The following is a 72089-nucleotide window of genomic DNA, read 5'->3' on the forward strand; positions in this document are numbered from 1 at the left end:
ATTCATTGCACCTTTTGCACTTTTTTGATGACTTATTCATCACTCCACCAGCACCTTAGCACCTCTGGCTTATTTGCATATTTTGTATAATTTATCACTATATCAGCGTTTTAGCGATATTGATTCGTTTCATTTTTATGATCATTTATTCATCACTCCACCAGCATTTTAGCACCTTTTTGCTTATTTGCATATTCTGGATATTTTATCACCATTATCAGCGATTTAGCGATTTTTATCATCTTCATTGTTATTTTATATTTTATTACTTATATTGTCTATTTATCTTGGATTTCTTTTACACCTTTCATCCACTTTGTGGTCCACTATTTTAGAAATTGAGCGCCGATTTCCCTTTTCTTCTTATATATTTGTTTTTACCATTCCAGTTTCACATCATTTATTCATTATGTTTGTATTTTACATCATGTTTGCTCCTCTTTGCATGTATCAATAAATGTGGTATTTTTGCCCTACCAGCCTTGTCATGTCTCTCATTCAAAGTCCCAACCTCTTTTTAATTTCTATTGATATTAGGGATGGAGGCACATGGAAAATCCCACCGTGCACCTTATTCAAAGTCCCGCCCTTCCCCCTTCTTGCAGCCGAATTAGGGATGGAGAGACATGACTCTGACTGACAGGTCTATATACTTTTGTTTCACTGTGCATTGACCGCATATGATGGCTCATACCCCTTTAGCCCAATACACTGTGTCAATACAGATTCCCTCCGGACCAGTTGGGGGTTCTTTGCACTTTAGTCACATCATTTACTCATTATGTTTGTATTTTACATCATGTTTACTCCTCTTTGCATGTATCAATAAATGTGGTATTTTTGCCCTACCAGCTGTACAAATTATTAGTAAGACCTCACCAGGAATATGCAGTTCAGTTTTGGGCACCAGTTCACAAAAAGGATACCGAGGAACTAGAGAAAGTGCAGAGAAGAGCAACGAAACTGATAAAAGGCATGGAGGAGCTCAGCTATGAGGAAATATTAGAGGAACTGAATGTATTCTCTCTTGAGAAGAGGAGATTAAGGAGGGATATGATCAACAGTTATAAATACATAAGTGGTCCATATAATGAACTTGGTGTTGAGTTATTCACTTTAAAGCGGAGTTCCGGCCTCAAAATCAACATAATCGATTTTGGGCCATCTGCTTGCTCTAGGTCACCTGAAAAACAAATGGATAGTTACGATTTTTTTTTGTTTACTTACCTTATTATTATTGAATTATTATTGAAGAAAATATACTCACCTTTCTTCCACTTCCTCCCTCTGTGGCCGCGACCCGCGCCGTCACTTCCTCCTTGCATTGATTCCTGAGAGCTGAACGTCATCGCTCCCAGGAATCAATGCGCCTGCACCGGCCCCGCCTCATTACCTGCTAAACAGCTTCTGGGCATGCCCAGAAGATGTGGAGGGATGACGCGCCTGTACCTGAAGTGACGAGCGGGGCCGGTGCAGGCGCATTCTGGGAGAAGAGGACACGGAAGAGGATGCAGAAGAGGACGCGCTGTCTTCAGCTGCCCACATCCGAGATGGCAGCGCTGGAGAAGAAATTTTCAAGGTAAGTATTTCTTCTAAAAGATAAGTGCGACCCTGGACAGTACAGAGGCTATCCATTGTGGAATGTACTAGCCCTGACTGTCCCGGGGGTATTTTTAGCTAAATTTCACCCCCGAGGTCGGAACTCCGCTTTAAGGTCATCACAGAGCACAAGGGGACAATCTTTACAGGAAAAGAGGTTTAATCTCCAAATACAGAATAATAAGAGCTGTGAAAATGAAATATGGAATAGACTCCCTCATGAGCTGGTTCTATCCAGCTCAGTAGATTGCTTTATAAAAGGCCTGGACTCTTTTCTAAATGTACATAATATAACTGGATACTAACATTTATAGGTAAAGTTGATCCAGGGAATATCCGATTGTCTCTTTGGGAGCTGTGGGTATAGGATTGTGCATATATTTTTTTCCTTTTATTAGTAGATGGACTTGTCTCTTTTTTCAACCAGACTATGTAAGTATATAAATTTCTTCACAAATTTTGTCCAAAATGTATTCTGCTACATGTCTTTGATTTTAAAAAAATAAAAGAAAAAAATAAGTGTATATTGGTTTGCGTGAAAGTTACAGCATCTACAAACTATAGTATATATGTTGGAATTTTTTGTTTAAACTACTAATGATGGGGATTAGTGACTTATAATGGGACTGTAATAGTGCGGTGGGCAATCTGACACTAACTGATGCTGGGGGGAACTGACTAACTGCCACTGACATCACCAGTGACAATAATACAGTGATCAGTCATTGTAATATACACTTTCATTGTACTGACAGTACTGGGAAGGGGTTAACATTTAGGGTGTCAAGGGGTGAAATGTGTCCCTAGGGGGTGCTTTCTAACTGTGGGGGGATGGGGGGTGTGGGGGAATGGGTCCCCAGGGTCACCCAAACCAGTATGCTCAATGGGAAATTTCCTCTCTATTCCTGTTGACAACCCATACACGCTGACAACCCAAAGTGTGGGATTTTCTTTCACTCTCAGCGATAATGGTAAACAGGAAAAATAGAGAGGGTGAATCTCCCTAACAGGGGTACAGACATCAATTGAAACCCAACAGGTGTTCTATTCCCTCTCCACTCTATCCAAAACAAAAAAAAAGTTTTGCCTTGAGTTATACTTAAAGAACAATAGAGAAAAGTCAGGTCACAATGCTTAGCCTAATTTCTACAACTCTCAGGACTGGATAGACAGAAATACAAATCCTTTGGCAAATGAAATATTTCCAATGTGTGTATTTCAATGGTATTTTTAGCTGTTTGTCCAGAGATGTCGTCCATTTAATTCCAACACAACAATGAATATAACTGGAAATACTTTTATGTATCTTTTCTTTTTATGCTCCTTTTATTTAAATTATACACTGTTTCTTAAGAGAATGAAAGAAAGTCATAGATTAGAGGAATTGCAATTCGCTATGCACTAAAGACATTCTAACAAGGTGACAAGTCTATCATTTTTTTTTTTTAACAATGAATTACTTTTTACAAAAGAGCAGATTGTAATGTTCTAGCTGCACACTTAGCCTTCACCATTTCTTCTGTCCCTCAAAAAACTCGATATACAGAAAAACTGATGATACGAAAAGTGCTTGACAGCTGGCCCTGACAGGGCAATGCAACGAAGCTCATAGTAATGTACAGACTAGTTTTTATTCACTAGAACAGCTGAGCTACAGCAATGGAATGTAGAAAGAGGGTCAGGGAAATCTCAGAGGTGTTGAGTAACCTCATATTAGATTCATAGTTATGCAGATTTTTCATTGTCATATAAAATGATTTGCACAATAAAGACAGTGGCTGATGGTGTATTCAATGCATTATAAGAATGGATTATAGCAGTTTTTTTTATAGCTGGCCTCCTATGTAAAGACAGTTCAAAGGCTATATAGGAAGGCTATCCTGAAGAATGGGTAGAAGAAAAAAGGTTTTGTTACTCCAGTTTGTTACCCCCAGCAAGGCCAAACCCCAGGTTAGATTGCACTTTTTGAAAGACTGTATTATCAGTGAGATATTCTTTATAAAAGAGAGAAAATGTAGGGGGGGGGGGATTTGAAGATGTACCAGCCAAAAAAAACAGGTTAATTTTGTATGTACTGTAATGAATCAATCAATGGGAAAAAGAGAAGTGAAAATTCAGCTTGGGTGAGCCCCACAGAATATTGTCCTGTTTGACTGAGTGGGTCACACATGGCTAAAGCCAACTATGCAATCATCTCCCATTTTTACATTGTAGAGCTGACACCTCTGATAGGAAAGCAGTCTGCTGGCATCACACATAGCCAATTCTCATAAATTAAGCATTTTTTACTGATGACAAACTTGTCTATAGTTAGCAATAATCAAGTAGTATAGCTGAGTAAAGCATGGAAGGCTTTTGGATCACAACCGTGGAGTTAGAGTAGGTCAAGCCAGAGTGTAATGAGAGCAGGAGTTAACCTATATATCAATTTAATGGCTTGGCTCTTACAATTTGTCTTTAAAGTATTAGGAAGCTTTCCCACACATTGTTCCCATATCATGTATCATGTCCAACTTGTCGCTACAAAGGAAGAGAGTTACACAAAAAAGATCCAGTTGGCTTGCTCCTATTGACTCCAATGTATTTGAGACAGTAAATTACAGAACAAGGCTGAAGCCTGTGCTGGTATGGACCCTGCCCATGTCAGTAATTATAATTCCTGTTTATCACCCTCTGGTGATACTTGTAAAAATGGTTTACTCTCATCTATATTGGGCCACCCAGGGGTTATTCCAGGACAGATTGACAAACTGTATCAACCTTGGATAGCTAACAACTTAACTAGAGCAAGAGACTTTCTGGTTGGTAATGGGTAGTGTGACCTCACTGCCCTCTCTGAGTTATGCAAGGTCCCTCTCTCTAGACCGTTGGCGGAAGCAACAATTGTGCTTCTTTTTGCACTCTCTCCCCTTGCCCCTTTCCCTAGAGACTTAACACCTTTTGAACAGGTTTGTACTTCCAATGGTTCGATACTTAGGGTTTTATCTCTTTCTTATAGAGAACTGCTGAGTGCTTATTGCTGAGGAGACCCAGGCTTTCTGTGGAAATTGGAAACTGACTTGGGATTCACATTTTTGGAGAGAAACAAAAGGAACAAATTTTGGTCTTTGCACATAAGGCATCGAATTGTAGTAAATACCAAGAATTTTCTTATACGATTGTCACCAGATGGTACAGAATGCCGGCAATCTTAGCCAAAATTTTTCCTAGGCAATCAGCAACCTGCTGGCACTGTGGTACATGTTGTGGCACCCTCTTGCATGTCTTCTGTGATTGCCCAGTTTTGCATAACTTCTGGAATTGGGTCCTGGAGATCATACAACAAACCATAGGTTTCTCCCTGAAGAATAACGCAGCAGTCCTTGTTCTCCACCTCACCTCCTATGTAGAGCAAATAGTACAAGAAATTCATGCTTTTACAGCTGTTAAATGCGGCTAAGGCCTTCATGCCCAGTACATGGAAAAGTACTTCACCTCCCACTGCAAGGCAGTGGTTTGCCAGGGTAAATTATATTCAACAAATGAAGGATCTCACAGCAGCCATTAGAGGCTGAACACCAGCATTTAATAAGAAATGGTTGTATTGGAATGACTTTAAATACTCCTCCAATTACAACCAATGGCTTTGAGTAACTCCCCTTCTCTCGGGTGGATGGGAGTCTGCCAGCTCCTCTATGTTGTTATATCAGATCGGAGGCAGAGGGTCTAGTGGAAGGATATTCCTTACCTTGATCTCACTTGTTTGTAGAAAATACTGGTTCTTCTATCCCCCCTACCCTTCGCCTCACCCTCCATCTCAACCATCTAAACCCTTTTTTTTCTCACCCTTTCTTTCCTCTGCTTTTCATTCATGTTTCTCATGGGATGAGCTCTCCCCCATAATCTGCAGACCGGGTCACCTTTTCCTTTCCCCACCCTAATCCCCTTTTGTCTGTGGAAACTCTGGGGAACTTCCTCAGATGTACAACTCCCTATATACAATTTTGAAAATTTGGATGACATCACAACATTTGAATCATGATCTTTTACATCTATTCAGCAGTAACATTTCTCTGTATGTGTAAACTACCATGTGATGTACATGACAGTGGGCAGTTTTTTTTCCCCTTGTATCCATTGATTATATTATGTTCATGTCCATTTGATAACACATTTGTTCTTTCTGATGAAAATTACTTATACAATATCTTCCTCATGATGTATGTGATTCAGCTCATTCCTCAATAAAGAATGTTAAAAACAAAAAAAAAAAAAAAATTCCTGTACACAGTATCTCCAATGAGAAAAAGTTTTGTTGCATGCTATGACTTGACATATTCACAGATGTACACTTGTGAACACTTGGACCTCTGTTCCCACACACAGGAGCTCTGAGCTCGGCGCATCCACAGGACTTTATTTTGAGAGGTAAGCCTCAGGTGTAGTTTTGTGACAGGACTACTAGAACCTTGTTTTCTGCACACAGGAGCTCTGATGAGAACACGTTTTGTTGCATACTATGAGTTGGGAGTATGTATGAGACTTGGTTCTGAAAGGTCAGCTTCAGGTGTAGGCTAGTGATAAGAAAGCTAGGACCTTAACTCCTGCACACAGGAGCTTTGAGGAGAACAAGCTTTGTTGCACACTATGAATTGATGGGACTTTATTCTGAGATTTGTTATGTTGCTAATTTTGTTTCATTGATTCATTTCAGAGTTTGTTTAGTTTAGTTTTTTTTTTGTTTCATTTATAAATGTTCTGACAAATTCCAAACTTTCAGAATGTTTCAGTTTTGGATCAGTTGAAAAATGATCGACTGATTCAAATTCTGTGTGAAGAATAGCTGGTTGTTAACCACTTGCCGACCGCCGCACGACTATCTACGTCGGCGGTCAGCCCCTCACAGGCAAACTGACGTAGGTCTACGTTGCTTGCTTGTGAGGGTCTAGGGAGCGAGCGCGTGCCCCCGGAGGCGCGCTCCCGCTCCCGCATGGTCACGGACCCCCCCGCGCGTGTGACCGGCGGACCCGATGTCCGCCGGTCACTCTGCGATCGGCGGGGGAGAGGGAGAAAGTCAGGCGGCTTGTGTAAACAAGCTGCCTGTCATTCTCCCCTCTGTATGATTGATGATCATACGGTTCTACTATGTAGAACCGTTGATCACCGTTCATACAGCTGAAGCCACAGCCAATCACAGTAGAAAGCACGCCCCTAGGGACACACATAGCCCCTCCCTTTCAAAAAAAGTTAACCCCTTCACTGCCAGTGTATTTTTACAGTAACAGTGCATATGTATAGCACTGATTACTGTAGAAATGTCACTGGTAACCCCAAAAATGTCAGTCAAGGGTCCGATCTGTCCGCCGCAATGTCGCAGTACTGCAAAAAAAATCGCAGATCGCCGCCATTATGCGTTAAAAAAAAAACAACAAAAATTACAAAAATCTTTCCCTTTGTTAGTAAACGCGATAACTTTTGCGCAAACCAATCAAAATACGCTTTTTGCGATTTTTTTTACCAAACATAGGTAGCATAAAACAAATTGGCCGAAAATTTTTAAAAATTTTGATTTTTACATTTTTTTGGGGGGGAATTTCAAATAAAAAATGTGAAAAATATTGCTATTTTTGCAAAATTTACGCTCTTTTTTTGTTTATAGCGCATGATCAAAAAATCGCACAGGTGATCAAATACCACCAAAAGAAAGCTCTGTTTGTGGGAAAAAAAGGACGCCAAATTCGTTTAGGTACAGCGTCGCACGACCACGCAATTGTCCGTTAAAGTCACGCAGTGCCGAATCGCAAAATACCCCCTGGTCGTTTAGCAGCCAAATCCTCCGGGGCTTAAGTGGTTAAGGAGTGGGCAGGGAAGCTGGCTTAACAACCGATGACTCCTTCCCCGCTAACAGCTGAAATGTAAACCAAAGAATTCTGGCAATGAAAAGTACAGAAATAAAACAGCTTGTCCCCCCCCCCCCCAATCCATACCAGGCCCTTATTTGAGCATGCAGCCCGGCAGGGCTGGATAGGGAGGGATAAACAAGCGCCCCCCCAAACCATACCAGGCCACATGCCCTCACCATGGGAGGGGTGCTTTGGGGCGGGGGCTATTGATAGGGCCTCTTCCCTACAACCATGGCAGGTGGTTGTGGGGGTCTGCTGGTGGGGGGCTTAGCAGAATCTGGAAGCCCCCTTTAACAAGGGGGTCCTCAGATCCTTGCCCCCCCATGTGAATGAGTATGGCCTATTCATTCTTTAACCGAAAAAGTGTAAAAAGAAAATAAAAACACAACCGTTTTATTAAAGTCCTTTAATAAAAAGCAAAAACAAAAAAAATAAATAAATAAATGTCCGTGAAGTGGATCCTATGTCAATCATGATGCCCACCACTAAAAGAAAACTATTTTGCACCAGATGAAGGCCCCGCCATCTGACAGTTCTTAAATATCTAAGGGGCAGAGCCGAAGGATGACAAAGGTTTTTTTTTGCACCCCAAAGCACCCCTTAATGCTGTTGAGGGCATGTGGCCTAGTATAGTTCAGGTGGGGGGACGCTTGCTCCTTCTTCACTTTCTCTGGCCTGCCGGGCTGCATGCTCGGATAAGGGTCTGCTATGGATTTTTGTGGTGTGGGGTTCCCCTTAAAATTTATACCATACTTGAAGGGTCTGGTATGGATTGGGGGACCGCACGCTGTTATTTTTTTTCTGCATTTTTCATTGATGGCATTCTTTTGTTTATAAATATTACAGTGCAAAAATATTAAAGTGCATGAAAAGTGTCCCATTGATGGGTAATGAAATACAATAAAACGATTGGAATAAATTTAAAAAAAGTTCATATTAATGTTCATTGGAAAGTGTCCCAGTGCAATGATAAATCGTAAAAGATCACACGTGCAGCTGCATCCTCCACCGTGTATAAGTGAATATCAAACTCATCAGAGCCAAATGTTGTCTATGTTATAGGACAGCAATAAGGGTATGTGTCAATAAACCTCAGGAACTTTGGAAGCCTGGGTTACTGATGATATCCAGCTACAAGAACACCCTCCAGCAGAGTTGACAGCTCAGCACATCACATGAGAAAGTTCAAATAAAAAGAAGAGGCTCCTGGTGTAGTACGAAATAAAAGTTGCAATTTTAATAAAACAAAGCTTTAACAACGCGTCATCAGGAGCTACACGTTGGACGCGAAACAGCCGTAGAGCTATTACCTCAACACTTAAGGTCCAGCCATCACTCCATGTTTGAAGTGGTGGCTCTTGAAGTGAGTCTTTCATACCATTATTGTTTTTTATTATATGTACACTGTACTGGCTTGTCAGTGTTACAGCTTTGTTTTATTAAAATTGCAACTTTTATTTTGTACTACACCATGAGCCCACCATGAGCCTATTCTTTTTATTTGAACTCTCTCATGTGATCTGCTGAGCTGTCAACTCTGCTGGAGGGTGTTCTTGTAGCTGGATGTCATCGGTAACCCAGGCTTCCAAAGATCATGAGGTTTATTGACAGATACCCTATTGCTGTCCTATAACATAGACAGCATTTAGCTCTGGTGAGTTTGATATTCACTTATACGGTGGAGGATACAGCTGCACGTGTGATCTTTGACAATTTATCATTGCACTGGGACACTTCCAATGAACATTTATATAAACTTTTTTATAATTTATTCCAATCGTTTTATTGTATTTCATTACCCATCAATGGGACACTTTATACATTTAATGCACTTTAATATGTTTGCACTGTATTATATTTGAGCGCTGCAATTTTTTGCACATTTGATGTTTTAGTGTATGTATATTTTGCACTTTTTTGCTAGCAGCTTTTTCACTCATATTATAAGCGCTGATTCACATTTTTTTGTTATTCTTTTGTTTATATCATGGCTTTCAGGTGACAGCTGATGAGTCATCGGTTGCTAAGGACCTAGCAGCAGGCTTCCCTACCCACTGATTAACAACCAGCTACTCTTTACACGGAATCCTAATTTGAATCGCTCCAAAAATTTGGACTTCATTAGAAAACTAATATACAAAATGAAACTAAACAAATATCAACAAAATTTGTTACTATTTCATTTACAGATTCAGACGCATCCGAATCTCCGTATAACCAAAAAGTAACCTGAATTTATATTCAGAGTGAAATAAATTGCACATGTCTAGCCTCAGGTGTAGCCTTGTGATAGGATCACTAGGGCCTCAATTCCTGCACACAGAAATTCTGATGAGAGCAAGTTTTGTTGCATGCTATGAGTTGACCTATCTACAGGCCTTGGTTCTGAAAGATTAGCCTCAAGTGCTCTCTAATGGGCCATACACACTATAAGATTTTCTGAAGACTTTTTCCTTTAGATTTACCAAAACCAGATAATATGAGGTCAAACCTAAACACTTTCAATTTGTATGCAATCTGGCAGGCCCTTGCACTACATAGAAAAGGTAAATCTGAAGGAAAAAGTCTTCAGAAAATCTTATAGTGTGTATGGCCCTTAAGGCTTGGTTCACATTGGTGCGATGTGATGTAAGACATTGGATGTGATTCGCACAGCACTGCTGTCCAAATTACACGTGATGTCTGTGCAATGCGAATTCAGCCATACAGATTGTATGGCTGAACTTGCATCGCATTCGGACCAAACTCGAGCAGGACCCTTTTTTGGTCCGCACCAGAATCAGATCGCATTGGGAGTGGGGTGCGATTTTGGAACCCGCAGTGGATTTGCAGGGTTTCTGGCATCGCACCAATGTGTACCGAGCCTCAAGATAGGAATACTAGGACTTTAAGGTCTATATGTTCCATAAATGTAGGACTTTTACTGCCTGTTTTATGTGTACATTCATACAAATAATGATTCTGCTGACCTGAGAGAAAAGTAAGTTTCTTAGACAGGAACTAGATTACAAAACATCTACTACAATAAGATGAGATTGGGGAAAAGGCCTAATGAAAAGGAATTAGTAGTCCTTTGGAGCACATCACAGATGGGTCAGGGAGTCAGTGGACTGGATTATGGTGGGGCAGAAGAGACAGGAGCACAGTAGGTGAGATAGAAGACAGTCAGAAGAAAATAACTGGGGGAGCTGGAGGCCACAGTGGAGTGAAACAGAACATTATGGCTCTTACAGGATGGAAAACAGTAGCTCACAAAGGCAAGTAGCGCAGAAGGAAAAATGGAACACTGAGGAAAAGTGCAATAAGATGAGTAATGGATGCACCCTGGGGATACAAAACTGAATGCATGCTTGAATCCTTCAATACCCCCTGACAGGGAACAGGAAGTCCAGATCTCTTTTATATTATGGATTATTATAATTAATAATATTATAAATGGTAAAGTTTTCTTTTTTTTTTTTTTTTTTTTAATCATAGAAGACTCAAATTATGCATTCAGCAGATTAAAAAAAATCATTTGATTACCCTCACCATCCAATAATAATAAAATGAATTTACAACAGGTTTGGACAAAACCTAAAATCTCAAGTGCGCTTTCCCAAGAGGGGAAAGTACTTGCATGTGAAGGAAAAACAAATTAACTTGGGCTAATTCATTTTCCATTGCCACTAGGCATTGCTGAAAAACTATGTGAAGAGAGATGAAAGTGATAGAGTTTGAAAGGAAAGCATAAATGTTTAGAGCCTTACTGAGCACAGTGACCCTCTCCTTACCACAACAGCTCCAGTGTCTAAACAGTGTTCAGGAACAGATTAAAAAGTGGACTTAAGCTATAACTAATTTTAGCTTATTTTTATGTGGCTTTCCAATTATATTTAAATGATTATTTGCTTAACAAAATATCAGACATACTAAAATGTACCAGAGATGTTTCTATGCGGCTTTTTAAATAATAAAACCTATAAAAAAGCAACACATATATTTTTGAATGTTTATTTGCTAATCAGCTATGTAATTAATATATAAAATGCCTATGATCCTGTAAGTAGCTGTTATCAGTAAAGATGGGCAAACTAATTTGTGCATAATGGGATTAAGTCTGACTGAACAAGATTCTGATTCATCTGATGTGGATAATCGCAAACTTGTTGCTTTGCATCTTGGTGTTAAAAAGCTATAGAAGGCAACACATTTGTCCATTATTTGTTAATACTATGCAGCAAACAGTGAAGCTGTGCTAAAATCACAATATCCTCTTAATTGACCTTAAACCGAACCTAGCATCTGGCATATTTATTTAATGTATGATATGTACATGCAGTCGAAAACTACATTCACACAGGCGCATATCTTCACATAGTTTGCTGAGTTCAGAAGCGGCTAAACTGGCTGATTTTGACCCAAAGCACACAGCAAAAATGACCACACAGTGGTTGAAGGAGAAAAAGGTGAATGTCCTTGCATAGCTTAGTCAGAGCCCAGACTTAAACCCCATTGAAAATCTGTAGAATGACTTGAAAACTGCAGTCCACAAATGGTCACCATCAAATTTAACTGAACTTGAGCAGTTCTGCAAAGAAGAGTAGGCAAATATTGCAAAGTCTAGATGTGCAAAGTTAGTAGAGACATATCCCAACAGACTAAAGGCTGTAATTAAAACAAAAGGTGGTTCAACAAAATACTGATACAAGGAGGGTGATCCTTTTTCCAACTCAGAAAGAAGGGGGGAGTGGTGGGACTTTATATGAGGCGCACGGTGGTATTTTCCGTGCGTCTCCATCCCTAATATTTGTTGCAAAGAAAAAGAGGTTGGGACTTAACATGAGAGACATAAATAGGACGGCAGGGAAAATGTCAGCAGCATTTATTGATACATGTAAATAAAACATACATGGCAGATCAAAAATGATAACATCAAATAATACAATACAGATGAACACTCCCCAAATACAATGAATGATGTCCGACAAAGCTAATTTCCAATAATATAGAGTAATAAACATATGCAGGATATAACAGAACTTGAAGTTCCAAGTAATGGAGTAATTCAATATTTTACAAACATCATTGACTCAACGTGTTTCGTGGACCCAAATCGCCACTTCATCAGGAGTAGATGTGTGTATTTTAGTAATATAGCGGCATGCAGAATGGCATGGAGACTGGAACTAGCCCCAAATGCCTCCCACGGGAGCTGAGGGCACATAGGCAGGTAAGCCAGGTGGAACATGTCGCACACATGGCACATGTGGGCTTGGACTGAGATAGGCAGTTTCAAAGATTCATGACCATCGCTCACAAAGATCAGTGGCTTAGTCAGAGCCCAGACTTAAACCCCATTGAAAATCTGTGGAATGACTTGAAGACTGTAGTCCACAAATGGTCCCCATCAAATTTAACTGAACTTGAGCAGTTCTGCAAAGAAGAGTAGGCAAATATTGCAAATTCTAGATGTGCAAAGTTAGTAGAGACATATCTGAACAGACTAAAGGCTGTAATTAAAACAAAAGGTGGTTCAACAAAATACTGATACAAGGAGGGTGATCCTTTTTCCAAATCAGTGATTCAGTTTTTTTTTTTTTTTGTTTTATGTTGTTCTGGCATGTTAATGTTATATCTTTCACCTGGATGTTATAAGTTGCACTAAGTAAATACAACTGGATAAAAAAAAAAAACAGTGTCGGTCTTCATTTCAGGCTGCAAAGCACCAAAATGTGATTATTTTAAAGGGAGGTGATTCTTTTCTATACCCACTATAGACTTGTAAAATTACTGAAAGGTTCACTAAACTCTGAGTGATCTACTTCAGCAAGAATTCACAGCTTTCTAAAAGGTATAGTGAGGGGTCCTGTTTCTTAAAATCTGCTTGCTGTACACTGATCAAATTCAAGGCAGGTTTGAATCTTATTGCGGCTTTGAGAAAAGTCTTGGCATTGGCACTTTGGTAAACTAGGCTTTCTGTCTGTTGAAGACAGCAAGTTCCCAGCAGTGGGAACATTTTGGAATACATCTCCAGTATTACAAACAGCAAAAGGGTATTCCACATCACCAACTTAGGAAACATGCGCATGGCAGTTTAGTCGTGACCGAGGCACCCACCAGAAAGAATCAGTAGATTTTTGCCAGCCATTGTAAACGATTCCTGCACATACTGTGTGCGAACAGCTGCAGCTGTCAGGTTTGTACTCTGTGCCAATCAATGCTCAGCACTGCCACTTTTCACATGTAACCACTCCTCTAAAATGAATGTTTTTTTTTTTTAAATGTTGTGCATTTTCTAATGCAATACTAAAAAGGCAGAAAAATAATAGCTCATGAGGAAAGAAGGGAAAATAGTTATTTTGGACATATTATAGTTAAGTGTTAATAAGAGGTTTATAAGGAACACATTTTATTTAAAAATAAAAAATAAAAAAAATGTTAACATATAAATTGTTTAACTGGAATGCAGACCAAAGCTCATCCCTTTGATCTGAAGATGAATGAAACAATAATGTTAGTTTGTATCTCTGAATCTCACTACCGAACACTGTTTGCAAACCCGATCAATAGGTCCATTCCTAACAACAGCAGTTAGAGCCGGCTGCTGTATTTTCACAGCAAGTCCCAGCTTTCATTTTTACTCCCTGATTGGATGTTAAAAGCCATGGCGGGAGGGGGGGGGGCAATAGAAGAATGGGGGGGGCAAGAATGTGGCAGTGTGTGCGATATGTTTGTTGTGTGTACTTTGTCCAATTTTGGGGGGTTAAGTAGTATGCCTAAGGTTAACTCCGTTTAATGCATATTGGCACTAAAGACTCAGTTCTCACCCCCAAAACCTGCACTATCACTGCCTCTGCCAAGGTAACACTACACATTTCACTGTCTGCAGTTCTGTTTTTGGTCATCATTATAATTCACATTTTTATGATTTATTACTGAATATAATTTAATTGTATAGAGCAAGAGCGTTGTGAAAGAATGATTTGCTCTAAATGTCAACTACTCCAGGTATTCCATATTTACTTAATAATTATCATCTCAACTCATTGCTAATTATGCTAATGTAACCTGAGCTGTAGATATAATAATATTTAGTAGGGGTTCTCTAATACCAGAAATATATTTCAAGGACTCCTCCATTGTAAAAAGGACGCAAAAGGCTGCCCTGTCCTTGCAAAGTACAATAAGTACATACAAATTTCCCCAACGTTTTTTAAAGCTCAGCTGTGCCCTTATGAAAATAAATTACCTAAGGACCCCCACACCATACCCCTTAGGCATTAGAATACAAAACCAGGCTTTAAATGTAGCATGATGTCCCCCTACACTACCAGACTTCACATAGGTAAATACAACTGGAAACCTTTGTGAATTTTGGGTAAAAGTTGTGTGGCTCTTTTATTTATAAAAAGACCCAAAAGTATACATTTATTGAAAGCAATTTGAATAAGGTAATTGAGTGGCTAATGCTGATATCTGCTTGACTTCACAGTATTACTCAACATAGCTGCCATCCAGATCGGCCCTTCCTAAGCCTGACTTTGGAGACTTTGGAGTGCCTATCTGGAACCAAAGTGTGGGACTAGCCTGGAAAATGACTGTTTGAGCACTGGACTCAATTGGACCGGGAGTCCTTTTTTAAAAATTGATGCTTTTTCTGGTTCCAAAACCAAAAGGTTTAACACTTAGGGGTTGAGCACCGATATCATCTGCTATGCAGGTTGTTGCCCATTCCGCGTTGAGCAAAGACCATTGCAAGTGACACATGGAATTCTCCTCAATTTGACTCTGCTGCCTGCGTTCAGTGACTTGGTCACCTTCGGCTGCCTCACTTTCTCCTGCTACGCAGCAGCCAGGTTTTTAAGTGTTCAAAGTCTAACCCTGTGTCTTGTACTATGTTGGCCCTGGCTTTTCGTGCAACATGCCTGGACACATGGGGAACAGATCTGATATCCTCCTAGCCCAGCAATTAAAACTGTATTAAACTAAAAAAAAAAAAACATTTATTATATTGAAGCTGACCAATTTGTAGACGCGATGGTTGGTTTTCCTTTTTTTTAGGCTGCAATTTGGCTAGTGTTTGGCTTAAAATTGTTACTGTATCTATATCTTCTAATACATCTAACACTCTCCTTCATCCGGACTGACAATGCTGCTGTCCAAAGGTGCCCCTGTGCGTCTTCATCCAGATTGGGGGCACTCTAATACAGGAGGTGTGTTACTGGACAGATCACAGGGGAAAACAGAAGGAATAAAGTATGAAAAAGAAAAAAAAATGCAGCCACCACATCTAAGGATTGGTAAGCTGCAATATATTATATATTTGGTTTGAGGCTTATTCTCACTTTAACTTATATTCAGTGAGTTTGTTCAAGTTTCTTATTTAAACTTAAGCCCAAATGAAGGGGGAGTGTTTTCTTCCCCCAAAACAGGTTGGATGTTTTTAATGCAAACCAACAAATTACTTTGAACTCATATCTTTAAGTCAGGGGCTCCTTCCATTGGTGCATGTTTCCCTCTTTGGATCATGCAGTATACCATCTTATGAAAGCTTTAAGCATTCCAGCCATCCCAATGGAGAATGCACCTATTTTTAAGGATCCCATCAACAAATGATTGGAAGCCCTTTTTTGAACTTTGTTCTCTTTGGCAGGCCCTGCAATGCAATCTGTCTGGATGGAACCTTAGTCTGCTAAACTATAGCTGGCTGTGGCTGGATTAAAGCTACAAGAAGGAATCTGCTCACAATGGCAGTTGCTCCCTCAATTCTAAAGCATTTGGGGCTGATGTCTGTAAATTTGAACTACAGTATAGATAGGTTGTTAGAAGCATCCAATATTGTATGCTGTAAGAGTCTTCCTTCAGTGAACATGAGGAGGGCTCTTTGGCAAAAAGTTGGGCTACAAAACCAGCATGCAATAGCAACTTGCCCAGTGAGGGACAACGCATCTTTGAAGCTACCCTGGACACCTTCATCAAAGATGTCACCAGGGGCAAAAGTACATACCTCTCCTAGCATAAGAAGCCTATGGCTTAATCTCAGACGGCTTACTCATCCTCAGAGGTCAAGACGAGTTCCTTTCGTTACTTCCTCAACCTTCAAAGCCAGGGTCAAGCCTGGCTCCCAATCCACTCACAAATACTAGGCTTTTAAGTCCTCCAAACCCTTAGATGCATCTTCTTAAGCTTTAGGGGCACCTACATTTCCAAAGTTGGGGGACATCTGTTAGCCTTTGTGGACATTTTGACAACCAGTTCCTCAGATTCTTGAGTTATGCAGGTGTTTTCGTGAGTCACGTTTATAACTTCCAGCCTATCCGTGTCACCACACAGATTAACATATCTCCTTGCAATCCTAGCAGGTCTTCTGAAGCAGGGTGTTATTCTACAACATGTTTCTGTTCCTAAACCAAAAAATAGCCCAGGGATCTGGACAGATTGTTGGTGCAAGGACTTGTACTTCGAACTAATCTCATCTCCTGACCAACATTCTGGTTCTTTGGGTGGTTTGACTATCCCTGCAATACTAGACATTGCAATTTCAGGGTCATACAGTCAGGATTCAGAAGGACAATGCCATGGCAGTGGAATACATCAACCATCAGGGAGGGACCAGAAGTCCCTACTCTAGACAGGTGAATAAATCTGGTGCATTCTTCACCACTTTTAGAATGCATGAGACACACTTTCACAAAATCTGTCTGTGCCAGTTTTTTTGAATCCCAGTAATATTGCTTTGCAATTTTTTTTTCCTTTTTTATATTAAATAGGGGTATAGGTACCTGAAAAGACAAAATATTGGCCACTCTCAAGACTTGAATTTATTATTTTTGGGAACTCTGCATGACAACCCTGCTACTACAATCTGTATATTTGTTTTGCTTGGCACAATGCCATGATACATTAATAAATGTTCTTTCTTTTGGGAGTCAGCTGACCATGCTAAAGTTGGCCTGGGCATCTAGGCATCAGTGACATTTCCTGGTCAAGAAATGGTTAATTAGTAGCAGAAATGATGGCAGTAATAGAGGGGAGAGGGTATGGATCAGTATTTCAGGCACATTTATATTAGTGATTAGTCACACTTACTGTTATTTTGTAACTATTGTGTGACAGAATGCAATACAAAGCTCAATATCAATGTACAATGTTTACAATTACTTTATCTGTTATCCCTGCTAATAAAAGTGCATGAATTCATCACATTAAAAGACACGAGGAGGAATAAATTCATAAATGCATAATGTCTCCATCCTGAGTGAACATGAAAGCAGTGTAACAGCTTAGTACTTACATGTGTAATAGAATTAATTGAATGCTATTCAACATGCCATTTACATCAAAGCATCTCCTAGAATAATGAATAACAGCTTAGATTCAACAGGCAGAATATGAACATGGATTAATGTTATTTATATGACACACAGCTAAGTAAATAAATGGATTCACAGAGACTGTCTACATTCTAAACTCCACATGCATAAAACAATCAGTCAAGCAATGAGATACTGAACTGTGTTGTCCATACACGTGCTAAACAGGCCCAGCCAGCCAAAAAAAAAACCGCAAGATAAAAATGAATCACCTTCAATGAAGATAAATTTACCAGCAGTACTTTTTTCTGCCGCTAGATGTCCTAATAGATAGTCTGTTGTGTTGGGCGAACTGTTCGGGCCAAGCAAAAGTTCGGCCTGAACATCGTCCACTCAGGTGTTCGCCAAACACTGAGTGCGCACAGTCATTATGTTGGTAATGAACGGGCCAGGAAGTCAGATGCCATGTCCTTAACAACAAATGAGTCATTGTCTGACGGGCAATACAAAAAAAAATGTGGTAGGGGTCCCCACCAGTCCATTCCAGGCCATTTTGGTCTGGTATTGATTTTAAAGGGACCCCCCCCCCCCACAAAATAAAAAAAACTGCGTGGGTCCCCCCAAAATCCATACCGGACCCTTATCCGAGCATGCAGTCTGGCAGCCCAGGAAAGGGGGCGGGACAAGTGAGTGCCCCCCCTTCTGTATGATACCAGGCCACATGCCCTCAACATGGGGAGAGTAGGTGCTTGGGGCAGGGAGGCTCTGCCCCTTGGGTGGTGGTTGTGGGGGTCTGTGGGCAGGGGGCTTATCAGAATCTGCAAGCTGCCTTTAACAAGGGGGCCTTCAGATTCCACCCCCCATGTGAATGAGTAGAGAGTACATTGTACCCCTACTAATTCAAACAAAAAAACTGTTAAAAACTAACAAAAACACTACAAGTCATTTTAAAAAAAAAAAAATTCTATAGAAATGTAATTTTTGCTGCAGCAGGTTCTTTACATGCTATAGATGCTCCACTCTACAGGCAGACTAAGGGGACCCCACAGGCACTATATTTAAAGGGATTTTTCTTTTTTCTTTTTTCACTTTAAGCTTTAATAAAATTACTGCTCTTTTAAAAATGATTGTTTTTTTTTTGTTTTTTGCTTTTTAAATTTGCATTGATACATGTTCCCCTTACCCTTTTTATGGCTAATTACTTGCATATAAGCCTTCAAAATGGGGAATTTTGGTTTCTCGTGCTCGGCTCCCATAGGCTTCAATAAAGTTTGCGGTTCAAGGGTTCTGCCGTGAACCAAACAGGGGGGTGTTCGGCCCATCTCTAATAGTCTGATAATCTGGACAATGCAAAAAGAAGAAACACAGTGATAAGCTCATCTCTGCCACTCTGACCTCTCTTTCTATCAGAATGCTTCTTTCTTATCAGAACATAAACTAGCTGGCTCCTTGTAGTTTTTCTTACTCCATCCTGCTTTACAGAGACTGTAAGAGGCTGATACCTTGTCATATTTCGGTACTTATGCTTACATTTAAACAATACAATGTATAAATAATTCTAGAGCTGCCTAGAGCTATAATTATATTTATAGCATTATAATCCCATGTGTCCCAATTTACAACAGAATTGACCACCTGCTATGATCATCAAATTTGACATAAATGGATATTGGGTGGGGGGGGGGGTACTAAAAAAAGAACATTTGGTAGGGATAAGGCAGTGGATATCGCTTTTGTACCAAATCCATGCACTCATGCCATCTATTTGACCTGATAATAGTATCTTCCAACCTGGCTGTGCAATTTGAGGATACAGTATATCTCTTCACTCCAGACATCTGAACTAGCCCTAAATTAATAGGTTATGGGTCTATGTATGGATACCCCAACTGACACACAGTAATATACGATGAACATGATCAGCATTCTTGTGAAGAGTTCCTTTAAAATGCCAGTCTTCCCTCGCCAACCTATAAATGGGCTGCTGGGAGGAGATCTACATCTTCTACAGTTGCAAACCCTTTTAAAGGCTTGCATTCACTGGTATAATCATCAAATTAGCCACTTTGTTTGGGCTTTTTAGGTAAGCCAATGACTAAGATTCAGGAGTTCCATACATACCCAATGTCTAATTAAGGATTCAAACTGCTCATTCATGGGGCAGTTGGTGAATGCACCAACAAGATATAAAGCATTGCTAGAACAACTAATGACAAACAACACAGACCTGATCGCGGATGTGGAAATAAGGGGCAACTTAGAAAACAGCCGAAAAATAGCTACAGCGCGGGCTTAAATTGGCGGGAAGGCGTACATAGACGTCCTCCCATGCTCATGCTGCTAGCGCTGCCCCCTGTGGCATGTGGGCGCCGCACTCTGTGATCCCTAAGTCCTTAGGACTCGGCTAATCACAAATCAGAGTAAAGGGCTGATCACATGATGTAAATAGAAGCCTGTAATCAGCCTTTTTTCCCTTAGGCTGGAGAGAAAAATAAGCTGATGACCGGCTTCTGTAAAAAGTATATCGGTCCTACATAGTGACCACCAGTACTGCTAACCAGTGCCTTCCAGTGCTCCTAACCAGTGCTCCTAACCAATGCCCACCAGTGCCACCTACCAGTGTTCATCAGTACTGCTAACCAATGCCCACTAGTGCCACCTACCGGTGCCCACCAGTGCCACCTATCAGTGCTCATCAGTGCCACCTATCAGTGCCTATCAGTGTGGCCAATTATTCCCTTTTTCTCAATGCCACCTATCAGTGTGGCCTATCAGTGCCACCTACCAGTACCGCATATCAGTGCCCATCAGTGCCCATCAGTGCCCAATATCAGTGCCAAATATCAGTGCCACCTCTCAGTTCCCTTCAGTGCCAAATATCAGTGCCCATCAGTGCCACCTATTAGTGCCTCCTATTGGTACCCATCAGTGCCACCTATCAGTACAGTCTCATTAGTGGCTTCTGATCAGTGCCCACTAGTGCCACCTCATCAGTGCCTATTAGTGCCACCTATCAGTGCGCATCAGTGCAGCCTATCAGTGCCCATCAGTGCATACTATCAGTGCCCGTCAGTGCAGCCTCATCAGCGTGCATCAATAAAGGAGAAAAATTACCTTTTTGCAAAATTTTATTACAAACTATGAAAATTGTTAGTTTTTTTCAACATTTAAAAATTTCCAAGCTTTTTTTGTTTGTTTAGCAAAAAATAAAAAAAACCAGGGGTGATTAAATACCACCAGAAGAAATATCTATTTGTGTGGGGAAAAATGATAAAAATGTCATATGGGTACAGTGTAGCATGACCGTACAATTGTCATTCAAAGAGTGACAGCACTGAAAGCTGAAATTTGGACTGGGCAGGAAAGGGCATATGTGCTCAGCAAGCAAGTGGTTAAGAAACTCTGTCACTTGATAGCTTTGTTCCTAATTTGTATGGACAGGTTACTGACTGGAATTGTACCAGTTGATTGGAGAAAGCCAATGTGGTACCAAAATTTAAACACAGGGTAGAGACATATACCTGGAAACTACAGGCCAGTCCGTCTAACATCAATAGTTTGTAAACTATTGGAGGGGATGATAAGGGACTATATCCAAGAATTTGCTGACGAAAAGAGTATCATTAGTAATAGTCAGCATTGATTCATGAAGGATCATTCTTGCCAGGTGTCAGGGTACTACCAACATCTTGCCCAATCAGCGAATTCGCGCATTGGTGCGAATATGCATGCGCGCCCAATCACGGGCGAACGCATTCCGGAATGTGCGTGCGCCAATGCGCACGCGCATACGCAAGTGCGTAATGCCGCTTGGCGCCAAACGGCCTATTTAAAGCCAGCAATCACAACAACTAGTTGCTGGATGATCAACAGCCTCCCGTGTTCCCTGTGCCTTGTAAACCTGCTGATCGTGATTTCCTGTTGCCGACCCGGAGTGTTTGATGTTGTTTCTCCTGGCTCCTGACCCCTTGGCTTACTCTTGGATTCCTGTTGTCTTCTCCAATACCTGACCTTGGCTTGGCTCCTGACTTCTCTCCAGCATTCTCCCAGTCTGTTCCTGTTTGCACCTTGCTACTGCCTGGCTTGCCAAAGTGTTCCGGACCTGCTTGGAACTTCACAACAAGCTTTGTTCCTGGTTTTATCTGGTCATCCCAACCGGCAACCCGTGCTACTTTGGGCACAGCACTCCCTGTCCCACTTCCAGGGGTGCTCTGCACCTAGCCGCAAGGGGGAGCCCTCTCTACACTCCGGCTTCAGATCAGGTACGTGACAGTATCATCCAGCCATGACAGAAGCCGAGAGAGGTGTCTCCCCATTGGAAGCTTTATGTCAACAAGTAACAGCATTAACCAAGGCGGTTAAGAACCTCCAAGATGGCTACTTCCGGATAGAAGGTTGCCTACAGAACCTGTCAGCACCATCTTTGCCGGCAACCCCTGGTCCATCCGCTGCAGTCTCTGCCTCCGCTCCTTCAGCTTCAGGATACTCAGCACCTGCACCTGCTATGATGGCTCCTCCCCCTGAACCGAGAGTACCCACTCCGGAACGTTTCTCTGGTGACCGCAAGAAATTCAAGTTGTTTAAGAACGCTTGCCTGCTATATCTGGCTCTACAACCTAGAACTTTTGCCTCAGAAACAGTTAAAGTGGGGTTTGTTATTTCCTTATTATCAGATGAACCCCAATCCTGGGCCCACCATCTGTTGGAACAGAAAGACCCTGCCTTGAACTCTATGGACATTTTCTTTGAAACTATGGGACAGTTGTATGATGACCCACAACGCACGGCCACTGCCGAGGCAACCCTCCACAAGTTACAGCAAGGCCGACGTCCTGTGGAGGACTATACCGTGGACTTTCGTAGGTGGGCTGCAGACACGGGTTGGAATGAGGCCGCCCTTAAATATCAGTATCGGCTAGGCCTGTCCGAGACCCTTAAGGATGAGCTAGCAAGAATAGAGACCCCCACCACATTGGAAGGTCTCATTCAGCTTGCTATTCAGCTGGACAGACGTTTACGGGAGCGTCGGTCGGAACGTGCACAATTCTTTCAGCCGTCCTGGATGCTGCCCAAAGTTCCACCAACTCCTGCACCGCTGCCCACTGCTGCCAGTCCGATTCCCCCTGACAAACCGATGCAGATCGGGGCGGTCCGCACAGCTTTAACTCCTGCTGAACGACTTCGTCGCCGGCAAGCAAACTTGTGCCTTTACTGTGGGGGAGATGGACACTTCCTTCGCAACTGCCCGGTGTGACCAAGTAAGCCTCCTTCTCCCAGCTGCATACATCTCCAGATTCCGGGTCCTTCTCCAACTCACCTAGTCCTCTCTGTGTCTTTGCAGGTTTCGGAAGGGGAAGTCAAGCTGCCAGCGATTATTGTTTCCGGAGCCTGCAGCTGCTTCTTGGATATCTCTCTAGCAATGGCCCTTCATATCCTGCTTCAGACTAAAAGCCATAAACTAGAGATCAACCTCGCAGATGGCACCACGCCCAGATCAGGGCCCATTACTCAGGAAACCCTACCCATTCTTACCACAACCGGCCCAGGCCATCAGGAATTTCTTCACTTCGATGTTCTTCCTTCGACCAAGTTTCCCGTAATTTTGGGAATTCCTTGGTTACGGGCACATAACCCACAGATAGACTGGCTCAAGGGGGAGGTTTCCTTTAAATCAACATACTGCCTCCAACACTGTATGCTACCTGGAACCCAGCAGTCTAAAAGCTGTCTCTCCATTCAGCCTATCTCTAATGCCAGCCAAGAGGTCCTTTCGGTTTATCATGACTTTCTGGATGTCTTTGACAAGAAGAAAGCGGACTCACTACCACCTCACCGTCCCTATGATTGTCCAATTGAACTGTTGCCCGGTGCAGAAATTCCCTTTGGGCGTATCTTCCCGCTTTCAGAAACAGAACTTGAAGCCCTATGTCAATATATTGATGAAAACCTCAAGAAGGGGTTTATTCGTCCTTCTTCTTCCCCGGCAGGAGCTGGGATCTTCTTCGTGGAGAAGAAGGATCACACTCTCAGGCCATGTGTGGATTACAGGGACCTAAATAGAATTACCATTAAAAATCGGTACCCTCTTCCCCTCATTCCCGAACTCTTTCAAAGGTTCCGTACCGCCCGAGTTTTCACTAAACTAGACTTGCGAGGGGCCTACAACCTGGTACAGATCCGCGAGGGCAACGAGTGGAAAACTGCCTTTCGAACCCGCTTCGGGCACTTCGAATACATTGTCATGCCCTTCGGGCTGTGCAACGCCCCAGCCACTTTTCAGCACCTAGTGAACGATATCTTCAGAGAATTTTTGGACAATTTCCTCATCGTTTACTTGGATGATATCCTTATCTTTTCTGCCACCCTGGAGCTGCACAGAATGCACGTAAGGAAGGTACTGGCTACTCTCAGGAAATACGGACTTTATGCAAAATCAGAAAAGTGCGAATTTGAAAAATCATCTATACAATTCCTGGGCTTGATCATCTCAACAGATGGAGTGGCAATGGATCCTCAAAAAGTATCTGCCATTCTGGAGTGGCCTGCCCCCACAGACAAAAAAGGCATCCAAAGGTTTGTGGGTTTCGCAAACTTCTACCGGAGGTTCATCAAAGACTTTTCTCGCATCATTGCCCCCATTACCCAAATGACCCGGCAACACACCCGTTTTCAATGGTCCTCAGCAGCTCAGATGGCATTTGAGAAGCTCAAAGCCCTGTTTACCTGTGCCCCTGTGTCACAACATCCAGACCCAGCCTTGCCTTACATCCTAGAGGTCGATGCTTCAGAAGTGGCCACAGGAGCAGTTCTTTACCAACGCCAAGTACTCAAGGCGATGCTTCACCCAGTTGCTTTTTTTTCCCGGAAGCTCAGCCAACCTGAAAGGAATTACGATGTGGGTGATCGGGAACTGCTGGCCATTAAGGCTGCTTTCGAAGAATGGCGATATCTGTTAGAAGGTGCAGCCCATCCGATAATGATATTCACAGGACCACAAAAATCTTGAATATCTCAGATCGGCCAAACGTTTGAGACCTCGACAAGCCAGATGGGCATTATTTTTCTCAAGGTTCAATTTTCATCTCACGTACCGTCCGGGCTCCAAGAACGGGAAGGCGGACGCTCTCTCACGGATGTTCCCTGAAACCCCTGTGGATGCCACTCTCAGCACTATCCTGTCCTCCCAAAATTTTCTCCTAATGCAACCAGATCTTAGATCCACCCTGGAATCAGCCTCTGCCCAATGTCTCGTTCCTGAGATTCCTTCACTCGAGAAACGAGGAAAACTTTTTTGGCACAAGGACAAGATCTCTGTGCCTCAGGAAACCAGACTCGCAGTCTTTAAAACATGCCATGATCATCAACTAGCTGACCACTTCGGGGTCCGCAAAACTCTGGAACTAATCCAACAAACCTATTGGTGGCCAAACTTAAGGCAAGACTGTCAAAATTATGTGAGCTCCTGTACAACCTGCCTTCGTAACAAAGGCAGCCACGTCCAAGCCTGGGGTCTACTAAGACCACTTCCTGTCCCAAGTCGGCCATGGGAAATGTTGTCTATGGACTTCATATTAGATCTACCCTCTTCAGACGAATTCTCCACAATCATGGTGGTGGTGGATCGCCTATCAAAAATGGCCCACTTTTTGCCCATGATAGGTACTCCTTCGGCCATGGACAAGGCACACACTTTTGTGAAGGAAATCTTAAGGCTACATGGTCTACCCGGCAGCATCGTGTCCGATCGTGGGGTACAATTTACCTCCAGATTCTGGAGGGCTCTCTGTAAGGTCTTAAACATCCAGGTCTGCTTGTCTTCAGCTTATCATCCTCAAACTAACGGCCAAACTGAAAGGACTAACCAGACCTTGGAGCAATACCTCCGCTGCTTTTCCACCTTTTCCCAGGACAACTGGGCAGTCTTACTTCTGTGTGCGGAATTCGCATATAACAACTCCATCCATGCCTCCACTCATTAGTCTCCATTCTGGGCGAACTACAGATTCCACCCATCTTCTTTGCCTACACCTATGCCCGAAGCTACTGTACCTGCCGTCCAAGACAGGGTAGCCTTTATACAAGAAAACTTCCTACTCTTACAGAAAACCTTGCAAAAAGCACAAATGGATTACAAAGAATTCTATGACAAGAGGAAGAAGGACAGTCCAGCTCTAAAGGTAGGAGACAAGGTGTGGCTCTCCACAGTTAACCTTAAGTTGTCCTGCCCATCCAAAAAGCTGGGTCCGAAGTTCATTGGCCCCTTTCCGATCAAAAAGATGATCAATCCCGTGGCCTTTGAACTTTGTCTTCCAAGCACATACAGGATTCACCCAGTCTTCCACGTTTCTCTGCTGAAGCCTGCAAATCCGGGCCCCTTTTCTGGAAGAGATGACTTGCCTCCACCTCCTGTTACGGTAGATGGAGAAACTAAGTACGAGGTCGAATCCATCATGGATTGCCAGAAAAGAGGAAGGCAGGTCCAGTACCTAATAAAATGGAAAGGCTATGCACCTGAGGAGAGTTTGTGGGAACCGGCGGAGAACATACACGCTCCCAGACTCCTGTGAGAATTCTTCAACAGATTCCCTGAAAAGCGATCTTACTTGGGCATCCAGAGGCTGCCCCTCAGGGGGGGCACTGTCAGGGTACTAGCAACATCTTGGCCAATCAGCGAATTCGCGCATTGGCGTGAATTCGCGCATTGGCGCGAATACGCATGCGCGCCCAATCACAGGCGAACGCAGTCCGGAATGTGCGTGCGCCAATGCGCACGCGCATACGCAAGTGCGTAATGCCGCTTGCCGCCAAACGGCATATTTAAAGCCAGCAATCACAACAACTAGTTGCTGGATGATCAACAGCCTCCCGTGTTCCCTGTGCCTTGTAAACCTGCTGATCGTGATTTCCTGTTGCCGACCCGGAGTGTTTGATGTTGTTTCTCCTGGCTCTTGACCCCTTGGCTTACTCTTGGATTCCTGTTGTCTTCTCCAATACCTGACCTCGGCTTGGCTCCTGACTTCTCTCCAGCATTCGCCCAGTCTGTTCCTGTTTGCACCTTGCTACTGCCTGGCTTGCCAAAGTGTTCCGGACCTGCTTGGAACTTCACAACAAGCTTTGTTCCTGCTTCCATCTAGTCATCCCAACCGGCAACCCGTGCTCTGCACCTAGCCGCAAGGGGGAGCCCTCTCTACACTCCGGCTTCGGATCAGGTACGTGACACCAGGCCAATCTGTTAACATTCTACAAGGAAGTGAGCTGCTATCTAGATAAAAGTAGGCCTGTGGATGTGGTATATCTGGATTTTGCAAAGGCATTTAATACAGTTCCCCATAAATGTTTAGTTTACAAACTGAGGTTGGTCAACATGGACATAGGGTATGTACTTGGATAGAAAACTGTTTCACAGGGGCGTGTCTAAAGGGTGGGGATAACAAGTAAGCACTCAGAATGGGCTAAAGTGGTAAGTGGGGTACCCCAAGGCTCTGTCCTGGACCAGTTTTGTTTAATTTATTCATAAATGATACAAAGGTTGATATAAATAGCTCAATCCCACTGTTTGCTAATGACACAAGGCTAAGCAGGGCAATAACTTCACAGCAGGATATAGAAACTTTATTTGTGCCACCTATCAGTGCCCATCAGTGCAGCCTATCAGTGCCCATCAGTGCATACTATCAGTGCCCGTCAGTGCAGCCTCATCAGCGTGCATCAGTAAAGGAGAAAAAATACCTTTTTGCAAAATTTTATTACAAACTATGAAAATTGTTTGTTTTTTTTCAACATTTCAAAATTTCCAAGCTTTTTTTGTTTGTTTAGCAAAAAATAAAAAAACCAGGGGTGATTAAATACCACCAAAAGAAATATCTATTTGTGTGGGGAAAAATGATAAAAATTTCATATGGGTACAGTGTAGCATAACCGTACAATTGTCATTCAAAGAGTGACAGCACTGAAAGCTGAAATTTGGACTGGGCAGGAAAGGGCATATGTGCTCAGCAAGCAAGTGGTTAAGGAACTCTGTCACTTGATATCTTTGTTCCTAATTTGTATGGACAGGTTACTGACTGGAATTGTACCAGTTGATTGGAAAAAAGCCAATGTGGTACCAAAATTTAAACACAGGGCAGCATGCGATCGTTTATGTGTGAGTTCCAGTTTCTTAGCTTGCGAGAAGAGCTCAGAAATGCTTTTTTGTGCTGCTTTTTTCCTATGTGCCCCCATTTTGAGTAGCGTACCCCTGATAACGCACTTGTGGGCCTCCCATATAGTGGACGGAACCATGTCACATGTATCGTTTGTTAGGAAATATTCAGATAGTTGAGTTCTAATTATTTCCGCGTTTTTGGGGTGCATAATAATAGACTGGTCTAGTCGCCAGATTTTTTCATGTCTATTAATTTGAGGGATCGCAAGTGTGGCAGAGATAGCACAATAATCTGAGATACACATCGGTTCGATAGTCGCTTTTTTGAGTAGATGGATGTCTTTTTGCGTGATAAAGAGGTAGTCCAACCTCGAATATCTGTTATGTGGAGTGGAGAAGAATGAATAGTCCCTGCCGGACGGGTTTAAAAGGCGCCAAGTGTCGTGCAAGGACAGATCTTGTAGTTGTTTCTTGATCTGTTTAAGTGCCTTATACGGCATGGATGAGGTCCCAGTGGAGGTGTCCTCTATGGGATTAATTGCAAGATTGAAGTCTCCTCCGAGGAGGAGACATCCCTCTTGGAAAGAAGTGAGGATTGTGGACATCCCTCTAAAAAAACTAACTTGTGCTGTGTTGGGTGCGTAGATATTAGCCAAAGTCAGTGGAGTGTTCCATAAGGAACCCTTCACGAACAAGTACCTGCCGTCTTTGTCAGTCAGGGTGTCCGTGATTTCCAAAGGGATGTGTTTCGCTATCAGAATAGAAGCCCCCTTGGTTTTGGCAAGGCTGTTAGTCGCGTGGAACATCGACGGAAACTCTCTGACGTGCTATTTCGGAACACGGTCAGTCTTGAAATGTGTCTCCTGCAAAAATACTATGTCTGCTTTAAGAGAGTGGAGGTAGAGGATTAGTTTGGACCTTTTTTCGGGAACATTTAGCCCTTTAGTGTTAAGTGAGATAATTTTAAGATGTTTGAATGCAGGTGTGTGTGATGGAGTATCCATCATGGTGAGCGTCGCAGAGGACAAGGGAAGGGGGTGGAAAAAACAAAGGAAAAAAGGGGAAGGGAAGCGGGTGTTAGGAAACAAGAGAAGAAGAGAGAAAAAAGAGAGCAATTCCCCCTTGAAGTAGGAGGGGGATCACGGACCAACAGCAGATAAAGTCCTGCTTTAACTGCTATAAGGATAGAAAGTGTTGGATTTAGTCAGCTCAAGTCCGAGCTGTGTGGGGAGGTGGTAGAAAGCGTGCGGTATCTGGAGGGTACCAAAGATCGACCAAAACGTGGGGAAAACCCATGGTACCCCCACCCGACCACCTGAACAAAAACTCACACATAAACGATCGCATGCTGTTCAACATTTAGAGGAGTTAGATCAGGTCAGGAATAAGATCAGAGAGTTTTTTAACATCAAAGTCAGGAAGCGCTTCATACTATCACAAAAGCTATTCTACGAATTTAGCAATAAAAGCAGCAAATACTTGGCCAGGGCCTTGGCGGCAAAAAAGAGCTCAGAACACCATCCACTGCATAACAGACTCCACAGGCAAAAAGAGCCACTCTAACTCTGAAATTGCACAAGCATTCACTCAATACTACACCTCTCTCTATAACCTACCACCTGAACACAAACCTCAAGCGACTGATAGTTCTAGAGCTGAAATTATCAGGGAATACCTACTTAAAAACGGCTTCAAACCACTTACCAATCAACAATCCTCCAATATTGATGGACCACTTACAAGTGAAGAATTTAATCTGGTTCTGAAGCAAATGAAACCAGGGAAAAGCCCTGGCCCTGACGGTTTCTCTCTAGCCTATTATAGATCCTTTGCAGATATCTTGGCTGTACCCTTTCTGAAAACATTCAACAGTCTTTCCAATTCGAATTCCAGCCACTCCAGACTCCTGGAAGCACATATTTCTGTTATACCAAAAGCAGGGAAGGATCCCACACGAGTTCAAAACTACCGTCCAATATCACTGCTCAACGTAGATCTGAAAATATTTGCCAAAATACTAGCTAACCGCCTCCTTTCTTTCATTCCATCCCTGATTGACTCTGACCAAGTTGGCTTTGTGCCTGGCAGGGAAGCTAGGGATAACACACTTAAAGCCCTTAATATACACCACATTCTTTCTTCTTCCTCACAGACCGGCTTCCTGCTATCTCTTGATGCGGAGAAGGCATTCGATAGACTTGCCTGGGACTACTTGGAAGCGATCCTTCAGTCAATTGGTCTGGGACCCAGGTTGATGTCCCTCATACTTGCACTTTACCACAGCCCATCAGCAAGGGTACGTGTGAACGGCTCGCTATCGAATGCCTTCTCCATCAGCAACGGAACCCATCAGGGCTGCCCCCTGTCTCCTCTTCTATTCATACTCACACTTGAGCCCCTTCTCAATAGTATTAGAAAAAATCCTAACATTTCAGGCGTACACTCCAACTCTAACCAATATAAGATTGCTGCCTATGCAGACGATGTTCTGCTGTTCCTCTCCAATCCCCTTATCTCAATCCCCAATTTACAGAAAGAGTTGAAATTATTTCAATACATTTCTAACTTCAAAATAAATAGATCCAAATCGGAAGCACTTAACATATCCCTCCCTGACCCAATAGTTGAGCAGTGTAAACTATCCTTCCCCTACGAATGGAAAACGGATACCATCACATACTTGGGTATCGAAATCCCCACGGATCTAAATAACCTTTTCAAAAAGAATTATCTTCCTATTTCACAGGATATTTTCCAAGACCTTAAAAAGTGGAATAAGGTACACTTTTCATGATTCGGTCGTGCTGCAATTGTCAAAATGAATGTGCTCCCGCGTATCCTCTACCTACTACAAACGGTTCCCATTCAAATACCCTTACACTTCTTCTCCACTTTAAAAAAGGCCATCAGATCCTTTATCTGGCATCACAAAGCCCCTCGCATTAAATTTGAGACACTCTCAAGACCCAAATCCAAAGGTGGAATGGGAATCCCAGACATCTACTTGTACTACCAGGCATCCCACCTCTTACCAGACTTGTATAAAGTACTCGAAATTTCTACTTGAGTAAAAGTACAAGTGCTCGATCAAAAAATTACTTGAGTAGAAGTGGAAGTGCTCGCAGAAAAAGTTACTTAAGTAGAAGTACTAAAGTATTCAACATTTTTTTTACTTAAGTATTGCAAGTAGTTTTTTCAAAAAATTTGCTACTTAAGTACTAAAAGTAAAAAGTACCAGTAGTTTTGAAAAAAAATTTCTACTCAAGTACTGAAAGTAGAAGTACAAGTACTGTGTTATGTAGTTATTAAAGAAAGAAGTCAAAAGTATGAACATCATATTGTTTTTATTATTTCAAATGATTTATTCAAATGATTAACCGGTGTTTGTTAGTAGTTTCTTGATGCACTTTAAGCGCTGTAGCACCATTTATTTGTTTGTTTCATATTTTCTTTTTATTGGAAAGATTTGGTATAGCAGCTTTTATTATACACAGCCTTTATTTTCGTATGCGCTGATTTACAAATGACATTATACACATTTTTTTGAGCTTTATGCAACCTGCCATCTACTGTTCTGGCAGTGGTAATTTTTTTAAAAGTAACGAGTAACTATGCAGCACAAAAAAAAAATACTTGAGTAGAAGTATCGAAATCATCGAAAAAATGTAGTGAAGTAAAAGTAGAAGTAGGAGAAAAAAATTCTACTCTAGGAAAGTACAGATACCGCATTTCGGTACTTAAGTACAGTACTTAAGTAGTTCTACTTCGTTACTATACATCTCTGCCTCTTACGCATAGCAGATTGGCACGCACAGAAGCACAAAAAGGATTGGGTTGAATTGGAAGACTCTCTCTCCCTGATTCCCATTCAAAGTACCCCTTGGCTAATTTATTCCTCCTTAAAGGACTCCCTAAAAAAAAACACCGACTAATAGGTCCCACCATTCGTTGTTTTCATACAGCTAACGCCAAACACCAACTAATCCGGAAACATAGCCTCCTTACTCCTTTACTAGACAACTCGCAATTCCCTCCGGGCCAATCCTCACACACCCTGCGCTCGGTTCCCAATGATATAGGAATTCGCATTTTCCACCTCCTACAAAATGGGAAATTTCCTAACTTTCAGGATCTCAAAAATGCTATACTTAGTCCCGCATTGACCTGGTGGGAATACACACAACTCCATTACTTTGTCTCCACACACTTGAAAAAAAATCCTAAAGCGGCACCTCTTTCCAAATTTGAACAAATTTGTGCACTTCAACAACCTCAGCGACACCTGCTATCAGCTATACACTCTCTTCTATGGGATTCTTGCCCTATACAACTTGGCAAACTGTGTGATGATTGGGGCACTGATTTGGACTTATCTCTGACAGACCCCCAATGGGAAAAAATATATCGTAACATCTTAAAAGGATCAATAAATGTATCCATTCAAGAAAATAATTATAAGATACTTACCAAATAGTACCGCACCCCATTCCTGCTCAACAAATATAACAAAGATATCCCAAATGAATGTTGGAGGTGCAAACAATCTCATGCAGATTTACTACATATTTGGTGGTCCTGTCACCTGATACAGCCATTTTGGAACATGGTCAAATCCTACATACTCAAAATAACCACCCAAGACTTACAATTACATCCAGCTCAGTTTCTACTGCACTTTCACCCCAACTCTCCACCTAAGTACTTCAAATCCCTTCCTATGATCATGATAAATGCTGCTAAGCTTTGCATCCCCAGACTTTGGGGTACCACAAAAGTCCCATCCCTTCATACTTGGCTCACCCAGATCAACAAAATCTCCGAAATGGAGGAGCTCATATCTACAGTTCATGACTCTCCAAACAAATATCTTAAAATCTGGAAAGATTGGATCATTTTCCGATGCTCCACCGAATATGAACAGCTTACTAACTCTTCTACTAATTCATTAATCCACCTCCTCTGTATTATCACTTATTATCTCCATGATCCCTAAAGTGGCTTAGACACATAAGTTGATTTGATCCCTACCCGCCTCCCCTCTGCCCACTCTCCTTGCCTTCCCTCTCCCTCTTCCCCATCTTACTTCTCTAGCTTACTCCTTCCCCATCCCAGCGGACCCAATGCTGGTCAGAGGGTCCGCTCCCCCACTTCCTCTGATATTCTACCTCTTACTCTGTTATTTTAGCCTTATTAAGCGGAAATAGATGTTAGCCCTTAACAGCCATATTTCATGGGTTATGTTGTTTCAACATAAAACTTCTCACTCTAAAGGGCGAATCACCTCAGTTTTATCATTCCTGTATTAACACGTGTTACAACATACGTTTTCCTTGACATCTGATTATGTCTTTTGCCTAATGTAAACTGATACCTATTCGTTTATATTGTTATTGGATCAGATTTGATTGTTTTTGTTTTTTCTTCATACAATGTGAAAAGTATAATTACATGTTGTTAACCTCATTACTCTTCAATAAACTTGTTGGAAAAAAAAAAAAAAAACACAGGGCAGAGACATATACCTGGAAACTACAGGCCAGTCAGTCTAACATCAATAGTTTGTAAACTATTGGAGGGGATGATAAAGGACTATATCCAAGAACTTGCTGACGAAAAGAGTATCATTAGTAATAGTCAGCATTGATTCATGAAGGATCATTCTTGCCAGGCCAATCTGTTAACATTCTACGAGGAAGTGAACTGCTATCTAGATAAAAGTAGGCCTGTGGATGTGGTATATCTGGATTTTGCAAAGGCATTTAATACAGTTCCCCATAAATGTTTAGTTTACAAACTGAGGTCGGTCAACATGGACATAGGGTATGTACTTGGATAGAAAACCGTTTCACAGGGGCGTGTCTAAAGGGTGGGGATAACAAGTAAGCACTCAGAATGGGCTAAAGTGGTAAGTGGGGTACCCCAAGGCTCTGTCCTGGACCAGTTTTGTTTAATTTATTCATAAATGATACAAAGGTTGATATAAATAGCTCAATCCCACTGTTTGCTAATGACACAAAGCTAAGCAGGGCAATAACTTCACAGCAGGATATAGAAACTTTACAAGAAGACCGCAACAAAATAATGGGTTGGGCAACTGCATGGCAAAGGAGGTTTAATGTTGAAAAATGTAATGTAATGCATTTGGGTGCTAAAAAATAGGAATTTAATTTACTCTCTAGGAGGAGAACCCCTGGGGGAATTTAAGATGGAAAAATATCTGTATGTACTAGTAGATGACAGACTGTGCAATGGCCTGCAATGCCAAGTTGCTGCAACCAAAGCCAGCAGAAATTTAGCATGCATTAAAAAGGGGATATAATCAAGAGCTAAAATGATAAATCTGCCACTTTACAAGACTCTGGTCTGGCCTCATCTTGAGTATGCCATCCAGTTTTAGTCACCAGTCCTCAGGAAGGATGAGCTGGAACTAGAGAGAGCCCGGGTAAGGGCAACAAAGCGGCGTCCATAACGTCACTTCCGGGTTACTCTGCTGCAAAAGTTAGCAGATTTAAAAAACTACTGTATTCAAAAATGCCGTTTACGGCGTTTTGAATACATGGAAGTGCAGTGGAGGGGTCTAGGGTCTCGATCCCTCCATAAAGAGTACCTGTCACTGCATATTGGTGTCACAAGGGATCTTTACATTGCTTGTGACAGCAATAGAAGTGATTCGATTTTTTTTTGTTTTAAAACCTGTAATAAAGTTAAAAAAAATAAATAAATAGGAAAAAAAAAAATTTTAGCAGCCCCCGTCACCGTTAGCTCGCACATGAAAGAAAAAGTATACGGAAGTCGAGCTGCGAATGAAATCGCTGTTCAAACCACAGATGTGAGGTATTGCCGCGATCGCCAGAGTGTGAGCAATAATTTAAAAAAAGGAGCTACACTCTAACTCTAAACTGGTAACCGGTAAAAAATTTAAAATCATTGCCTATTGAGATTTCTATTGACCGTGGTTTGTCGCCATTCCATGGGTGTGCGCAATTTTAAACTGTAACATGTTGGGTATCTATTTACTCGGCGTGACATCATCTTTCATAATATACAAGAAAATCGGCTAACTTTACTGTTTAATATTTTTTAAATGCAGTGAAATGTGATTTTTCTTAATTTTTCCCAAAAAATTGCGTTTTAAAGACTGCTGCGCAAATACCGCGTGACAAAAAAATATTGCAATGACCGACATTTTATTCTCCAGAGTCTTTGCTAAAAAATATATATATATATAATGTTTGGGGGTTCTAAGTAGTTTTCTAGGAAAAAATACTGATTTTAACTTGTAAACAAAAAGTGTCCGAAATAGGGCTGGGGCTTAAGTGGTTAATGATGCTTAAAGTGCAAAAATAAAAATGAAAAATTCCTTTAAATATAGTGCCTGGGGGGTTCCCTTAATGTGCCTGTAAATTGGCGCATTTGTAGCATATATAGATCTTGCTACAGCAAAAACGACATTTCTATAGAAAACAATAAATCCTCTTGCCGACCGCCCATCATAGTATTACTGCAGCAGGGCGGCTCGGCTGCGCAAAAATCACCTATTACTACGTGATTTCATGCACAAGGTTTCGATGGCGGGCCGCAGGAGGAGCAGTGGCGATCGCCGCCTTCCTCCCGCAATCGTCAGACAAACTGACAAAAGACCCGCATGCTTATGTAAACAAAGCAGGTGAGTCTTCTGTCATACAGGCAGGGACAGATCAGGAGTAGGGATGATCGAACGGTTCAGGTTGACCATCGGTTCGACCCGAACATTGACTGTTCGAGGTTTGGCCGAATTTAGAACTTTTTGCTGAAAAAGTTCGGAATTCGGCAATCAGAACTGACCAAAATGCAATGGGACAGGAACTGGGCTTTAAAAGCCCGTGATTGGACCAGAACCATTAGTAAAAGCCAATTGAGGGGGCAGGAGAATGCTAGGAATGTGATTTGGAGTGACTCGGGGGTCCCTAGGCCAATCATTAGTGAATACGCCCCCCAGTATATAAGATAGCCCCCGCCAAATTCCTAGCATTATAATACAGGGACATGGAAGAGAGTAGAAGCAGTTCTGTTAATTTTGCTTCAAAAGTGTAATTTAGCATTTATTAGTGTGAGGAAAGGGATATCTAGTGTAGTTAGGGTGCTATTTTCCACTTTAGTTAGATGCAAAAATGTAGTTTCTGTAGGGAAAGTGTTAAGTGCCAGGGTGACCGTAATGTAGTGTAGGGTGAACTTTCACTGACTGCTATGGCAGGGTGACCAAACCCTTCCATATCAGGGTGACCGCTATAGAGAAAACATTGTTTCACTTAGGTCACTTTCAGAGCAGCGATATGGCTTCTCGCCTGTCAGCCTGCTTTTTGGCTGCAGGCGTTTATAGTGATTTTTTGAGGACAAGTTTGGAGTCAGGCATGACATCTAAACTTGTGTATTGGGGTATATATACACACACATGTCTGTATATATACACCTGCACATATATAGGTGTGAAAGGAGCAGAAAACTATACTTGCGTTAATTAAATAATTAACACCAATATGTCTCTGCTCCTATCACACCTATATATGTGTATGTGTAAAATACATATAAGTGTGTGTGTATATATATATACCCCTATACAGAAGTTCAGATGTTTTGCCTGCCTCCAAAGAACCCAAAAAAATGCCCAAAAAACACCAGCGCCAAAAAAAAACGCCCAGGTGTGTTTTTGCAGCAGGCGTTTTTTTGGGCATTTTTTTGGGGTCTTTGGAGGCAGGCAAAACATCTGAACTTCTGTATAGGGGTATATATAATAAATGTGGAAGCAAAAAATTACTGCGCTAACTAATAAGTGAACAAGCAGCTGACACCAATCACTAGACAAAAATAGTGACAAATAGACAACAAATAGAAAAAATGGCCAGCGCTAGTATTGAATATGGATAAACAAATAATACATGAGAGTCCAAACATAAAAGTCCATCAAAAAAATCCCAAGTGGATGATTAGGATGAAATAAATCCAGAAAAAAATATATAAAGTAATCTTAATGTGCAGCAAATCACAACACCAGTGAAGATAAAGTGAATTGCGCTCACCAGATGGATGGGACCCAGATACCATATAGCATAAGGGTCAAACAGGCTAATAAGGGATGTTTGAAGAATGTCCCAGCTGGATTCACCGACCTCAGAGATTTCCAATTGGATCAGCAACGAATATGGACACTCCAGAGCTCAACTCCAACATGGTTGTAGATAAAACCAAAAAAAGGGGGACAGACATAGTGTAATACTGCTGGGTAAAATTTATTAAAAATACAGCGGATACACTTACAAACATCCACAAGTAGTATGCATGTCAGATATACATAGCAGGGCTGACTGTAGTCCTCTTAACGCATTTCAGCATAGATGCCTTTCTGAAAAGTATATATAGAGTATTGGATGATTTGCTCCACCTGAGGAAGAATCGACTGTATGGACCGCATAGAAGCATGTAATAGCGTCGGCGTGCACTCCAAGCCTCGCTCTGATGGCCCGCCAATAGCTTGACGTCACTTCCGGGACTCGGTGGAAGTGACGTTATTGGAACGCACCGGAAGGCAAGCTGGCGGTTTGAGATTCCAATTCCTGGTGTACTTCCGTGGTATCTTCCAACGTCAACAGGAAGTGACGATCAAAAGACCGAATAATCATATATATATATGCTATCACATTCCGGACCAAAAGAAGTACGCCTCAAATGGAATCTCCAGTGACTTTCAAATCAGGGGGACAAGGATAATAAAAATGAATTCAATATTTAATAATAATGAGTTAAGAAACATTAAAATGTTGAATAAAATAAATACATGAAAAGGCCAATTGAAGGCATATGTCATGTAAAATCAGGCTTTTATCCCTGTCGGAGATGCAGGGTTTGTGAATATAACTGTGATAAAAGGAGGAAGTTTTTATCTTTCCAATCTACAGTTACTAATAGTGTATATCAAATCAAGTTCTTTGCGACATGCGTCACTGTGGTTTATTTAATGACTTGCCCATGTAAAAAACAATATGTGGGGCGTACTATCAGATCTTTCAATGTACGAGTCAATGAGCATATTACAAGTATTATTACAGGCAAGGACAAACATAATGTATCCAAACATTATTTATTGTTTCACCAAAAAAATCCTACAGGTACCCTGTTTCAGATTATTGACCAGTATGTATCTCCGTGGAGGGGTGGTTCAAAAATTAGAGGTGTCTCCCAGAGAGAGACTTACTGGATCTATACCTTAAAATCTTATTTTCCATATGGTTTAAATATTGAGTGGGACATAAATGCTTTTATCAACACAGCTTGATTTGTACACTCATATATTTATTCCTTAATCTTAATGTTCCCAATTCTCTCCTCTTTTTAGCACTTAGATACATTTACACTCATATGTGATTTTATTATGTATTTTAGATCTTTTAAAACTTTTTATATTGTATTTTATGAATAGTTTGTCATGTAATATTGCACATGATTTTACATGACATATGCCTTCAATTGGCCTTTTCATGTATTTATTTTATTCAACATTTTAATGTTTCTTAACTCATTATTATTAAATATTGAATTCATTTTTATTATCCTTGTCCCCCTGATTTGAAAGTCACTGGAGATTCCATTTGAGGTGTACTTCTTTTGGTCCGGAATGTGATAGCATATATATATATGATTATTCAATCTTTTGATCGTCACTTCCTGTTGACTTTGGAAGATACCACGGAAGTACACCAGGAATTGGAATCTCGAACCGCCAGCTTGCCTTCCGGTGCGTTCCAATAACGTCACTTCCACCGAGTCCCGGAAGTGACGTCACGCTATTGGCGGGCCATCAGAGCGAGGCTTGGAGCGCACGCCGATGCTATTACATGCTTCTATGCGGTCCATACAGTCGATTTTTCCTCAGGTGGAGCAAATCATCCAATACTCTATATAGTAGGAATTTTAAGGCTGGCATTATCTTTTGAGAAAGGCATCTATGCTACCCAGCAGTATTACACTATGTCTGTCCCCCCTTTTTTGGTTTTATCTACAGCCATGTTGGAGTTGAGCTCTGGAGTGTCCATATTCGTTGCTGATCCAATTGGAAATCTCTGAGGTCGGTGAATCCAGGTGGGACATTCTTCAAACATCCCTTATTAGCCTGTTTGACCCTTATGCTATATGGTATCTGGGTCCCATCCATCTGGTGAGCGCAATTCACTTTATCTTCACTGATGTTGGGATTTGCTGCACATTAACCACTTTACCTCTGCTCACATGGAGGCTACTGCGGCAAAGTGCCGCGATCCCGTCCAGCGACGTAGACCTACGTCGCTGGACTCCGCTCCTTGCGGGCGGCACTCGCGCGCCGCCGGAGGCTTGCTCCCACTGTGTTCATTCACAGCGGGAGTCGGGCCAGCGGAGGAGCAGCTGCGATTGCCGCTGCTCTGCCCCAATCGTCGGGGATCGAGTCTGGAGATCCGCCCGCTGTGTGTAAACACAGCGGGCGGATCTCCATAGTGACAGGGACTGACAGATCGGAGTGTTCAGCATAGCTGGACATCCGATCTGTCCTTCTGTCACTCAGTCACCTCCCCCCCCACACGTCAGTAAGCACCAGGCATACATTAACCCCTCCCTCTCCAATAAAATTAACCCCTTCCCTGCCAGTGTCATTTTTACAGTAACAGTGCATATATATAGCACTGATTACTGTAGAAATGTCACTGGTACCCCCAAAAGTGTCAAAAATGTCAGTCAAGGGTCCGATCTGTCCGCCGCAATGTCGCAGTCCCGCAAAAAAAATCGCAGATCACCGCCATTACGCGTTAAATAAAAAAAACAACAAAAATGACAGAAATCTTTCCCTTAGTTAGTAAACGCAATAACTTTTGCGCAAACCAATCAAAATACGCTTATTGCGATTTTTTTTGCTAAACATAGGTAGCAGAAAACAAATTGGCCAAAAATTTAAAAAAATTTGATTTTTACATTTTTTTGGGGGGGAATTTCATATAAAAAAATGTGAAAAATATTGTTATTTTTTCAAAATAAACGCTCTTTTTTTGTTTATAGCGCAAAAAGTAAAAATCGCACAGGTGATCAAATACCACCAAAAGAAAGCTCTGTTTGTGGGAAAAAAAGGACGTAAATTTCGTTTGGGTACGGCGTCGCACGACCGCGCAATTGTCAGTTAAAGTCGCACAGCGCCGAATCGCAAGAAGTGGCCTGGACGGAAGACAGCAAAATCCTCCGGTGGTAAAGTGGTTAAGATTACTTTATATATTTTTTCCTGGATTTATTTCATCCTAATCATCCACTTGGGATTTTTTTGATGGACATTTATGTTTGGACTCTCATATATTATTTGTTTATACATATTCAATACTAGCGCTGCACATTTTTTCTATTTGTAGGGGTATATATACACACACACATGTATTTTACACTTACACATATATAGGTGTGATAGGAGCGTAACCATATTGGTGTTAATTATTTCATTAGCGCAAGTATAGTGTTCTGCTACTTTCACACCTATATATGTGTATGGGTAGATATACATATAAGTGTGTGTGTATATATACCCCTATACAGAAGTTCAGATGTTTTGCTTGCCTCCAAAAAAATGCCCAAAAAACGCCTGCTGCAAAAACACACCTGGGCATTTTTTTTTGGCGCAGGCGTTTTTTTGGGCATTTTTTTGGGTTCTTTGGAGGCAGGCAAAACATCTGAACTTCTGTATAGGGGTATATATACACACATACTTATATGTATTTTACACATACACATATATAGGTGTGATAGGAGCGTAACCATATTGGTGTTAATTATTTCATTAGCGCAAGTATAGTGTTCTGCTATTTTCCCACCTATATATGTGTATGGGTATATATACATATAAGTGTGTGTGTATATATACCCCTACACAGAAGCTCTGATGTTATGCCTGCCTCCAATAATCCCCAAAAAATTCCCAAAAAAACGCTTGCTACAAAGCCGGCAAGGTGTGAGAATAGCGAAGCCATATCCCTGTTCTATAAGTGACATAATACAAACGATCTTTTTTTTATGGTTCTGAACATGCTACAGAGCTGAAACTTCACAAGTACACTCTTTAGACCCCCCAGACACTAAATCCAAAGTCAAAATCAAAAAATCTTTTTTTTTTTTTTGGCTCTCTATCAAAAATGACAATTTTTAAGAACTTTTTTTTGTGTGATTAATAGTCCCTGGGGCATGACCCAGAACCCTAGGCACTTTTTAGGGGCATTTATTGGGTTTTAGGGCTTCAAAATGGTGTTTTTTGATTACCGAAGTTCGGGTCCAATTGATTTCAATGGGGTTCTGAAATCCGGGCCGAACTTTTGGGAAGTTCGGGTGTTCTGGTCGAACCGAACTTTTCAAAAGTTCGATCATCCCTAATCAGGAGTTTCAGCTAAGCTGAAACCGCGATCTCTCTGTGCCTGTCACAGAACCATTCCCATACACAGTTAGTAATTACATTTAGGTACACATTAAGCCCTTTGATCACCCCTAGTGTTAATCCCTTTCATGCCAGCGTCATTTATACAGTAACAGTACATAATATTTAGCACTGATTACTGTATTAATGTCAGTGGTCCCCAAAAAGTGTCAAAAATGTCAGTTAGGGGCCCAATCTGTCCGTCAAAATGTCACAGTCCTGCTAAAAAACGCTGATCGCCGCCTTTACTAATAAAAACAAAAAGATAAATAAAAATTCCAAAAATCTATACCGTAGTTTGTAAACGCTATAACTTTTGCGCAAGCCAATTAAAATACGCTTTTTGGGATTTTTTTTACCAAAAATATGTAGCAGAATACAAATTGGCCTAAACTGATAAAAAAATTTGATTGTTAAAAATTTTTTATTGGGAATGTTTTAAAGCAGAAAGTAAAATATATGGCGTTTTTTTCAAAATTGTTGCTCTTTTTTTGTTTATAGCGCAAAATCAAAAAAACCCAGAGGTGATCAAATACCACCAAAAGAAAGCTCTATTTGTGGGAAAAAAAGGACATCAACTGTATTTGCTAAAGTAAAGCAGTGCCGAATTGCAAAAAATGGCCTGGTCATTAAGGGGGTAAAACCTTCCGGAGCTGAAGTGGTTAAAATAACTCACGGTTACAATTGCTGGCTCCCAGCTATTAAAAATTAAAGAAAAAAATGGCATGGCATGTGTCCCCCCATTCCATACCAGACACTTATCCGGGCACACAGCCTGGCAGGTCAGGAAAGGGGAGAGAGTGCCCCCTCCTGAATCATACCAGGCCACATGCCCTCAACATGGGGGGGGGTGCTCTGGGCCAGGGGGGCTCTGCTGTTGATGGGGACAAGGATCTCTTCCCAACAACCCTGGGCTGTGGTTGTTGGGGTCTATGGTTGGGGGGTTATCAGAATCTGGAAGCCCCCTTTACCAAAAGGGGCCCCCAGATCCCACCCCCCCCACCATGTGAATGGGTATCGGCTACATTGTACCCCTACCCATTCACAAAAAAATTGTACAAAAAAATAAACATTCGAGACAATTTTTGCCAAGTCCTTCAAAAATTTAAAAAAAAAAGGGTCCCCCCAATGCAAATCCATCATCAATCGCCCACCGCACCCGTCACACCCACCAAAAGGAAAAAGAAAATAAAGCTGCGCTCTCGTAAGCTTCCCACAGTCTGCCTATTCACGGTTTGACAGTTCTTCTATAGGGAATGCGCGGGGCCACACTGGTAATGTCACCTGGCAGCCTCGCCCCTTGTGACATCACTGACACAGCATGCACCTGTCCGTGACGTCATGAGGGAGCGGGGACACCCAGTGATGTCACAGGTGTGGCCCCGCCCATTCGTTATATATACAGTGCCTTGCGAAAGTATTCGGCCCCCTTGAACTTTGCGACCTTTTGCCACATTTTAGGCTTCAAACATAAAGATATAAAACTGTAATTTTTTGTGAAGAATCAACAAGTGGGACACAATCATGAAATGGAACGAAATTTATTGGATATTTATAAACTTTTTTAACAAATAAAAAGCTGAAAAATTGGGCGAGCAAAATTATTCAGCCCCTTTACTTTCAGTGCAGCAAACTCTTAGTTCAGTGAGGATCTCTGAATGATCCAATGTTGACCTAAATGACTAATGATGATAAATAATCAAGTCTCCGTATAAATGCACCTGCACTGTAATAGTCTCTCGTATAAAACGCAGAGAGCATCATGAAGAACAAGGAACACACCAGGCAGGTCCGAGATACTGTTGTGGAGAAGTTTAAAGCCAGATTTGGATACAAAAAGATTTTCCAAGCTTTAAACATTCCAAGGAGCACTGTGCAAGCGATATTGAAATGGAAGGAGTATCAGACCACTGCAAATCTACGAAGACCTGGCCGTCCCACTAAACTTTCAGCTCATACAAGGAGAAGACTGATCAGAGATGCAGCCAAGAGGTCCATGATCACTCTGGATGAACTGCAGAGATCTACAGCTGAGGTGGGAGACTCTGTCCATAGGACAACAATCAGTCGTATACTGCACAAATCTGGCCTTTATGGAAGTGTGGCAAGAAGAAAGCCATTTCTTAAAGATATCCATAAAAAGTGTTGTTTAAAGTTTGCCACAAGCCACCTGGGAGACACACGAAACATGTGGAAGAAGGTGTTCTGGGCAGATGAAACCAAAATCAAACTTTTTGGCAACAATGCAAAATGTTATGTTTGGCGTAAAAGCAACACAGCTCATCAGCCTGAACACACCATCCCCACTGTCAAACATGGTGGTGGCAGCATCATGGTTTGGGCCTGCTTTACCCAATCAGGGCGCAGCATTGCAGGGTGTTCTTTTGGGGCGAACACCCTGCAAATTAGGGTGTTCAACAAACTGCTGAACAGCCAGATGTTCAGCCCCAACTCACGATCAGGCCGGACCATTCACCCATCCCTACTGGGGACCCTAGCATTGTAAAAAAATGTTTCAGTGGGAGGGAGTTTAAAAAGACACATGGCTATTCTTTGAAACTGGAAGAGATAGCAAGGCAAGAGATATGTGACGGCCGCAACAACAAAGATCCCGATGCGCAGTACTGCGCATGCGCGAGGGTATATAACGTCGGGGAACGAAGCAGTATGCCAGTCCCTTCCAGGAGAAGGAGACGTGCGGACCTGCAGATGCGCTGCTGTAACCAACCAAGCTGTCTAAACTATGTAAGTCTTTCTCCCTTTGATTGAACACCACAAGCAGAATTCCTGATACACTTTTAAAGGAACATTTACTTCTGCTTCAATGTTTTCAACACACGAATTTTCAATAAAACATTTTTTCTCTTTATAGTTTATACTTTATGGTATTGATGACAGTGTTTGAAAAAAACTTCTGACCAGAAATATGAAAATTCACAGAATCACTCTAAACTGCTTTTTTTCAGTGAGTAAAAACTATATAAATACAAACAAAAATAGATACCAATTTGAACCACATTTTTTAACCACTATATATTACTCTTAGAAGCAGCCACTCTAGTTCCTGTCGCAGGAAACAGGATAGGAGGAAAAAGGTCTCCATACATGGAAAGGCAAATAAGAAAATGTAAGATTTTCTATGAAAACACCACCCCAACGGAAATATATCTTCCCTTGGAAGAGTAGGTGTATTAAAATAATTCTTCTTTGTTACAACTACAGATACGGTGATATCCTTGACAAAGGCTGCCAAGCTGAAACGTGTCGGATATTGCGGATGTTCTCTCTGTCCCAATAACTTGTAACCAAGGCCGGTGAACAGAGAAATACATTCATACAAGTCACCAAGTCACTAATTTCACTGTAGAATTCAACTCTTTACCACCTCTTCACATTACAGGGCCTATAGCCCTACACACATATGTGTACTGTTTTAAATATAAAATAAATTGTTTTATTCAATATAAAACTACTTCAAATCTTTTATGTATGTGAAAAAGTGTGCTGATAAAATTATGTGAGCTGCAACCAAAGATATGAAAAAATTTATAATAATGAAAAAGTCTGGTGCGCTACAGTGTTGTCATCATATACAAGTGTTGGTGATACCAAAAAGTCCTTGACCTCTTTTAAAACCAAATGGTGATGATGACAAAACAATATATGCAACGTGAATAATTATTCCTTAAAAAGAATGCCTTGAAACAATATATTGCAATTATCACACAAAATCAGTCCAACTGTGAAAGGTGCAATAATTCCCAAAATAAGCTGGAGTGTGGATCTGGTGTACAGCAACAGCGAACCCAACCTTGGATTGAGTCATAAGCAATGAGCACCAGGAGTCCCTCACTACACATGATCTCCAGAGAGTCTGCATATAACCAACCAATAGCCTGGAAATATTGGGATCTGATAAGCAGCCCCTTTGCACATAGGTGTGTATTCCAGCACAGCATTCCCTCTGGCACATCATAGAGGTTCCCCTTTTGACCGATCTTTCTGTTTATCTGCCCTTTATTCACCTTTATCTGGTAAGAAGCGAACCTGTGAGGTGGTGGGAAACCTTCACATCCCATTTTCATCACGATTGTCGTCACTTCTGAAACACCAGTTTATTTTCACGTTTCAACACTCAGCACGTGTGAATTTTAATTGGACTTTATTTTGGGAATTATTGCACCTTTCACAGTTGGACTGATTTTGTGTGATAATTGCAATGTATTGTTTCAAGGCATTTGTTTTATTCACGTTGCATATATTGTTTTGTTATCATCACCATTTGGTTTTAAAAAAGGTCAAGGACTTTTTGGTATCACCAACACTTGTATATGATGACAACACTGTAGCGCACCAGACTTTTTCATTATTACTTCAAATCTTTGCCTAAAAAATCCCAAACTCTTTCCTGGTTTGAGGCACCAGAAACTCTCTCTATTAATCTACCAGGGATGTTGGCAAAACATATAATTAAGGCATTTATAGAACCCTAAAAAAGAAAAAAGAGAAAAACTTTGGAACCTTAAACTACGTAGAGTTTTCTTTACTGTCATAGCGGTGAGGATTTGGAACTCCCTTCCACAAGCAGTGATATCAGCAGGGAGTGTCACTAGTTTAAAAAAAAATCTTTTAGATGGGCATCCTAACAATTGCAGCATACAGGGATATGGGATTTAATAATGGCATAAACTCACACACACCACAGGTTGAACTGGATGGATTGGTGTCAACTATAGAACTATTTATTTTTTTTTTCAAATATGAAATTTATTCAGGATTTTCAAACAATACATACATTTATCATTTTAGCATAATGGCTATCTCTATTACAATAATTATCATTACACCTTTTCTTTTATATCTTATTTATCCTATAATCCTGTACTTTTTCCCACTTTTTTCCATTTCCCTCCCCTACCCACCCTAAAACGAAAGAGAAAAAAAAAAAAAAAAAATATTTTAATCTAAACCCCTTTGATCCACGGCTGTCGATTAGGAGAACTCGTCTTCACCTCAAATCTATTCCTCCTCCCTTGTCCTATAACATATTGTTTCCCTCCTCAGAAACCATAAAATGATTCCATGGATCCCAAATTTTCATGTATTTCTCCTGTCTATTTTGTGCAGAAGCAATTAACTCTTCCATTCTTCTAATTTCTTCTACTCTATTTATCCATTCTGCTAGTGAGGGTGTTTGTATTTTTTTCCAGTTACCTGGGATGCATGCTTTAGCCGCATTAACCAGGTAGGGAATAACAGAGCTTTCATATCTCCTTACCGGTATGTCTGATAAATGTAGCAAAAAAAATGCCGGGTTTTCTTCTATTTTATATTCCGTAAATTTCTGTATAATATTCCTAACCCCTCTCCAGAATGGTCTTATATCAGGACAGGTCCAGAAGATATGATACACAGTGCCTATTTCTTTTCTGCATCTCCAACAATTATTTGTTTCACTCGGGAACCAAGTATGAATTTTCTTGGGTGTAATGTACCATCTTGTTATAACCTTATAATTCAGCTCCTGAATCTTCGTACATCTAGCTGTCTTAAAGGCAAGTTTCACTATCCTCTGGACCTGCTCCTCCGACAAATCCCTCTCCAGATCTCTTGCCCACTTTTCCACCCATGGGAGCTGCGGTTGTTCCTCTGGGTTTATTAACATGTCATAGCTAATCGATAGTGTGCGCAACATATTTCCTGATTTTACGCAATAATTTTCAAATCTTGTTAATATTCTACCATAGCTACTCGGGTTTGATATTGAGGCCAGATAATGATGTAATTGGACCGCTTGCCAGAAGGGTATATCAAATGGTCCATTTCTATCAGCCAGTTGATTAACTGTGGGCCATTTGTTTTGTATTAGAAAAGACGAGGCTTGTTCCTGCTTCCTTTCCCTCAATGTTGAAAACTGTCTAGTATCTAGGCCCGGGATGAACTGAGGGTTCCCCAGAATCGGGAACAAAGGTGATTCTTTCCCTGTCAACTTATTATATGTGTTTGATTGTGTACATATTTGAAGTGTGTTTCCAATTATTGGGTGTTGTTTCAGACCTTTAGGCAGTGATTCGTAGCACCACATAGCTCTTTTCAGGTCTACTTCCGTTTGGGCCTGTTCGATTTGTACCCATACTTTGTTTTCCGATTGATGCCACCAATCTAATATTCTGCTCACCTGTGCTGCCTGATAATATATGTAAACGTCGGGGAATGCCAACCCACCCCTCTTCTTTGGTAAGGTTAAAGTTCTACGTGCTATTCTGGGTTTTTTACGGGACCATATATATTTCAGAAATAGGGAATGTGTTGCCTTAAAGAAGGCCCTTGGAATTTTCACCGGTAATGCTCTTATCAGGTAAAGAAATTTTGGTAAGATCGTCATCTTCACCAGTTTACATTTACCGAACCAGGAATGAAGACCTCCCTGCCACTGTTCCAATAGCTTCCTAGTCATTTTCAACAAAGGTGGGAAATTTAAGTCATAGGCTTGTGATATTTTTGCCGGTATATATGTCCCTAAATACTTTACTGCTTCCTCTTTCCATTTAAAGCCGAAGTTGCTTTTCAATAGGTTAATTTGGGATACAGGCACCCCCACCCCCATCGCTTCTGATTTCCCATAATTAATTTTTAAATAAGACATGGTCCTAAATTTTTTGAACTCCTGTATCAGGTTCGGCAGCGAAATACCCGGGCTAGACAAAGAAAATAATAGGTCATCTGCGTAAGCCGCTATCTTATATTGTCTCCCCTTTAACTCTACACCTTTAATATCTTGATTTAGTCTAACCCTACACAAGAAAGGCTCTACTGTCAAAGCAAATAGCAGGGGCGACAATGGACACCCCTGTCTTGTACCATTCCTTATTGGGAAAGCATCTGACAGAAGCCCGTTCACTTTCACCCTTGCCGTTGGCTCTGTGTATACTCTAGCTATTCTATCCAACATGACCTCTCCTAATCCGATGTATCCGAGCACCGAAAACAAAAAAGGCCATCCCACCCGATCAAATGCCTTCTCAGCGTCCGTGCTCAGGACTACACAGGGTATTTCTTTTTCCTTCACTACTTGTATTAAGTTCAATATTCTTGTAGTATTGTCTCTTGCTTCCCTCGATCTTATGAAGCCTACCTGGTCAAGCTGAACTATACTTGGGAGGATTCTTGCTAGTCTATTTGCTAAAATTTTAGTATACAGCTTTAGGTCTACATTTAATAAGGATATAGGCCTATAGCTGCTACATTGTGCAGGGTCCTTACCTTCTTTTAATATTAGTGAAATGTGAGCTGTAAGAGTGTCCCTGGGCAGGATACCCTCTACATCTACTGCGTTATACAATTTTTCCATATAGGGACCTAAGATGTGAATCAAAGTCTGGAAATAGCATGTTGTCAGGCCATCAGGTCCGGGTGCCTTCCCCTGTTTCATTGTTTTTAGTGTTTGCTGTATCTCCTCTATGGTGATCCTCGTCTCTAAATACTCTCGATCTTCCTCCTTTAATTTAGGTAATTGCGATTGTGCTAAGTAACTTTCCATATCTTCTTGCCTAGGAGACGTTTCTTTTAAATTGTATAACGCAGAATAGTAGTTTTCAAATTCCTCTAATATTTGTGCTGGCAGTGATTTCTTAACGCCTTTAGCTGTAGTAATGTGGGGTATATATGACCTTGATTTCTGCCTTTGAATGGATCTAGCCAGCGCTTTTCCACATTTGTTACCGGATTCATAGTTTAGCTTATGCCCTTTTTGTATTGCAGCCTTCGCTTTATACTGCAAAAGGTCTGTTATTTGCCTTCTGACTAACTTTAATTCTGCTATTGTTTTATCTGCAATGCTTTGTTTATGCTCTATCTCTAAAATTCTGAGTTTTTCCAAAAGTTGTGACAACTGTTTATTCCTTTCCCTCTTAATGCGTGACCCATGTTTAATAAAAATGCCTCTAACTACTGTCTTGTGCGTCTCCCATAACGTTCCTATACTACAGCTAGGCCGATCGTTTATCTCGAAAAAGACTTTCATCTCTTCCTCTACTTCTTTTAATATCTCCTCTCTCTGTAGCAAGCTCTCATTTAGCCTCCACAAATTCCCCCTCTGAGAAGGGTTTGTTCCTAGGCTATATATTAACGTTATAGGTGCATGATCAGACCACGTAATGCTTTCTATTCCGGTTTCTTTCACCGCCTGGAGCTGGCCATGAGGTATAAAGAAAAAGTCTATTCTGGAATAATTCCTGTGTGGTGTCGAGTAGAATGTGTAATCCTTTTCAGATGGATGTTGTAGGCGCCAGACCTCAATCAGTTGGGCATCATATAAAGCCTTTAAGATCCTTTTATTCATTCCCCCTGTAAGTGTTGAGGACCCTGATGAAGTATCCATTTTTGGTGACATAGGTACATTAAAGTCCCCACCTATAATTAATTGGCCCTCTGTAAAACTTACCAATTCACCTAAAGTTCTGGATATAAACCTGTCTTGTCGGTTATTCGGAGCATACACCGTTGCCATTGTTACTTGTATATCGCCAATTCGTCCTTTAACAAATAGGAACCTCCCCTCAGGGTCCTGAACACTATCTTGCAGGGTCCATGGGATCTCGTTTGCTATTAGTATAGACACCCCCCGTGACTTCGATTTTGAATACGTAGAATGATATACATATGGGAAGTGTTTATTTTTTAGAAAGGGTAGTTTATCTGTCCTAAAATGTGTCTCCTGTATGAATGCAACACTGGTGCGTAGACGTCTTAACTCTGCTACTAGTATATGTCTTTTCTCTGGTACATTTAGCCCTTTGACGTTATATGAGACAATTTTTAAATCCTCCATCGACAGCCGTGGATCAAAAAAAAAAAAAAAACCCCCCCTCCCTCTCCCTCAGATGACGTGTAAGAGAGACCGGTCTTACACTAAAGGCCGCTTCTCTCTCTCGTCACCTTGGATAAATATTTTATCCCTATTTCACACGGCACTTTATAGGTGCCACCTGTGTGACTTTCTCCGTGGGTCTATATGCCCCGGAGTGTTTCTCTGCGGGCTCTCTCGCGCCCCCTCCCGCTCAATCTATCTTCAACCTTTCAATTTGTGAAGCCCAAGCCGGTTTCCCTTCTCTCTAAGTATAACAACCCCTAACTTCAACATAATGATGCAAAAAAAAATAGTTACAACGTGGGCGGGGGGGGGGGGGGGAGAGAAGAGAAGAGAGGAGAAAAGCCAAAGAAAAAAAAAAAAAAAAAATTAAATTCTTTTTGCTCTCTCCTCTTCCTCCCTCTCCCCCCTCCCAGCTATGGTAGGCAGCGGGCGAGGATACTTAAATATATCTTCCCTCACCTCCCGCTCCCACATACTTCCTCCTCCCCCCCTTTCTAGACCCCAACTCCAGAGAGGCAGCAATTCCCTTTCCTCTCTTCCTCCAATTATCTTGTGGATAGGTGATTCTCCTGAACCTCTTCACATTTCCCCCACCCACCTCTCCCCTTCATTAGGGGAGAACAGAGGGTAAAAGGCGGCAACCGGGGGAGGAGGGGGAGGGACCCCAGAGCAACTGGAGCTCAGCCTAAACCAGCTTTATAGCATCGGTAGACACCAACCCATATTTGTGCTTGCTTCTGGTTTCCCTCCCCCTCCTCCCCACCTATGCCCCCGCTCAGCCTCTCCCCCATTCCCCTCAAAAAAAAAAAAAAAAAAAAAAACCCCACAAGGTAAATATATAGCTATACAGCAATATCTATCAGCGCTCTTGCTCAAGTTGTTTAGCACAGTTGTACTGCAGTTATTTAGAATATATTAATCAAAACAAAACCGAATGTGCTGGATCAAAAGGGGGATTCTCTTTTCTTTTCTCTCCCTCTTCCTCCTTCTCTTTGTTGAGAAAAAAAAAAAAAAAAAAAGGAATTTAATATTTAGGTCTTGTGTAATCAAAATATAGGAGAGGTCCAAAAAAGAACCATCCTTTAAGTGGAAAAAAAAGGGAAATTTTTATCTTATGTGATCAAAATACAGGGGAAGGTCTAACAGCAGAACCCTCCTTAAAGTGCCCCAAAAAAAAAAAAAAAAAAAAAGGAATTTAATATTTAAGTCTTGTGTAATCAAAATATAGGGGAGGTCCAAAAAAAAGAACCATCCTTAAAGTGAAAAAAAAAAGGAAAATTTTTATCTTATGTGATCAAAATACAGGGGAAGGTCTAACAACAGTACCCTCCTTTAAGTGCCCCAAAAAAAAAAAAAAAAAAAAAAAAAAAAAGGGAAATTTTTATCTTATGTGATCAAGATATAGGGGGAGGTCTAACAAAAGCACCATCCTTAAAGTGCAAAAAAAAAAAAAAAAAAAAAAGGGGGAAAAATAAAACCAAGAAAACGCAGTTCAAAGGGTATATTATTCCTCAAAACTTTCGGGCAAAAATGAGGGATAAGCGACAGTACTTAGATCACTTAGGGGGAATCCACAGCTTTTACGGTTGTTCGGGGTCCTCTCTCTTCTTGCTGTTGTAGGTACTCCATGCCTCTTTCCCACGGAATTCGGCCTAACCAGTTTATCACCTCTATCGGATCCGTCTCTATGAATCGGAAAAAAGCCCCTCTATCTTGATAGGTTTTAAGGTTAAAATAGCGGCCATTTCTACGGAATGTCACAGAGAAGGGGAACCCCCATCTATATGTACACCCCGCCTTCTTCGCCAGATCCAGCAGGGGTCTTATAATAGCTCTTCTCCGTAGCGTTCCTTTGGATAAATCTGAATATATTTTCACTGGCAATCCTTCCACTAATATATCCCCAATTTCCCACGCTGCTCTCAGTATGGATTCCTTATGCGTATAGCGGTGTATCCTACAAATCACATCTCTTGGTCTCATTGATTCCATTCTTCTAGTGCCGGGGGCTCTGTGTATCCTCTCAATTTCAAAGTTTTCGGGGTATTTTTCTTTTAACACTTGTTTAAAAATCCCTGTCGCTATCCCCTCCAATTTTTCACTGCTTACGGTCTCCGGTATCCCCCGTAATCGCAGGTTACTACGGCGACTCCTGTTCTCTATGTCTTCTAATTGCAGTTGTATTTTATCTTCCATTTCTCTCTGGGTGTCATTTTTTGCCTCTAATGCTACTAATCTTTCTTTTATTTGGCTGGTGGTGGCTTCCTGTTCTGCTAAATGAGTTTTCATGTTTTGTAAGTCCTTTTTAACTCCTTGTAGTTCCTGACGCTGTTTTTCCTCCAGCCTGTTTATCATTTTTTCAATGTCTACCTTTGTTGGTAATACTTGTAGCATTTTTTTAAGTTCAGAGATCTGTGTGAAAGACTGTGTAGGGGTACTTGGAGCTGACGACTCTCCTTGTCTAGAACCTGGGCTATTTGCACTATTCTCTGAAGTAGGGGAAGTGAGCAAGGAGTTGGGCTGGTCACCAGCATCTAAGCTTACTGATGCCATTTTTGCCCCTTTAACCGAATTCTGGCTGTTGGTAAAAAATCGACCTATTTCACCTTCCAACTTGCTTGTATTTGTCTTTTCTGTATTTTTCTTTCCTTTCCTCCTCTTAGTGAGGGTCATCCTTGCCTGCCCTTCTCCTATATCCACCGTATGAGGACCTTTTATTCTCCCGGTATACTATTCACGTGATTCTAGAGAGACAAATTTCTAGCAACTGATACCAGACTCTTTCCGATCTTAGCCTATTTTAGCTCATTCCCCTACTATTTTAAAGTGTATAGCCCTCGACAACAGGAACACACAGTATATTACTTTCACTTTAGTTCCACATTACACAGACCCCAGTACTCACGAGACCAGATCTCTCCCGAGGATCCAATTTTGTCAGCCGTATTGCTCCTGTCCTCTGTGATCTTACTCCTTTTTACAGTTCTTTACCTAAGGGGCTATTGCTCCCCCTATCCTCTTGATTGTGTAGCTTTTCAGGCGGGGTTACCAGGGGTTTCAGGGGATTCGTGGCTACCAGGCTGTACCTGGGGACCTCCGCGGTAGATGGCCCCGCGGTTCCACTTCCCTCCTCTCAGCCGATAGTATAATGCCTGGCTGATCCGGCCGGCGAGACCTTCCCAGATCTAATGCCTTCCGCTTTGCACTTCGGCTTTCCTTCGCTACCAGGGCAGAGCTGGTGGATGCCGCGGGGCAGGTGACGGTGCCGTTCCGCGTCTACCGTGCTCGCGGGAAGACCCGCCAATCTGTTCTTCCTGTTCCCCGTCCCGCCGCTACTTCCTTTCTCCACCCGCTCCGTGGGACCTCCTTGCGAGAGCGGTTTGTCCGAGGGTTAGTAGTCTGCTAACCCTCCTTGACTGGCTGGCTTGGCTTCAGCGTCTCTGGAAGCTCGAGCGGGGAGAGGTGCGCGCCACAGCTGAGAGCCTCGCAGAGCACACTCACATGGCTACTTCCGGGCACGCCCCCCTCACAGAACCAATCAACTATAGAACTATTTAAAGTTATGTTCTGCTTATGTCTGCTAAGCCATATGCTTTCTAGATCACTGCTTATGTCCATTACAAACATTAAAGTATGATTTAACTGGGTGTTGTTCAGTAAAACCTGCAGGAAATGAGATATTTTATTTAATAGGCTAATAGCTGAAATGCTAATTGTTGCCACCTTTGTGTACAATAAGCCTGGCCATAGCTAATGAACTTAATGGGGAGAAAAAAATATGTAATCCTTCCAACAACTCTGGTATACATTCAAGGAGTGAAGCAGATTGTTCTTTCATGACTATCTGGATTGGAAATGTGTCCATACTTTTGTACACAATGTATCTGGGAACATAATGAGATTGTTAAAATAAACCAAGCCAATCCTTTTCTTATTTCATTTACCAGTACTCGTGCATGGAGGCTGTTGTAAGCTCCCTCTCTCATGTCACAGCTGCCTAACAATCACAAATTTTCAGCTGTAAAAACTCAAACTGATGATCAGTGTGAAGTCTACTTTAAAGGGTAACTCCACTTTCGTGGGGAAAAAAATTGCAAATAAGGAAAAAAAACAATATAGCGTATACAATTGCAACACAAATCATATTGTGATTGAATGTTATTAAAATTAACCTTTCCTTTTCAATCTGCAGCTGTTGTAATTTTCTGGAAATACAATGCAATATGGAGCTGTTCTGTACACAGAATGTGTACTGACCACACCCCAGAAACATAATTTCCTGCTTGGGTGATTGGCTCACCAATTTTCCCAGAAGTCTGCCTAAGATGCAAGTCAAATTTCTGGCATCCCCTGCAACAAAATTGTCATTTTTGGTGAGATACTCCAAATAGGAACACGTCTAAAGGGATGCAGACCCAGCAGCTTTCCTCATTAGAGCCCTGCAGCTGCCACAGCTGACAGATAATTATGAAACCACTCCCATTTCACCCACTCAGCACAGAGGCACAGAGGAACAAACAATGATTTCTTCAGAATAACAAAAAATCTGCAACAAAGTTTGTTAAAATCCATGTAATGTATATAGATCGCCCAGAGGGGAATGTTTTTTTTTCTCAAAAAAAGTGGAGTTACGCTTTAATACAGTCTTCATAGATGAATGGATGAAGGGTAAAACATGGGAATGCTCCTATCCTTTATTCTTCATCTACAATGTACAGTTAGGGCCATATATATTTGGACACAGGCACAATTTTTTTTTTCAGGTATATACCAAAACATATTCAAGCTATAGTTATATAATGGATATGGGCTGAACGTGCACACTCTCAGGGTATGTACATCCAAATTGGAGAAAGGGTTTAAGAATTACAGCTCTTAAGAACAGCCATGCCCTTTTTCAAGGGACCAAAAGTAATTGGACAATTGAATCAAAAGCTGTTTCATGGCCAGGTGTGGGCTACTCCTTTGTTATTTCTTAATCAATTAAGCAGTAGGGATGAGCTCTGTGTTCGACTCGAACATCAGGTGTTCGTGTATTCGCAGAATACACAAACAAATGGGGAGCTCAGCTGGAAGTTAGCCCACGATGAGCGCCCCATAATGCACTGCGCTGTTGCAGTGCATTGATTGCTAATGATTGGCCAAAGCATGCACCTGACCTGTATGGTTTGGCAAATCACAGCACAATGTCCTGTCAGAGCCATGATTGGCCAAAGGTAGGGTGCCTTTGGCAAATCATGACTCAAGGGCTAAGTCCACTCCCCACACTATAGAAGGCTGCTGCTTACACGGCAGCTGTGTATAGTGTGTGATAATAGAGATTAGGCAGGTAGTTAGTGGATAGTAAGTTCAGTCAGTTCTGTGCAGTCAGTGTAGGCATACAGTATTCCCCCTTTAAAATGAATTGATTTGTTGTAATCCTGGGTCCCCCCTCTGTGCCCCCCACAACCCCAGCCCAGAATTGTCAGGAAGGGGCCCTTGTCCCCATCAAGGTGCTTTGGGGGGACAAGGTGATATGGGGTGGGTGGGGCAACCAACCCCCCCCCCCCGCACCCCCCCGCCAAACCTGGTATGGTTTGGCGGGGGGGTGCTCGCTCGCCCCCCCCTTTCCTGACCTACCAGGCTGCTAAGGGTCTGGTATGGATCTTGGGGGGGAAACCCCACGCCGTTTTTTTTAAATAATTTGATCTCTATTGCCAGAAGCTGGCAATACATGACAGCCACAAGCAAGTTTAAATGCCCTTTTTTCCTTTAGCAATGTCAGTATTGCTGCAGCAGACTCCATACATCGTACAGATGCGCCACTTTACAGGCAGACTAAGGGGACCCCCCCCCCGGCACGATATTTAAAGGAATATTTCATTTTTATTGTTTCACTTTAAGCATCATTAACCGCTTGCTGACTAGGGATGATCGAATGGTTCGGGTCGACCATCGGTTCGACCCGAACATTGACTGTTCGAGGTTCGGCCGAATTTAGAACTTTTTGCTGAAAAAGTTCGGAATTCGGCAACCAGAACCGACCAAAATGCAATGGGCCAGGAAATGGGCTTTAAAAGCCTGTGATTGGACCAGAACCATTAGTAAAAGCCAATTGAGGGGGCAGGAGAATGCTAGGAATGTGATTGGAGGGACTAGGGGGTCCAGAGGCCAATCATTAGTGAATACGCCCCCCAGTATATAAGATAGCCCCCGCCAAATTCCTAGCATTGTAATACAGGGACATGGAAGAGAGTGGAAGCAGTTCTGTTACTTCTGCTTCAAAGTGTCATTTAGCAATTATAAGTGTGAGGAAAGGGATATCTAGTGTAGTTAGGGTGCTATTTTCCACTTTAGTTAGCTTCAAAAATCAAGTTTCTGTAGGGAAAGTGTTAAGTGCCAGGGTGACCGTAGTGTAGTGTAGGGTGAACTGACTCTGACTGCTATGGCAGGGTGACCAAACCCTTCCATTTCAGGGTGACTGCTATAGAGAAAAGATCGTTCTCTCTTATGTGACTTTCAGAGCAGCTATATGACTTCGCCCCTGTCAGCCTGCTTTTTGCTGCAGGCGTCTATAGGGCTTTTTTGAGGACAAGTTTGGAGTCAGGCATGACATCTGAACTTGTGTAAAGGGGTATATATACACACACATGTATGTATATATACACCTACACATATATAGGTGTGAAAATAGCAGAACACTATGCTTGCGCGAATTAAATTATTAACAGGCATATGGCTCCGCTCCTTTCACACCTATATGTGTGTATGTGTATAATACATATAAGTGTGTGTATATATACCCCCTATACACAAGTTCAGATGTTTTGCCTCCCTCCAAAGACCCCAAAAAAATGCCCAAAAAAACGCCTGAGCCAAAAAAAAAAAAAACGCCCAGGTGTTTTATTGCTGGCTTTTTTTTGGGCATTTTTTTGGGGTCTTTGGAGTCAAGCAAAACATCTGAACTTGTGTATAGGGGTATATATAGACACACATGTATGTATATATACACCTACACACATATAGGTGTGAAAGGAGCGGAGCCATATGGGTGTTAATTATTTTATTAGCGCAAGCATAGTGTTCTGCTATTTTCACACCTATATATGTGTAGGTGTATATAGACAAACATGTGTGTGTTTATATACCCCTATACAGTTCAGATGTCATGCCTGACTCCAAAGACCACAAAAAAATGCCCCAAAAAAGCCTGCAATAACACACCTGGGCGTTTTTTTTTTTGGCGCAGGCGTTTTTTTGGGCATTTTTTTGTGTATAGGGGTATATATATACACACACATGTATGTATATATACACATACACATTTATAGGTGTTATAGGAGCGGAGCCATATGCCTGTTAATTATTTCATTAGCGCAAGCATAGTGTTCTGCTATTTTCACACCTATATATGTGTAGGTGTATATATACATACATGTGTGTGTATATATATATACCCCTATACACAAGTTCAGATGTTTTGCCTGACTCCAAAGACCCCAAAAAAATGCCCAAAAAAACGCCTGCGCCAAAAAAAAAAAAAAAAAACGCCCAGGTGTGTTATTGCAGGCTTTTTTTTTGGGCATTTTTTTGTGGTCTTTGGAGTCAGGCATGACATCTGAACTGTATAGGGGTATATATACACACACATGTATGTCTATATACACCTACACATATATAGGTGTGAAAATAGCAGAACACTATGCTTGCGCTAATAAAATAATTAACACCTATATGGCTCCGCTCCTTTCACACCTATATGTGTGTCGGTGTATATATACATACATGTGTGTCTATATATACCCCTATACACAAGTTCAGATGTTTTGCCTGACTCTAAAGACCCCAAAAAAATGCCCAAAAATAGCCTGCAATAAAACACCTGGGCGTTTTTTTTTTGGCGCAGGCGTTTTTTTGGGCATTTTTTTGGGGTCTTTGGAGGGAGGCAAAACATCTAAACTTGTGTATAGGGGTATATATATACACACACTTATATGTATTATACACATACACACATATAGGTGTGAAAGGAGCGGAGTCATATTGGTGTTAATTATTTTATTAGCGCAAGTATAGTGTTCTGCTACTTTCACACCTATATATGTGTATGTGTATATATACATATAAGTGTGTGTGTATATATACCCCTACATAGAAGTTCTGATGTTATGCCTGCCTCCAATAACCCCCAAAAAATGCCCAAAAAAAACACTTGCTACAAAACCGGCAAGGATTGAAAATAGCGAAGCCATATCCCTGTTCTATAAGTGACCTAATAGAAACAATCTTTTTTTTCTGGTTCTGGACATGCTACAGAGCTGAAACTTCACAGGTACACTTTTTAGACCCACCAGACACTAAATCCAAAGTCAAAATAAAAAAATCTCATTTTTTTTCAATAATTTTTTCAATAATTGTCTCTCTATCAAAAATGACAATTTTTAAGAACTTTTTTTTGTGTGATTAATAGTCTCTGGGGCATGACCCAGAACCCTAGGCACTTTTAGGGGCATTTATTAGGTTTTAGGGCTTCAAAATGGGGTTTTTTGATTACCGAAGTTCGGGTCCCATTGATTTCAACGGGGTTCTGAAATCCGGGCCGAACTTTTGGGAAGTTCGGGTGTTCTGGTCGAACCGAACTTTTCAAAAGTTCGATCATCCCTAATCAGGAGTTTCAGCTAGGCTGAAACCGCGATCTCTCTGTGCCTGTCACAGAACCATTCCCATACACAGTTAGTAATCACATTTAGGTACACATTAAGCCCTTTGATCACCCCCAGTGTTAATCCTTTCCATACCAGCGTCATTTATACAGTAACAGTACATAATATTTAGTACTGATTACTGTATTAATGTCACTGGTCCCCAAAAAGATGTACCTTTATGTCGCTTGGCGAGGCCGCTACTGGGGGCACACGTGCGCCGCCAGAGACATGCGCATATGCTGATTTACCACAGGGGGAGCCAATCAGTAGGTCCGGTGGCTGCGATGTCCGCCAAGCACCCGTGATTGCTCCCCTTGGAGACAGAACGGCGGTCTGCCATTGTAAACACGGCAGACCGCTGTTCTGTCAGTAATGAACACATGGATCCTTTGTTCCTCCTATTTAAGAACATAGGTCTCTGTGTTCATTCAGCAAGCCCATCCCCAACACAGTTAGAAAGCACACTCTAGGGACACATTTAACCCTTGGATCGCCCCTGGTGTAAACCCCTTCCCTGTCAGTGTCATTAGTACAGGAAAAAACAAACAGCAGAAGCTCTGAAACACGTTAGCAATGCCCAGTTCATGCCCCCTACATTGACATCACTCCCACACCAGGAACTTGGTAGTGTGTACACACGCAGTCCCATAGCGCTGGCCGGGAAACCTTCTTCTCCGAGCCGACATCTGTGCAGATCGTGCTGCGCCCGGATATGCTGGCTGTGTTGCAGCCTCCTCTAGTTCCAGGAGGGTTTGATGTACACCTTTTACATCCTGTAAGTTATTGATTGTCATATTAAAGTTACTGCTTATACTGCACTCAGAGTGACGCTTCTGCTGTTTGTTTTTATGCTATCTAGAGACTCCTTCACCTCCCGGAAGCTGCCTTTTTTTCGTGCTGGATTGTGCTGCTATCCCTGTTGTTAAACTGCGGTCCCTGCCAGACTTTATTTCAGGCTGTTGCTTTTGAAGAAAATGTCTCGTTCACCCATGTGGCATCTACTCTGTTTTACTCATTAGTACAGCAACAGTGCAAATTTTTAGCACTAATTACTGTAGTAATATCACTGGTCCCCCCCAAAAGGGTCAAAAATGTCAGTTAAGTGTCCGATCTGTTCGACGCAAAGTCGCAGTCCCGTTAAAAATGGCTGATCAATGCTATTACTAGTAATAAATAAATAAATAAATAAAAATTACATAAATCTTTCACCTAGTTTGTAGATGCAAAAACGTTTGCGCAAACCAATCAATATAAACGTATTGGGATTTTTTTTTCCAAAGATATGTAGTAGAATGCATATTGGCCTAAAATTATGAAAAATTTAAAAAAGATTAGATTTTAACATTTCCTATTGGGAATGTTATATAGCAGAAAGTAAAAAATAATATTTTTTTTTCAGAATTGTCGCTCTTTTTTTGTTTATAGCGCAAAAAAATAAAAATTGCAGAGGAAATCAAATACCACCAAAAGAAAGCACTATTTGTGGGAAAAAAGGACATTGATTTTATTTGGGTACAGCGTTGCATGACCGCGCAATTGTCAATTAAACTAAAGCAGTGCCATATCGCAAAATATGGCCTGGTCATTAAGGGGGTAAAAACTTCCAGTCCAGTGAATAAAATAACTGCTCCTGTAAAAACGATTGTTTGAAAAAAAATGTTTGCATTGATACATGTCCCCCCGGGGCAGTACCCAGGTCCCAATACACTTTTTATGACAATAACTTACATATAAGCCTTTAAAACTTTTCATGTTCGTGTCACATAGACTTTATCAGAGTTCGCCTGTTCGCTAGAAACTTTTTCCCTGTTCGAGATGTTCTTGTGTGAACCGAACAGGGGGGTATTTGGCCCATCACTATCAAGCAGGAAAAAAGTCTGGAGTTGATTCTAAGTGTGGTATTTGCATTTGGAATCTATTGCTGTGAACCTACATCATGTGTTCAAAGGAGCTGTCCATGTAAGTAAAACAGACCCATGTAAGGCTTCAAAAAGTAAACAAATCCATCCGAGAGATAGCAGCAACATTAGGAGTGGGCAAATCAACAGTTTAGTACATTCTGAGGAAAGAAGAAAGCACTGGTGAGCTCAGAAACATAAAAAGGCCTGGACGTCCACTGAACACAACAGTGGTGGATGATCGCAGGATCCTCTCTATGGTAAACAAATACCCATTCACAACATCCAAACAAGTGAGAGACACTCTCCAGGAAGTGGGTGTATCATTGTCAAAGTCTACAATCAAAAGAAGACTTCACGAGAGCAAATACAGAGGGTTCACCACTAAGGATGATCGAACTTTTGAAAAGTTCGGTTCGGCCAGAACATCCGAACTTCCCGAAAGTTCGGCCCGGATTTCAGAACCCCATTGAAATCAATGGGACCCGAACTTCGGTAATCAAAAAACACAATTTTGAAGCCCCAAAACCCAATAAATGCCCCTAAAAATTGCCTAGAGTTCTGGGTCATGCCCCATTAACTATTAATCACACAAAAAAAAGTTCTTAAAAATTGTCATTTTTGATAAAAAAGCCAATTATTGAAAAATTAAAAAAAAAGAGAGATTTTTTGATTTTTTACTTTGGATTTAGTATCTGGGGGATCTAAAAGGTGTGCATGTGAAGTTTCAGCTTTGTAGCATGTCCAGAACCATGAAAAAAAAAGATAATTTTTCAGTAGAACAGGGATGTGGTTCGGGAGCCTCCTTTAACTTTAACACCTATATGATCTTTTTTTCTGGTTCTGGACATGCTACAGAGCTGAAACTTCACAGGTACACCTTTTAGACCCCCCAGACACAAAATCACACAAAAAAAGTTCTTAAAAATTGTCATTTTTGATAAAAAAGCCAATTATTGAAAAATTAAAAAAAAAAGAGATTTTTTGATTTTTACTTTGGATTTAGTAATTGGGGCATCTAAAAAGTGTACATGTGAAGTTTCAGCTCTGTAGCATGTCCAGAACCCCCCAAAAATTAGCATTTTCTTATAGTTTTTATTAGAACAGGAATACGGCTTCTCTACGGCGTTTTTTCTTGCATTTATCGGGCATTTTTGGAGGCAGGCATGACTTTTTTTTGGATTTAGTGTCTGGGGGGTCTAAAAAGTGTACCTGTGAAGTTTCAGCTCTGTAGCATGTCCAGAACCAGAAAAAAGATCATTTTTCAGTAGAGCAGGGATGGTGGGACCCCTCTTTTACACTTATATGATCTTTTTTTTGGGGTTCTGGACATGCTACAGAGCTGAAACTTCACAGGTACACCTTTTAGACCCCCCAGACACAAAATCACACAAAAAAGTTCTTAAAAATTGTCATTTTTGATAAAAAAAAGGTAATTATTGAAAAATTAAAAAAAAAAAAAAGAGATTTTTTGATTTTTACTTTGGATTTCAGATCTGGGGGGTCTAAAAAGTGTACATGTGAAGTTTCAGCTCTGTAGCATGTCCAGAACCATAAAAAAAGGATTGTTTGTATTAGAAAACTTTGAGCACAGGAATATGGCTTCGCTGCTGTAACACCTTGCCGGTTTCAAAGCAGGCATTTTTTTGGGTTCTTTGCAGTCAGAAAAAACATCTGAACTTGTGTATAGTGGTACTGTGCACAAGTTCAGATGTTTTGCCTGCCTCCAAAACCCCCCAAAAAATGCCAGCAAAAACACACCTGGGCATTTTTTTTTTTTGACGCTAGCGTTTTTTTGGCATTTTTTGGGGTTCTTTTGAGGCAGGCAAAACATCTGAACATGTGTATAGGGGGTATATATAGGCATATATGTCTGAATATATACCCCTAGACATATATAGGTGTGATAGTAGCAGAAATATATTACTGTAAATGATTTCATTAGCGCAAGCATTTATTTCTGCTACTATCACACCTATATATGTCTAGGGGTATATATTCAGACATATATGTCTATATATACCCCCTATACACATGTTCAGATGTCATGTCTGACATCAAACATGTCCTCAAAAAAGCACTGGCAGTGGCAGCCCCTGCAGCATAAAAAATGCTAGGCTGGTGAGAAGCCATAATGGTGTCCCGAAGCTATTCAGAGAAATGATAATTTCTCTATAGCGGTCACTCTGCTATGGAGGGGTTTTGTCACCCTGCCATAGCAGTCACTGCCAGTTAACCCTACACTACACTACGGTCCCCTGACACTTAACACTTTCCCTACAGAAACTAAATTTTTGAAGCTAACTTAAGTGTAAAGGAGCACTCTAACTACACTAGATATCCCTTTCCTCACACTAAAAATAGCTAAATGACACTTTTAAAGTAAAATTAACAGAACCGTTTCCACTCTCTTCCATGTCCAGTATAACAATGCTGGGAATATGGCGGGGGCGATCTTATATACTGGGGGGCGTATTCACTAATGATTGGTCTAGGGACCCCCTAATCACTCCAATCACATTCCTAGAATTCTCCTGCCCCCTCAATTGGCTTTTGCTAATGGTTCTGGTCCAATCACGGGCTTTTAAAGCCCATTTCCTGAAGCATTGCATTTTGGGCGGTTCTGGTTGCCGAATTCCGAACTTTTTGGGCAAAAAGTTCTAAATTCGGCCGAACCTCGAACACCCAATGTTCGGGCCGAACCGATGGTGGACCCGAACCGTTCGATCATCTCTATTCACCACAAGGGGCAAACCCTTCATAAGCCTGAAGAATAGAAAAGCCAAATTAGACTTTGCCAAAAAACATCTAAAAATACCAGACAGGTTCAGGAAAAGCATTCTTTGGACGGATGAAACTAAGATTAATCTGTACCAGAATGTCGCTCATGATCCAAAGCACACTTCGTCATCTGTAAAACATGGTGGAGGCAATGTGATGACATAGGCATGCATGGCTTCCAGTGGCACTGGGTCACTGGTGTTTTTTGATGGTGTGACTGAAGACAGAGGCAGCTAGATGAATTCTGTAGTGTTTAGAGATATAGTGCCTTGCGAAAGTATTCGCCCCCCTTGACCTTTGCGACCTTTTGCCACATTTCAGGCTTCAAACATAAAGATATAAAACTGTAATTTTTTGTGAAGAATCAACAACAAGTGGGACACAATCATGAAGTGGAACGAAATTTATTGAATATTTCAAACTTTAACAAATAAAAAACTGAAAAATTGGGCGTGCAAAATTATTCAGCCCCTTTACTTTCAGTGCAGCAAACTCTCTCCAGAAGTTCAGTGAGGATCTCTGCATGATCCAATGTTGACCTAAATGACTAATGATGATAAATAGAATCCACCTGTGTGTAATCAAGTCTCCATATAAATGCACCTGCACTGTGATAGTCTCAGAGGTCCGTTTAAAGCGCAGAGAGCATCATGAAGAACAAGAAACACACCAGGCAGGTCCGAGATACTGTTGTGGAGAAGTTTAAAGCTGGATTTGGATACAAAAAGATTTCCCAAGCTTTAAACATTCCAAGGGGCACTGTGCAAGCGATAATATTGAAATGGAAGGAGTATCAGACCACTGCAAATCTACGAAGACCTGGCCGTCCCTCTAAACTTTCAGCTCATAAAAGGAGAAGACTGATCAGAGATGCAGCCAAGAGGCCCATGATCACTCTGGATGAACTGCAGAGATCTACAGCTGAGGTGGGAGACTCTGTCCATAGGACAACAATCAGTCGTATACTGCACAAATCTGGCCTTTATGGAAGAGTGGTAAGAAGAAAGCCATTTCTTAAAGATATCCATGAAAAGTGTCGTTTAAAGTTTGCCACAAGCCACCTGGGAGACACACCAATCATGTGGAAGAAGGTGCTCTGGTCAGATGAAACCAAAATCGAGATTTTTGGCAACAATGCAAAACGTTATGTTTGGCATAAAAGCAACACAGCTCATCACCCTGAACACACCATCCCCACTGTCAAACATGGTGGTGGCAGCATCATGGTTTGGGCTTTTCTTCAGCAGGGACAGGGAAGATGGTTAAAATTGATGGGAAGATGGATGGAGCCAAATACAGGACCATTCTGGAAGAAAACCTGATGGAGTCTGCAAAAGACCTGGGATGGAGATTTGTCTTCCAACAAGACAATGATCCAAAACATAAAGCAAAATCTACAATGGAATGGTTCACAAATAAACATATCCAGGTGTTAGAATGGCCAAGTCAAAGTCCAGACTTGAATCCAATCGAGAATCTGTGGAAAGAACTGAAAACTGCTGTTCACAAACGCTCTCCATCCAACCTCACTGAGCTCGAGCTGTTTTGCAAAGAGGAATGGGCAAAAATTTCAGTCTCTCGATGTGCAAAACTGATAGAGACATACCCCAAGTGACTTACAGCTGTAATCACAGCAAAAGGTGGCGCTACAAAGTATTAACTTAAGGGGGCTGAATAATTTTGCACGCCAAATTTTTCAGTTTTTTATTTGTTAAAAAAGTTTGAAATATCCAATAAATTTCGTTCCACTTCATGATTGTGTCCCACTTGTTGTTGATTCTTCACAAAAAATTACATTTTTTTACCTTTATGTTTGCAGCCTGAAATGTGGCAAAAGGTCTAAAAGTTCAAGGGGGCCGAATACTTTCGCAAGGCACTGTATACTGTCAGCCCAGATTCAGCAAAGTTGATTGGAATTTTGACAGTGCTTCACAGTACAGATGGACAATGATCCAAAATACACTGCAAAAGCAACCCAGGAGCTTTTGAAGGGAAAGAAGTGGAATATTCTGCAATGACCGGGTCAATCCCCTGATCTCAAATAATTGAGCATGTATTTTACTTGCTGAAGGCAAAACTAAAGGCAGACCCATAAACAAAGGACAACTGAAGACAGCTGCAGTTAGAGCCTGGCAAAGCATCAGAAAGAAGGAAACCCAGTCTTTGGCAATCTCCTTGGGTTCCAGACTTCAGGCAGTCATTATCAGTAAAGGATTCTCAACAAAATGGTAAAAATTAACATTTTATTTATGATTATATTAATTTGTCCAATGACATTTTAGCCCCTGAAAATGGCTGCAGTTTCTAAAATGTGTACTTCATATTTATGCTCAACCCCTTGAATTAAAGCTGAAAGTCTGCTCTTCAAATTCATTTGGATTGTTTCATTTAATTTTATTCTGGTGGCATATAGAGCCAAAAGTATGAAAATTGAGCTGGTGTCCAAATATATATGGCCCTAACTGTATGTGTAGCTGAGTGCTTAGCAGGCTGCTAAAGGGGCGGGCTGTGCATGCTTCCGTGCCCGCTCTCCTTCATTTTCTCTCTTCCACTGCTGGACATAGGCAGAGCAGCTGGGCTGCTGCACAATGGGGGCTATGTGTGTCTGCTTGCTCCCTTGCTCACCCATCTCCCCCTGGCAGCAGCAGTGATACACAGAGGAAGAGAGAGTGAAGCTGCCCCCTCTCTTTCTTTCAATGGAGAAAGCAATAGGAGAGGACACTGGGAGATGTAGTCCAAAGGAGCGCAGCAATGCAGGTGAAGAGAAAGCTTGGACTTCATCTCCAAGAGGAGAGCCCATGAGTTTTTCTGAGCAACTGACCAGAGCACCAGGCAGTCTAGCATGGGGAACCTGAGTGCAGACCTGTTGTTGGGGGTCTGTGAACTACATCAGAGAGGACAGAGCCTTTTCGGGTGCTGGGGGGTCATCTGGGTTTTCTGTGTGACTGGGGAGCGTACGGACTAGAGCCAAGAACTGAGACACTGAAGGCTCTCGTGTCATGCTGGAACCCAGAGCGGGAGGGACTCGTTGCCGGGTGTGCCTGCACCAGGGAGTACTGAGCCTTCTGGAACAAAAGACCGCCAAGGGGAAAGGATCTCTTGCATATTAGGAGAGGTGAGCAGAAACACTGAGCTTAACCCCTTATTTCCCACAGTTGACAATTATAAATACTGACCTTTACCTATCAGCCCTTCAGTCATCTATGCAGATAGCCTTAACGGGGCAACATCATGTGCACCACCTTACAGAGGGGTCCCAACTATACCTGGCTTAGTACCGCTAAATAGACATTAGGTACTCTATAGCAATCTCCAGGGGTACCCCTTGTCAGGATGCATACACCCACCCACTATCAGGGCTGATGTATAAAGTCCACACAAGGAAATTTCTTTGGATTAGTTAATGTAATTATATTGCCCACTGTTTATTCCAGCTGAAATTTGGTTTAACTTTATTGCAGTTAGCTATTTGCCATAGTACAGTGTTCACCTTAACCAGTACAGCATTTTAAAATGTGCTTAATTGCATGTTTACTGATTCATACATTGTCTAATTTGACTTGCCATAATAGATCTAATTAATTTACTACCAATTTGCTTGTGACCTATTTTCTGTGTATTATTATAGTGAAGTAGTAACTAACAACTAACTAAACGTTAAACTGCAGAGGTGTTAGTGGGAACCAAGCTGCTTGAAGAGTCATGGAAGAACAGAGACCCCATCATATCAAGTGGCTCCTGTGGGGATATCACTACACATGTTAACATGAGGACCATCTATAATGCTCATCTAACTAATAGAGTGGATTTTTACAGTGAGTTTTCACAGCTGAACTTTTGGGATTGCTAGAGAGCTATCTAATGAGAATGTAAGCTTAGCACAGCCTTTCTCCACTGTTAGATACACTATATTGTCAAAAGTATTGAGATGCCTTCCTTTACGTGCATATGAATTTTAATGGCATCCCAGTCTTAGTCATAGGGTTCAATATTGAGTTGGTCCACCCTTTGCAGCTATAACACCTTCAACTCTTCTAGGAAGGCTGTCCACAAGGTTTAAATTGTATACAAGCCAGTGGGTGGATCAAGCCTGCCTTTTAGTTACACAAAGCCATAGATTTTCATTGTGCATCATTACAACCTTCTATTTGCTGGAGTCCTATAAACCACTGACATCATCGGTTGATAAGGAGGAGGTCGGGAGCCGGCACAGCACCCTTGTTTGCCCCTCTGCTGCCTTATTCGCACTGGAGTCACTTTAGCTGAGTGAGGGAGAGAAACTGAGGGAAACGAGAAACATTGGAATACTAGTCAGTACCAGTGTGCTTTGGAAGAATAAGCCTTGGTTCACACTATGAACCTCATGTGAATCGTACAGGAAGCTCACCACATTCCTGTTCAATTCACATGTGTGTAATTTTAATTGGGATAAAATCGCACTGCATCGCACCAAAGTCATGCATGCACCGATTTTGGAACCGTATTGCAACCAGATTGCATGATACTTTTGTACCCAGTTTGATCCAGTGTGGGCAGTGCAATTTGACTGCAATGCGGCAAAAGTGTACGGATCGTGGGGGTTCCCGCACAACATTAGTATGAATCTAGGCTTAATCACCTCTAACGTTGGGTATTCTACATGTGTGGATGTTGCTGCATTATGTAATTTGTTTTGTTTTTTACATTTTAGAATGGAGTGCCTCGAGATCGTGCAGAATTTTAAAGGGTGCTTTGCCTGAAAAAAGGTTAAGAAATACTGGCTTAGACCATAGTTAAAACCTTTTTTTGTTTTTCTTTTGATGTTTGTGCCCGGTTGGGGTGAATTTCTTCTCAGCCTCAGACAGTCAAAAAGATTCTCATGCTTATCCAAGTGATAGTGATCACACTCTATAGTTTGTAAACACCCATGCCCACTCAGACTTAATTACTACATGCCTGCGCTATAGCCGAAAGACAGCTACAGTGCGGGCCTAAAATGCCAGTAGGACGTACCTGGATGTCCTCCCGTTCTTATGCTTACCACATGCCCCCTGAGGCGCACTATGTGATCCCTGAGTCCTTGGAATTCTTGCTCTTTACCATGTGATCAGCTATCAGCCAATGGCAGCTGATCGCATGATGTAAACAGAAGGCAGTCATTGGCATGAGGAGAAAAAAATAAAGCTGATCACAGGCTTCTGTAAGAGGGACATCGGTCCCACACTGTCCCCACCAGTGCTGCTAACCAGTGCCCACCAGTGCCACCTACCAGTGCTCATCAGTACTGCTAATCAGTGCCCACCAGTGCCACCTACCAGTGTCCATCAGTACTGCTAATCAGTGCCCACCAGTGCCACCTATCAGTGCTGCCAATCAGTGCCACCTATCAGTGCTGCCTATCAGTGCCACCTACCAGTGTCTACCAGTGCCCATCAGTGCCACTTATCAGTGCCACCTATAAGTGCCACCTCTCAGTGCCATCTATCAGTGCCTATCAGTGCCACTTATCAGTGCCACCTATCAGTGCACCCTAATCAGTGCCTTCTGATCACTGGCACCTATCAGTCCTGCCTATCAGTGCCACCTACCAGTGTCTACCAGTGCCCATCAGTGCCACCTATCAGTGCCAATCAGTGCAGCCTATCAGTACCCATCAGTGCCACCTATCTGTGCCCATCAGTGCAGCCTATCAGTGCCCATCAGTGCAGGCTCATCAGCGCACATCAATGAAGGAGAAAAATGACCTGTTTGGAAAATTTTATGACAAACTATGAAAACAGTTTTTTTTCCAAAGAAAGACATCGGGTCCGCCGGGCACACGCGCGGGGGGGGGGGGGGGGGGTCCGTGACCGAGCGGGAGCGCGCCTCCGGCCTGACAGGCTAGCGACGTAGTCCTACGTCGCTTTGCCTGTGAGGGGCTGACCATCGCAGTAAATAGTTGTGCGGCGATTGGCAAGTGGTTAAACCAAATTAAAAGTGTAGAAATTCCGCGCTAGGTAAGTTAAACTCAAAATGTAGATCGCTACAAAATTGTGATGCCAATTCTTGTATTATGTGTCAAAGCAGCTCTATAGAGCAAACAAATAATGTGAAAATAACTATAATATGAAACAGCAAAAAAAGTGCAAAAAAGTGCAATATGGAACAGCAAACCTTAAAGTGCAATATGAGACAACAAATATTTAAACATGCCTGTTCCAATAAGAAATCGTAGATAAAGTGCCAGAGAGTGCAATATGGAACAGCATTCAATAAATTGCAGATAAATGTGGCTGCTCTGCATTAGCCATCGAGCACCATCTATTGCTCCCTGCTCTACACTATAAGCCTGCTGATCCACCCTGCTGTGAAGCTTTTCAGTGAACCCTGAAAGCTTTCAATAAACATTAAGTTTTAATATGGACTTCATGATGGAGATTTGTATTTCTCTTCGGGCTTTCCATTGGCATTGACTGTGGATTGATGACCATCATTTTCCTTGCTGACCATCCACCCTGTGTTAATATCTTATGCACTTTTGGCCATTATAACCTTTGTCCCATCTTTTCTGGTAAGAGGCATAATGATTATTCCTAGCCGGTGGTGGATCTCTTTACACTTGAGTTTGAAGAACACATGCTAATGATCTTTGTTCTCACTACGGACTTCACAATTTTCTCTTATATTATGCCATAAGGACATTTATATATGCATCGTGTTTGTATGCAGATTTGTTGTTATTTTTATGCTAAAATTGCGAATTGTTGGATGTATATCTGCAATTAATTGAATGCTGTTCATATTGCACTTCCTGGCACTTTATCTACTGTTTCTCATTGGAACATGCATGTTTAAATATGTGCTGTCTCATATTGCGCTTATAGTTTGCTGTTTCATATTGCACTTTTTGCTGTTTCATATTGCAATTATTTGCACATTATTTGTTTGAGCTATAGCGCTGCTTTGACACATATAATCAGAGTTGCCTACCTACCCGATTTAAATTTACTGACACGACACCCAAAATTTACTGGCACAGCCAAGATTTTACTGGCATTTACTGGCATTACCAAAAGTTACAAAATTATAGTTTTAGGCTACGAACAAGTACAATATGCAATTATCAATGTCATTTAAGCCCTTGGCACTGGCAGCATGCAAATTTGCAGCCTCTCAGCGCTAGGTCCTTGGTGCAGAGAGGCCACATATTTGCGTGATTTGCTATTATTAGATCTGTGTCGAGAGCGCGCGCACTTCCAAGATGAACGTGACAGCCATATTTTTTACTGGCAACCTTTTCTTGTCACTGGCATTTACTGGCAGGAGAAAAGTGCCCAATACTGACAGATGATAACACTGTATAAGATATTAATGTTATCATAATCCAGGAGACTTAAAGAAAAACTGTTATCTTGCCCATGCAGGGCAAAAAAACAGTGTCCCTGCAAAGGACCTCCCTCGACCTTATATTCTCACCTAACCTGCATTCCCTAACTGGAACTCTATGGATACATTTAACTCCAGTCCTTATCCCCTTATTACTCATCCAGATAGTCACTCTGTTGCTGTAAAATACACTATATTGCCAAAGTATTGACAAAGTATTGGGATACCTGCCTTTACGCACACATGAACTTTAAAGGCATCCCAGTCTTAGTCCATAGGGTTAAATATTGAGTTGGCCCACTCTTTGCAGCTATAACAGCTTCAACTCTTCTGGGAAGGCTGTCCACAAGGTTTAGGAGTGCGTCTAGGGGAACGTTTGACCATTCTTCCAGAGTACCAGGTTATTTCTTTGGTTCCAGCAGTAGACTGGAGTGATGGAAGAATGAATGAAAGGTGAGTATGTCCTGGTAGTCATGAGCACCAAGACAAAAAGTAATCGGAATTCCAAAATGTTACATAAATACTGTTACATAACTGGAAAATAAGTTATTGAAAAATGTTTAATTAGGACACCAGTTTCAGTGATAACTGTATAAGATGATATTTTCCCTTACCTAGATTAACTTTATTAAAGTTTAAAGTTATGAATAATTAATTATGTGGGATTACACTGAAGGAGTTATTACTAGGAACATCAGTGATAAAAAACTAGAACTAGAAAGAATGAAGCGAAGGGTAACTAAATTAATAGGGGACTGGAGGACCTCAGAGGAAACATCGAGTAAACTAAACTCATTTACTTTAGAGAGGAGGCATCTAAGAAGAGACATGATCTCTATCTACAAATGAATCACTGGTGACCCCAAAGCTGGTAACAACGTCCTTAATCCTAGGTCACTGATGAGGAAATTCGGTCACACTTTAAGACTTTGCGTTTGCTCTTATGCCTGTTTGACCACTCTGTGACAGGAGGGTCAAAAGTTCCGGTAAGAGGCTACGGGTGTCAGCACAGGGTGTAACTCATCTCTCTCACTATTCACTGGTGATTGGCTGATTGGATCGGGTCCTTTCTTTCTACCTGCAGTTCTACTCCATTAGATTGTTCATGGACTGTATTACTGTGATAGATTGTTTAATATATGT

This window comes from Pelophylax lessonae (genome assembly GCF_965119305.1).
Source record: "Pelophylax lessonae genome assembly, chromosome: 3".
NCBI lineage: Eukaryota > Metazoa > Chordata > Amphibia > Anura > Ranidae > Pelophylax > Pelophylax lessonae.